General features: G+C 37.0%; 5 protein-coding genes across 8 annotated transcripts; 3 read left to right on the top strand and 2 right to left on the bottom strand.

The window, feature by feature from the left end:
- The first annotated feature begins 1,499 nt into the window (after positions 1 to 1,499).
- Positions 1,500 to 4,583, top strand: LOC114240125 (uncharacterized). The gene is made up of 2 exons (XM_028170566.2): positions 1,500 to 1,864; positions 2,347 to 4,583. The coding sequence occupies exons 1-2, from the start codon at positions 1,718 to 1,720 to the stop codon at positions 2,446 to 2,448; spliced, it is 249 nt and encodes an 82-aa protein (XP_028026367.1). The 5' UTR covers positions 1,500 to 1,717; the 3' UTR covers positions 2,449 to 4,583.
- A 3,788-nt stretch (positions 4,584 to 8,371) lies between these two features.
- MTF-1 (Metal response element-binding Transcription Factor-1) lies at positions 8,372 to 20,953 on the bottom strand. Of its 4 annotated transcripts, none has more exons than XM_028170637.2 (6): positions 20,546 to 20,953; positions 19,000 to 19,175; positions 17,272 to 17,422; positions 11,730 to 11,861; positions 10,559 to 10,688; positions 8,372 to 9,912 (listed from the first exon to the last, which is right to left on the bottom strand). In XM_028170637.2, exons 1-6 carry the CDS (start codon positions 20,788 to 20,790, stop codon positions 8,488 to 8,490), a joined length of 2,259 nt encoding a protein of 752 aa, XP_028026438.2. In that variant the 5' UTR covers positions 20,791 to 20,953; the 3' UTR covers positions 8,372 to 8,487. The 4 variants fall into 4 exon arrangements, with proteins under 4 accessions (XP_028026438.2, XP_028026441.2, XP_089592795.1 ...); XM_028170640.2 differs by having other exon boundaries at positions 19,037 to 19,175; positions 20,546 to 20,806; XM_089736669.1 differs by lacking the exon at positions 20,546 to 20,953 and adding an exon at positions 20,257 to 20,526 and having other exon boundaries at positions 19,037 to 19,175.
- A 1-nt stretch (position 20,954) lies between these two features.
- LOC114240203 (uncharacterized) lies at positions 20,955 to 39,871 on the top strand. Its single transcript, XM_028170674.2, has 5 exons — positions 20,955 to 21,213; positions 25,041 to 25,153; positions 35,142 to 35,308; positions 36,272 to 36,464; positions 37,756 to 39,871. Exons 1-5 carry the CDS (start codon positions 21,178 to 21,180, stop codon positions 37,907 to 37,909), a joined length of 663 nt encoding a protein of 220 aa, XP_028026475.1. The 5' UTR covers positions 20,955 to 21,177; the 3' UTR covers positions 37,910 to 39,871.
- Positions 30,110 to 33,679, top strand: LOC114240202 (KRAB domain-containing protein 2-like). Its single transcript, XM_028170673.2, has one exon. It carries the CDS (start codon positions 30,934 to 30,936, stop codon positions 32,068 to 32,070), a length of 1,137 nt encoding a protein of 378 aa, XP_028026474.2. The 5' UTR covers positions 30,110 to 30,933; the 3' UTR covers positions 32,071 to 33,679.
- A 509-nt stretch (positions 39,872 to 40,380) lies between the features above and the next one.
- On the bottom strand, positions 40,381 to 48,851 carry Cpr66D (Cuticular protein 66D). Its single transcript, XM_028170663.2, has 5 exons — positions 48,663 to 48,851; positions 44,042 to 44,158; positions 43,404 to 43,556; positions 41,380 to 41,559; positions 40,381 to 40,595 (listed from the first exon to the last, which is right to left on the bottom strand). The coding sequence occupies exons 1-5, from the start codon at positions 48,741 to 48,743 to the stop codon at positions 40,410 to 40,412; spliced, it is 717 nt and encodes a 238-aa protein (XP_028026464.1). The 5' UTR covers positions 48,744 to 48,851; the 3' UTR covers positions 40,381 to 40,409.
- Positions 48,852 to 56,978: the final 8,127 nt, after the last annotated feature.

Genomic DNA, 56,978 nt, shown 5'->3' on the forward strand with positions numbered 1-56,978 from the left:
AAGTCTCGCATTTATAAATCGTGACTGTTTCTTATTTATCTCAAAATAAGCTAAGCCGTTGAGCTGTTTTCAACAATTTTTCAATAAAGCGAGATCGCTTGGATAAACGTTTTCATAAAGGTATTAAATTTTATGAATTGTTTTACGGAATCCCCGAGGGACTTTGCAAGTGGATCGCTAGCTTTTTGGATGGGCGGAGAATCATGGTCGTTCTAGACGGTGACTGCTCTGATAGCATGACCATTAACGCTGGCATTCGACAAGGTTCCGTGCTTTCCCCATGCTTTTCATCCTGTATTAACAATGAAATGCTGTCATTATTAATACAGTTAATACAATTGAACTTGGTTCAATTCAACCCGTTGAAGACACCAGTTTGGGCGTGCACTACGAAGAAGGGCCTTTGTCATGGCACCGCAATTCCACAAGAAGTATCCCTGAAACCTTCCGAGAGTATCGGGATACTTGGGGTCGACATTTCGAGCGATGTCCAATTTCGGAGTCATTTGGAAGTAAAGCCAAGCTGGTGTTCAAAATGCTGTGAGTCCTCAACAGAGCGAAGCAGTACTTCACGCCTGGACAAAAAGACTTTTGCTTTATAAAGCACAAATCCGGCCTCGCGTGGAATTCTGCTCCCACCTTTGGGCTGGGGTTCCCAAATACCAGCTTCTTCCATTTGACTCCATACAAAAGAGAGCCGTTCGGATTGTCGATAATCCCATTCTCACTGATCGTTTGGAACCTCTGGGTCTGCGGAGGGACTTCAGTTTCTTCTGTATTTTGTAGCGTATGCTCCATGGGGAGTGTTTTAAGGAATTGTTTGAGATGATACCATCATCTCGTTTTTACCATCACACTGCCCGCCACCGGAATAGAGTTCATCCATACTACCTGGGGCCACTGCGTTCATCCACAGTGCGTTTCCAGAGATCTTTTTTGCCAGGTACCATCCGGCTTTCGAATGAGCTCCTCTCCACAGTGTTTCCCGAGTGACATATCCTTCTTCAAACGAGGCTTGTGGAGAGTACTAAACGGTAGGCAGTGGCTTAGCTCTGCCCCTGGCATTGCTGAAGTCCATGGGCTACGGTAACCACTCACCATCAAGGTGGCCGCATGATCGTCTACCTACACGGGCAATTAAAAAAAAACTGGAAATTTTGTATCTTTTGACAGTTAAACATTAATAATTATTGTAGATGATTATTATGTAGCTGTTTAACATTAAAACATAAAAGTTCACTAGTGTGAAAAAATCATGCGAAATCGCTGTACGTGCTTTAACGGAATCATTCAGAAAATCCATTGAACTCTATGACCCATCATTTTACTAAGGCGTTATTTTCATTTCATCTTTGTTTCATCTCAAGTGACACCTAAGGAGTTGTCATGTCTAGTCTCATTTTATTCAGTATTCATTTCCATTTAAATTAGTATCATTTAACATAAATGTTCGATCTTTATTACAAAAATGATTTGATGGGCTTCATTCCCTTTGCCTCTCCAGTAGACCAAATAAAAAAAAATATATGCCGACCGAATTTACTGAAGTGGTGTAAAAAATTTTAGTCAGTAAATCTGTAAATAAATGTTATTAGAAAATACTCATTTAGTTTTGAAAAGTTTCAAATACTCTGGATAAAAATTTACAATACATTAGTACTCTTTACTTCAATATTAATAAAAATCTTTCAAGCTATTCAGCGTATCGATCGCAAATATGATTCCGAACGAGATTTTCGCTGAAGATATAATGAGTACTGTAATCCGCTATGGATTGTATATTGGCGCAGCATTCCAATTAGTCTGCCTACTGGCTTGTGTGACCCTAACTGATGAACAAAGCGAGCCACATCCTTACGAAAAGGTAACGTGAAACTTGTTTTCTTTTCGATAAAAAACCATATTTTTTAGCCTAAAGACAAAATAGGGTCGCGCTTTTTTCATACTTATTGTGACAAGAGCTTAAAATTATAACAGAATGTACTTACCTAATTTGATTTTAAACAATGCGTTACATACTGGACATTCGATACTTGTTTCGCTTTATTCCATCTAAATGTAGGTAAGATGTCTATTTCTAGGAAAATATTTATTTAAATAACAAACCTTGGATATGTAAGAATAAAGTCCCTAAGAACTCGAAATAATTTTACATGGATTCATACAAATTGTGACCAAACATGAGACATATTCGCCATTCATGTTTGCCTTGGCATTGCAATACTCAGGAGGAACTGTTTAATTAATCTAACTGTGACAGTTTTTTTTTTTAAAAACGTTAACTTGTTCATTCATTTGTCATAAACAATTTCACTTAACATGGATTGTATTAATTATCTATTACAGTCCTACACCGACAGTGATGAATGTAGTTCCGAACAGTCTTCACCGGGTCACCGTGCAACCATGTCCAGATCCCGGAGACACGAGAAAAAGAAACGCCGCTAGCTCAGGCACAGAATGTGGAAGAGAAGATTGGGATAATATGGAAAAAAGGTTTTTGAGAAAATAGTAGCCGATTAGGCTAGGACTGCTATTGTAAGAGATAAACATGTTTATTAAATAAAAGAAAATGTAGATACTCATTAAATGTAGGTATATTTTAAAAATGTAGATATTGAGTAGATTTTGTTATCAGGTTATTTTAAAAAATTGTGAATAAAAATGAATACCTTTTAAAATAATGTTTATGGGCCCATTCCTACTGAAAATTATTGGTCATATTAACTATTGAACCTGTAAACTACAAGTTTCAAACCTAGCTCATATGTTAACACCCTATCCATTGGTCTGTTCAGTTTTTATGATATAGTCAGTAGTAAGTTCAAAAGAATGTTCTTAAGTCTCGTAAGAACGTTCTTTAACAGGTAGCCATCATAGTCATAGAACAATATATTTGACAGATGCCTGAATCTCGCTATAACATTTTCAAGATAAGTGAATATATATAAGTTTTGAATAACAAAATTCAGACTGTGGGTGTACTGAGCAATTTCACCTGCTCGATGGTAGATGTCCCCTTGATCATTATCTCCAAAAAAATGTTATGCCAAAAACATTAAATATATTTTTTGGTGCTTATGTGTCCAGTTAAATCTATGGGCCAGCTAATGGTGAATGGTTATCATGCGTAACAATCTGCAATGCCAGAAATACATATAATATACAGACAAGAGTTTATTCCAGAGCTATTTAAGTTGCAAAAATGATCTCTGGAAAAACATTGGATCAGTGCAGTTTGTCTCTAATAGACTTACTTCACTGGTGGGTGGTGAGAAAAGATCCAGATCCAATTCCTCAGAGCACTTTGTGTGTGCAGTGTCTTAGTCTATTTATATCTATATAACCAAAACCCTGCAGAAATGTATTAAGGACTTGTCAAGTGGTGTCTTTTTACAGTATTAATTATTGTTGTGCAATGTGCTTTAATATTGTTTAGAGTATGCTTGCTTTCTCTGTATGGAATTAGATTCATATTATAAAGTTACAATATAAATTCAAAGTTTTTATCATTGTATATTGGAAGTTAGAAGTAGTGTTCTAGTTTTATAATAATATATTATGACGTTTTTTTATTATTTAAGGATTCTTATATTAAGGTATTTTAAGTTATTTGTATTTAGCAGTAAAGTTTTAGATTGGTAAATTGACACACTTTTGTTTAAGACTGAACTCTTTTGTAAAACTTGAAATATAATCGAGGGGCTATTTGGTATAAGCGACATTTATCTTTGTAATTAAATGTCCATTTTATTTGGTATCAACAATTCAATGTTTTTAATTGAACTTCAATTAAGTTTACACCATTTAAATTTTGCTGAAGAATTTTTTGTTATCATTCTATTTAATATATCGATGCTTGAAAGGCAAATGTGACTAAGCGACAATAACTGCTCTATACATAAATGATAGGCAATAACTATATTTCACTGATTTTGATAATTTCAATCCTACAGCTAGATTCGTTAAATTTTTTTTTTTTCAGGTATTTCAACTTTAAATTAGTCTCCTGTTAAGTTCACGCATTGTCGCTTAGTCACGTTTGCCGTTCAAGCGTCGATATATTTTTTTTATTATTTAAAACATCAAATGACTCTTCTGTAAAGTTGCAAAAAAAATGCCGCTTAAACCAAATAGTCTCACCCCTCATATAATTATTTATTGTGGTTTCGCAGACAGTAAACACAAAACTATTTTTATAGTTTAATCTCATCTATATCTATACTAATATTATAAAGAGGAAAGATTTGTTTGTTTTTTTGTTTCGTATAGGTATATACGGTATATAATAGGCTCCGAAACTACTGGACCGATTTGAAAAATTCTTTTTCCATTAGAAGCCGACATTGCCCCTGATGAACATAAGCTCCTCTTAATTTTTTTATTTTTTTGTTTCATGTGTGTTTTAATGTTTCCGAAGCGAAGCGAGGGCGGGTCGCTAGTATTAAATATTATTATATCAGACGTTACTAATACGTGTCGTGGCCGCGAAAGTATGTGTAAACTATGTCCATGACAAACAAAATCTGAATAACATACTAATAGCAACTTTTTTTTTATGAAATAAAGCAACAGTAATATTACTAAGCGTTTATTATTTAATTTGTTATAACGACTAGACATTTTTACAGCGTTATTCAATACATAAAATCCGAATGTATATAGAATATACACCGGCAAGCGACCGTATACTCAGCACTAAACAGTTTCGCATTTTTCAAGCACAATTTAAGTACAAATAAACAAGAAGGCACTCATTTTCACTGAACATGCATGTATCTATTATAAATAGCACCAGTTTCAATAATTATTTTTTTCATAAAACTTAAAAACATTAAGTACCAATAGTACTGATAGATTATGAATAATATTAAAACAAAAAACAAAAAAACAATTGCACTATTAACTTGTTTACGGTATCTTTATAAGAACTGCATTTGTGATTAACAAAAATAAGTTAAAAGCTAAGTATTGAAATGATTAGTTCATTACACATTACGATTAAGTATATTTAATTGGCAAATTTACGAAATTAAAAATTGACTATTGACAAAAACACCTTGGTATTAACATTAATATTTATATATTAATGTTCGAAGAATATCTTATGATACCCGAAATTAATAAGCTTTAATTAGAAATGTTTTTATAATAATATCCAATGTGATGTGTCTTACTATTGGAACATTTTGTTGAGAATTAGACACGTGTACTTCATAAATCAGTTTCCGAATGGCTGCTTTTTGATCTATTGTTGGGCATTTGTCACGTTGGCAGGTGCGAAAAGACATTAGTTCGCACAAGTCCACGTTACTCTGACACATTGATATTGTACGAATTGTTCAACTTTTTTCATCAGTGTGCTTAGTGCTAGTAGCTTCCCTCGATTTGCCGCTAGGGGCGCTGTTCCTCGGGGCGAGGTAGGACCTCTTGCGAGTCCGCGCGGGTGGGTACCACCGCCCTGCCTATTTCTGCCGTAAAGCAGTAATGCGTTTCGGTTTGAAGGGTGGAGCAGCCGTTGTAACTATACTTGAGACCTTAGAACTTATATCTCAAGGTGGGTGGCGCATTTACGTTGTGGATGTCTATGGGCTCCAGTAATCACTTAACACAAGGTGGGCTGTGAGCTCGTCCACCCATCTAAGCAATAAAAAAAAGCATAACGATAACGTTCTTCAATTAAATGTTCATGGCGGTGCATGCCCGAGTAACAAATCTGGGACGATTTTTTCAAGTCCAAATTGCATTTTAAAATCCCGGCTCATTTGAAAAACTACTCAAAACTACCCGCACGCCGCTTACGTTGTTGCGGCTGTATTACGGCCTATATGATATCCTGATTAGCTGTGCGTGAATTTAAAGGCTTCGTCAAACAGAACGCGTACTTAGCGCTGCGTTTTAACGCCGCGCTCTTTTCATGTCACACAAATTGACTAGATGAATCCAACGCTCCTTGACGCAACGCATTCGCCAAATCATAGTACCTTTCGATAGCAGTGTGAAAATTTAAAAGTATTAAGATGTCGAGTGATTCAGATGTGGCATTGTATAAGCATGGGTATTTTCTAACAATTTCTATAAATTTTTCGGGCATTATCTATTATTTTAATACACATTCACTCGGACGCTACAATAAAATTTGTAAAAAATTACAACGCCTGACGTCAAAGCGTCCTAACGCCGCGACAGAGCGTTGCGTACTTATAGCGTTGGGACTCTGACGGTATGTTACCATAGTAGTACAACAAATCTCGGCATCATAGCGCGCCGTCAGTTTAGCGCTCTGACGCGCGTTAATTACGCGTTCTGTTTGACGAAGCCTTAAATTAAAATCCGTCAGGCAGTTTTTGCGTAAAGCCATCCAACTTTCGTGTCAGCGCGACCGCGACCCCCTCCCCTCCCCCCGCGTCGCCTCACTACCGCTCAGCTCAAGTATGAATGAGAGAGGAGTCCGGGACAAGATGAATAGAGTGAGGATAGGGGTAGAGGGGATGCCGGGGTCGCAGTGTCTTTCGAACGCGAACCGGGCCGTCTATTATCCCACGTTGTTGACTGTATGTTCAATTTTCATAACTTTACTAAGGCTACTTTTTAATACGCAGCTTTGACTGTCTAAAGTTTCACGTCTTGTGCTACGAGTATAACTGAATTCAGTAAAAATGTATACTATTCTCCCTATTGCATAATCCGTCTTATGTCGAATATCAAAACTATGCGTATATAATTTTACATGAATAAATATTCGTAAAAAAAACACTTACAATATGGCACATTTGGTATAAATTCCACTTATGGTAACTTTAAATAGACGATACATCTAAAAATACATATAAAATACTTCAGTTCAATGTAAATTTAAATATAAATTCCTTCTTAAATACATTTAAGGCACTTTTTAAATATGGCAAGTTTTTGGATTCATTTTACAAGACATGGCAAGATTAACTAGACACATTTATTCCCACGGAAAAATAAATTGGTAATAATATATTATTTTTAAAACTTCACATATTTTAAACAGATTTTTCTGCTATAAATTTACACTATTGCAGCATTATTGAAGAAATCTTACCTGAACCATTATCATGTATCAAAATAGTGACATAAAAAACCCTTAAAATAGATCTAGTCTAAAACACATAAAAGTATTTTTGAAATTATAAATTGATGAGTAATCTCTTTACAATAATACAATAAAATAATTCATTTAACAAACACGTTTAACATAAATATATCTTTGAAATTTAGAAAAAAAAAATACCATCCACATTGGAAATGCTGAAAGTTAATATATCGCTTTTAGCTTCAACTTTTGTAAATTAAGCTTCCTATTTTCTATTCGATGAGTATAAAAGCAGATAATTTCGCACTTACATAAAAAATGTACACTCCGACGTTTGTCACACTCCACAGTTGCCGTGGCCGCGCGCCACTGGGAATAAAACCTTCAAATCGTTTTTGTTACCTAGCTCGCGGAAGCTCTAGCTACATCGCTTCTCGTTCGATTTAGACTAGTGATTCGTATAATACTAGTTATTGGTATAGCAATACTAGTGATTGGTATAGTAATACTAGTGATTGGTATAGAAATACTAGTGATTGGTATAGCAATATTAGTGATTGGTATAGTAATACTAGTGATTGGTATAAAATATTATTAATTGGTATAATAATACTAGTGTTTTGGATAACGATACTGGTGAGTGGTGTAACAGTATATTATCATTTAAAAAAATTATTAAGCAAAGACGTAGAAATGATTAAACGGTTCAATCTATTCTTAAAGATGATCAAAAAAAGGAAAAAAACTTTGTATTCAAAAGTGTCAAGTGTGAATATTATCAACATTTTATTAATACGTTAACATGGGAAATTGAGGACCCTGTTTTATTGTATTATATATTAATGTATTTTTTTTTTTATATTATTTAAGTATCTATATTAATTGAAATGAGCACCGCAATGTGTGCGTATATAATAATCATGTTCGTACGCATCGGGGTACGTAAAAAGGAGTGAAACGCTTTTCTTAAATAAAATGATCTGATATCGACAGAGAACAATACTAGTGTACATTTATCGCTTTTTAACGCGACTATCACGCTAATATCAATTAAAAAATATCTCGCACAAATAAAAAATCTCCATCTCTAAATAATACTCATATTTGTGCACCGAAATGTGTCTTATACCACACTAACGACGGAACTTTGATGACGGTTAACATTTAAGAACATCCGAAATATGTCGGTCCTGTCTGTACCTGGCTTGATATTTCATAAGCAATGCTGTTGTTAAATCGTATTATAATTGTCAACGTTTTTAAACCCTAATACCTCATTAGTTTGATTTTTAAAAATTAGAACTTAAATTTATTTTTTCGTGAATAAAAGGCATCAATGAATTTCGTCACACTTTAGTGTGGACATGGCTTAATGTGGGCGTTGCCCACAGCGTGCCGAGTCTGACTCCGCGCTCGACACGTAATCAAACCTTATCGCCGCAAGAAACAAACTGGTTAAATGCAGTGAACAATGCTTTGAGGTCGTCGTCCACGCTGCGGACCTTCATCGCGTCCAACATGCTGTTGTCCGTTAGGAACTTCTTAAATGCGTCTAGTTTGTCGATGCATATGGTGACGCAGCACGACTTGGCGCCCCCGCAGCAAGGGTCCTTGCCGGCGTTCAGGATGCTGCACTTGGTAGAGCCGTCGCAGGAGCACTTGATCTTATTCAGCGCCGACGTTGCGGTGTCGTCGCACTCGCGCAGCGTGAATATGCCGAGGTCTTCCAGTTTGGTGGTGCTGTTGTGCCTCTCGTGGTAGTGCAGGAACGTGTTGCGGTCGGTGGCGGTGGCGCTACCGCAGCCCGCCGCGCACGTCATGGCCGAGTGGTCGCACGCGCAGTTCACGCACGTGCACGTGTCCACCGTGCTGCTGTCCCTGCACTCGCCCTCCGAGTTGCACGTGCAGCCCTCGCAGCTGCAGATCCCGCAGTCGGCGGCCACCTGCTCCAGAGCGTTCCTCTTCGCTATCTCTTTACCGAATATGTTCTCCGTTCGGACCACGTACATGTCCGAGGGCGGCTCGTTGTCGAACAACAGAGTGTCCTCTAGATCCAAGTCGGTGTTGAAGAGCACGGAGTTGGCGGGGTTAATTTCGATGTTCTGCTGCACCTTGGAGGGCGAGGGGGTATTGAGGGAGCGGTCGTCGTCCGACTTGAAGAACAAGTCCAGGTCGGCGTCGATCTTGCCGGGCTCTAGGTTGCTGACGATCTCGCTGTCGTTGAAGACCCCGGCGGCCACGTCGCGCACGCTGGGCGTGTCCAGGGCCAGCGCCGCGTGCGTCATGACGTGGGCGGTGGGCCCCTCGGCGCTCAGGTCGATGTAGCTCTGCATGTGGGTGGGGACGGACGTAGCCAGCGTGAATATGCTCTCGGGGGATTTCTCTTTAATAGTGACCGGGGTCTCGGATATGGAAGCGGCCAAAGCGCTCACGTCCACCCAGGGCGCTTGGAGCTCTACCTCGTTGGCCAGAGCGAGCTGGATTGCCTTGGACCTGACTTCGAGTTTGTTACCGTTTTCAACCGGAACGGTGGGTTGGATTCCGTTAACGTCGACCCAAGTGTTTTCGTATTTTTTATCGGTTTTGTCGACGTCAAAGGGCGACAGCGCAATACTGTTAATGTCGTAGGCTGCTGCGTCTTTGGGTGCGCCGGTGCCTTCGAACAGCCATTCGGTTATATATTCGTTGTTGACCACTGTCACGTCCTCCAGGCTCCCGTCGGTCGAATTAGATTCTGTCGTGATCCTGCCGAACGACTCTAAGAGACCGTCCCAGTACATAATATCGGTTTTGGCCGGTTCAGGATTCGGAGGTTTCGCCACTTCCGTGTTTACGACTTCCGCTTCCGCCTAGAATGTGGTGATCAGAATTGATATAAAAATGTATTTATATGTACAGATGACGATAAAGATTAACCTCCATTATGTATGGCTAATAGTAGGCCCGCTCTTTGAAGGATTGTTTTGCAACAGAAATATACAGACCGGAAGTTTTTTTATTGCTTAAATGGATGGACCAACTCCCGGTATTACTGGTGTCTAGTGGTACCAATGTCATCACGAGGGCAATGCCGCCACCGATCTGGAGACACGTGGTCAAAGTCTAATAAAAACTGTCACACTATGTTTAATACTAGTGGTAGGACGTCTTGTGAGTCCGTACGGGTAGGTATCACTGCCCTGTCTATTTCTGCCGTGAAGCAGTAATTTTTAGTTTAAAGGGCGGGACAGCCGTTGTACTGGACTGTAAAACTGAGACTTTAGAACTCAGGTCTCAAGGTGGGTGGTGGAATTTACGTTGTTGATATCTATGCGCTTTGGTAACCACTTAACATTAGGTGAGCTGTGAGCTCATCCACCAACCTAAGCAATAAAAAAATCCTACCGTAGTTCTTGTGAATTTTACATAAGACCCCCAAAGTTGAAATGTCGAACAAGTATATGCCTATCCCTTTAAGCAGTATGATAAGATGAACATCTGTCGATCGATACGTACCTGTTGCTTGCCCACGTGAGGTCTGACGCTGGCGAAGGTCGCGAAATGCCGCGGAGGCGCGTGGGTCCGACCGTGGGCTTTTAGATGATGAGACGCTATGAACGACTTGTCGCAACCGTCCATGCGACATCTGCACCAGAGATATCGTACTGTTATATCCCTAGCCTGTATAGACTAATGCTTACCAAACACCTTACTCATCATAAGCCCTCTCACAGTGATTTCATGAGAACATACCAGGCTCAGTTCGGGTCAAATATTCATTGAAGTGAGACGTTTACCAATTTTCCTCCCTATATCCAAATTCTTTTATTATAATTAGTTATTCATTATAAATATTGTGTTGTGTCGAATAAATCATTTTTTTAAAGAGTTCGGCCTTCTCGCTATTAACAGTACGACAACTGTTTAATTGGAGCCTTTGGGACAGCACGGGGCTCACTGAGCGAGGATTATGAGCATATCGTATGACGACAGCGGTCACCGCCGACAGTGGGCATCAGCGGCGTTGGGTGTACGCTGATGCTTATACTTAGATATGCCTCATAGCTAAACCTTAGTGGACAATTTGTATGATAAAAAGCCGGTAGATTTTCGTTTTGGCATTGTTCATAAAATAACAACACGTTCAAATCTCGAAGATAAAATTGAGCACGTTGTAGCCTACAAGATTGAAGTACAATGCACTCTTGTGTTTGATATGAAGATCAATCAATAAAGGTATAAATAAGGCCATTATTTTATTAAGCTCATTGACAAGACACAAAAGTTGCCTTCCGTAGTAGACCAATATTAAGTAATTATAAAGCGAACATGTCTACAAGAACTAAGTTTAGATTTGACTAAATACAGACATCTCATCAGCTAAACAACTAGTGTAATGTCTAAAGCTAAACATGAATACATATATTACATCCAACTTAATAAGCAAATTGTTAAATGAAACTAAAAGAAATGTATTTCTAATATTCCAACCAACATCCATGAAATTAATTTGCAAGTCATTCATTCATTCATTCATCCTTTCCTTCATCCTTTCATTCACTGTTAACGGATCAAAATATTAATTAATCGATTCATGTAGGTACATATGACAATTTCCAACCATTTATTAACGGTTAATCGAAATGACAAGTCTTTGCCAAGTAAGGGGTTGCGTTTAAGTACTCACTTATAGGGTCGTTCTTTTGTGTGGGTCCGAATGTGTTTCTTGAGATCGCTCAGGGTCGTGAAGTATTTCGCGCATCCATCCGATTTGCAGTTGAACGTGTCGCCGCTGTGTAGCCTCTGGTGCGCCCTTAACCTATATTGACAGTTGATTTATTTGATATTCGAATGAGATTTACGTGGATTAACATTGACGGCATACGATAGTTAGTGTTGTTAGAATTCCTAACTTCATCCTAACAATGAACTCCCTCAACAAGTTTTCCACAATATATTATTTTCAGAGGCAATCGAAGATCGAATCGAAAGGTTGGATAAAAAAACAAAAGAATTTAGTCGTTAGTTCGATTTGCTAGTCAAGCGTGATTTTTGAAGTGAAACTTCTAATGCGACTTCTAACAAGGTTGCGTTAAACGTTTAACGCTACCGTGGAGTAGAAAGAGACAGAGCGCGAGTGAATGCGCGGCACTCGAGCGCATGCTAGTAGTATACTTGTTACAGGCCAGCGCGACCTTTAGCAACGAGTAGCGTCCAATATTTCCTATAGCGTCCAATGAAGTATTTAAAAAAAAATATACTATTTTTATTTTTCAATCTATAATTTAAAATATATATATTATCAATGTTGAAGATGCTGCATCTCTATATACAGCATTCCCTATTACAAGAACAATCTGATTAAAGAAGGAAAAATGAAGAAAACCACAATACTACACATCGAAAAAGAAGTTTCACTTCATTCACGTGCACCGTAATTTTAATTTTAATTAATTTTCAACGTCTGAAGCCTTTTGGTCACACACGGATTTATTGACTTGTTTTTTGATACACAAAAAACTAACAAAAACCAAGATCCTCTTGCATAAGATCAACACGTATTGGCATCAATCCAACGTCGTATATCACGACACGTGTACTGGAATGATTCACGTATTTTTATTTGAAAACTAAAGATTTATAGTTGAAAACAAGATATGTTCTACAGTAGAAGAAAATGTTGGTATTATGCAATTAATTTTAAAGTACACTGTTGTAGTACATATAGTAAAATATTTCGTTTTAAAATACTATTATATTTTATATAATATTTATTTAGGTGTTGTAAGAAGCTATTAAAGGCATTAAGCGATTGTTGCATCGTGTTATGATGATTTTAGTTTAAATCCGATAGCTTGTTGTATCAGCATAAGATTTTAGAGCTTTCTTGTAGTTCTCTAGGTAAGTACCTAAGTAGTACCTAAATACTCTAAGTAGAGTAACACTGTATTTATTAATGCTTTACCAAGTGGTATACCGAACCTAGATATCACTATTTTAAAACTGCTAACCGGCTTGCATATATTACGAATCTAACAATACTTAGTGTTACCAGATGAAGAAAATTTTCTAAAATCTAAGATAGGTATATATTTTTAAATCAGACAGTATCAGTAATCAGACGATATAATAGGTTGGGGAAAAAGTCTTTTCGCATTAAAGTATGTATAAACTTGTAATAAAATCTCTTTTGCTATACTATTTATATCTGGCTGGTTTTAGTATAATTAAAAGTTTAAATTTTAAAGTAGATAATTCCAAATTCAAATTAGGAAAATGTGTGATTTTTATTTATTTTTCGTACTGTCAAGATGAGTGAATCTAATGACGAAATTCGATACATTTTAAAATTTTACTACAAAAAAGGTACTACAACGCAAGCCGCGAAAAAAAATTCCGATGTTTATGTGCAGTGTCTGTGAGAGTAGCACAAATTTGGTATAAGCGTTTTCAATCCGGAAATTTTGACGTCAAAGATGCACGTCGCTCTGGTCGCCCTATTACGGATAAAATTGATGCTATTTTTGAAAAAGTGGAAAAAGATCAGTAGTTACGACGTAGCTCTTCAGCTAGTAGTAGTTCGTATTTCTTCAACTGGGAATTGACCACAAAACAGTTTTAGCGCATTTGAAAAAAACTGGGTACAGAAAAAAGCTCGATATTTGGGTACATCACGAGCTCACTGAAAGAAACCTAATGAATCGTGTACTTATTTGCGATTCTTTATTACGACGTAATGAAACCGAACCATTTTTGAAGCTGATGACTGGTGATGAAAAGTGGATCACGTACGACAAGAACGTGCGAAAAAGGTCGTGGTCAAAGGCCGGTCAGGCTTCGCAGACTGTGGCGAAACCCGGGTTAACTCGCAACAAGGTGATGCTGTGTGTGTGGTGGGATTGGAAGGGCATTATTCATTATGAGCTGTTACCACCAGGCAGGACCATCGATCCTAAGTTCTACTGCGAACACCTGATGAGATTAAAGCAAGAAGTTGAGAGCAAGCGGCCGGAATTAATCAACAGAAGGGGTGTGATTTTTTATCATGATAACACTAGACCTCACATATCTTTAGCCACTCAGCAAAAATTAAGAGAGCTTGGCTGGGAGGTGTCAATACATCCGCCGTATAGTCCTGACCTTGCACCTTCAGATTTCGACCTGTTTCGGTCTCTTTAAAATTCTTTAGGCAGTGTCAGGTTTTACTAAGCAGATTAGAGCCGTATTCAGACAAAATCATTGGGGTTTATCAGTGCGGCTTCAGACGTAATCGTAGTACAGTCGACCAAATCTTTACTCTGAAACAGTTAATGGAGAAAAGATGGGAGTACGCACAAAGTATTCATTCGCTCTTTGTTGATTTGGCTAAGGCCTACGACAGCATAGATAGACTATATAGAATCCTCACGCGCTTTAAAATCCCACAGAAACTTGTGAAAATCGTGGAGGTTGCTACTAGGGAAAGTAGAATGACGGTACGAGTTGGCGCTTCTCTCACTGATGAGTTTGACTTTGTGACTGGACTCAGGCAGGGGGACGCTCTGTCACCAATGCTATTCAACCTGGCACTTGAATACGCCATACGGAAAGTGAACACACTTAATGGCGGAGTGTGGCTCAATGGACAGCATAGGGTGATAGGATATGCCGATGACCTCGCTCTACTTGGAGAAGGAAAGCAGCACGTAATAGACGCACTCAACTGCCTTCAACAAGAAGCCTCTCGGATTGGTCTTCGTGTGAGCCACGAGAAGACAGAGTATATTCACATGCGTCGATACAAAAACATAAAACGGAAGCGAGAAGATCTAGTTGTAGGAAATACGAGGTTCAAAGGAGTGGCCAAATTCCACCATCCTTGGCTGCACTGTAACAGACACCAATGACAGGGAAGATGAGATCGAAATTCGTGTACAAAATACCCTACGATGCAGTGCAGCCCTACACCCGGTTCTCTCTTCGAAGCTACTTAGCAGGCGCACCAAGATTCGGATATACAAGACTGTAGTCAGACCGATCTTATTGTATGGATGCGAAGCATGGACGCTGACACAGAAAGAAGAGTCAAAACTTCTCGTGACGGAGCGAAAGGTATTGAGAAAAATACTAGGACCAGTTCAAAAAGAAGGCGGTTCTTGGCACGTCCGGAAAAATAAGGACGTGGAGAGGCTTTTTGGTGAGCCAAATATTCTGGGGGATATGAAGGCACGGAGGCTCGGATGGCTCGGCCATGTAGTACGTATGGAGCAGGATCGGGCTGTGAAACGGGTGTACGCGGGTGTACAGGGGGGACGCCGCCCCGTAGGGAGGCCCAAGTACCGATGGTCTGACGCTGTGGAAGGAAATTTACGGGAGCTTCAAGTGTCGGACTGGCAAGGTGTTGCACAGCGCCGGGATGAATGGCAAAGTTTATTTGTCGGAGGCCAAGACCCACTTCGGGTTCATAGTGACAGCTCAGTAGTAGTATTTTTTTTTTTTTTTTATTGCCCTTGTAGGCGGACGAGCATACGGCCCACCTGATGGTGAGTGGTTACCGTCGCCCATGGACTTCAGCAATGCCAGGGGCAGAGCCAAGCCGCTGCCTACCGCTTAATACTCTCCACAAGCCTCGTTTGAAGAAGGACATGTCATAGCGCTCGGGAAACACCGTGGAGGGGAGCTCATTCCATAGCCGGATGGTACGTGGCAAAAAAGATCTCTGGAAACGCACTGTGGATGACCGCAGTGGCTCCAGGTAGTATGGATGAACTTTACTCCGGTGGCGGGCGGTGCGATGGTAAAAACGAGACGTTTTTATCATCTCGAACAATTCCTCAGAGCACTCCCCATGGAACATGCGGTACAAAATACAGAGGGAACCGAAGTCCCTCCGCAGACCTAGTAGTAGTAGTAGTAGTAGTGTCAGGTTAACATCACGAGAGGACTGCCGAAATTAATTGTCGCGACATTTTGATCAGAGGCCCCAAAATTTCTACAGCAATGGGATCATGTCCCTACCTACAAGATGGTAAAAAGTTATCGAACAAAATGGTACCTACATACTTTAGTTAAATGTAAATAAACTATATTAAAAAATTATGTGAATTTTCTTAAAAAATGCGAAGAAACTTTTTCCCCAACCTTATATAATTGGGTCTAGCGAGCTGCATCTCATTTTGAATTTGAATATAGCTGGGTTCGGATCGAACAAATTCTGGTAATAATAAAATAGTAAAGGTGAAGTTTAACCATGATAGTACTTTTGATTAGGTTTCCAAATATGCTAGTACCTACCATTGCAAGCTCACAACACGTATATTAAGGTAAAGTTGTGAATTTTTCACCAACATTAATACTATAATGGGTTCGTGCATTATGGGCACGACGTTTCGTGCTTTGTTATTGTTAATATAATTATATTATTAATATCATGCGGTTCTCTGTTAATATATTTGCATTCTCGTAAAATTCATTAAAGTTTGCTGTAACATCAAACGCAACTGATTTTGGTCCCTGTCGTTAGCGGTAGGGTATTTTCGAAAGCACATAATATATGTATAGGCACCACCGTCCAGTCTGTTTCTTGCAGGGAAATCATCACGCATTCCAGTTTGTGCGGGAAAACAGCCACGTACCAATGTGATTGTGACTTCGCGCAAATAGAACCCATGCTTTTAGGGATAAGACCGCCTATTGTACTATTATACCTGCCAGTGTGCTTAGTGTGAGTTTGTTAACGTTCTCGATACCGTAAAAGTTAACCCAATTTAATATGCAGTTGGAACAGCGCCCCTAGCGGCAAACGATCCCATTCCATACAAATGTTTTCCATACAAATCCCATTCCAAACAATCTTTTTTGCCACGTACCATCCGGCTATGGAATGAGCTCCCCTCCACGGTGTTTCCCGAGCGCTATGACATGTCCTTCTTCAAACGAGGCTTGTGGAGAGTATTAAGCGGTAGGCAGCGGCTTGGCTCTGCCCCTGGCATTGCTGAAGTCCATGGGCGACGGTAACCACTCACCATCAGGTGGGCCGTATGCCCGTCTGCCTACAAAGGCAATAAAAAAAAAAAAAAAAAAATATGAGCTAACTTTTACGCTATCGAGAACGTTAAAAAACTCACACTAAGCACACTGTTGAGTGTTTTTCAATACTAATAATGGTTTGGTGTGCACTGCATTTAGTACATTCTTGCTCTCTCATTCTCTCCCGCTCTCTTTCTCTCTCTCTCTGAAACCACAATTACCTGTATAATGTGTTAAAAGCCTTCCCACAGGAGCTGTTGTCGCAAATGAAGGGTTTTGTTTTCGTGTGCGCTCTGACGTGTATCTTTAGACTGTATGATGTTAGAAAGGCCTTCTCGCAGGACTGCATTGGACATTTGAACCTGTATTCACCTGTAATCATATTTAATTTTGGTTTATTCGTAATGCATGTTAAAATATTTTATGTGTACGTACATTTTAGATTTAGAAGATATACAAAACAGCGGCAGTAAAAAAAAAGTATTAGATAACGTTTTCCCTAAATTTAGGGAAGGAACTTCTAATTCAAGCTCAAGGGAGGTTAATGCGATTTTTGAAAATTTTCAGGAAATCCACATATTAGAATTAAATAGCTTTAAACTAGGCTTATCAGGATTACTTTTTTTATAATACACCTTGTCATTTTAAATACCATAACAAACTTCCGAACACGATGGCTGGTGTTTTGTACTGAGTAGGTAATACAAGTTTCAATTTTTTCTGAAAACCACACCCACGGACGTGCATAGTGTAAGTGCTAAGTGTTTTACCAATATATATATTATGTATTAATGCCATTAGTAGTTTGTGCATATTTACGTAGCTACTCTTAAGTGGGTACTATGTAACAGTTCTTGCACCGAATCGGGAATAAACTACAAGTCTAAAGTAAACATAGAACAGTAATTTACTCAATTAAGCATAAGCACTGGTATTGTCTATAAGTTCATATGTTGTGGACCCTATATTATTTACGTACAAATATATGTATACATATATAAAAAATACAGCTGACATTCCCCCGCAATGGATAATGTCCATCGTCTCCCATTTCCCGGATACCTTGACCAGTTACTGTACATCACTGGATTTTCTATTGGACTACGTTTTGCGTAATGCGAAAACATTAGTAAAATAATAATCCCCCTATAACGCGGTAGTCTTATAATGCGATTTCATGCCTCTTTGTGTAGGTAACATCGTGATTTTTTCCGATAAAACGCGAGGATTTCTGGCTTTATTAAAAATTATTTCTAATAAAAATAAATTTTTATTAAATTATTTTATAAAATTTGTGTTCCTGGTTTCTGAAATGAAAGAAAATTGACTATAACTAGTCTGACCATAATACCTACTGAATAATTTTTTATATCTTTTTTTTTCAACTTTTTATTTATTTTGAATTTAGAACACGTATATTACGTACGGTACGTACGTTTAATATTCTAAAGAAATACGTACTTAACAAGTGTTCACGATTGACTTCCACGGTGAAGGAATAACATCGTGTAATAAAAATCAAACCCGCAAAATTATAATTTGCGTAATAACTGGTGGTAGGACCCCTTATGAGTTCGGACGGGTAGATATCACCACCCTGCCTATTTCTGCCGTGAAACAGTAATGCGTTTCGATTTGAAGGGTGGAGCAGCCGTTGTAACTCTACTGAGACCCTTATAACTCATATCACAAGGCGGGTGGCGGCATTTAAGTTGTAAATGTCTATGGAGTCCAGTAACCACTTAACACCAGGTGAGCTGTGAGCTCGTCCACACATCTAAACAAATAAACATAGCAGTCAGAGGGTTAAGTATATTTGTATGCAATGTAGAGCACGAGTGACCTACACAGCAAACAGAGGGTTAAATATTCGAGTTAGAGTTCGGTTAATAGGTTAAGTATCGTTAAGTATCGAGTATCGGTTAAGAGTTCGTGTGCACTATTAACACCTTTGTGAGTTTTCATGTGTGTCCGCAGATTGCCCACCGTGCTGTAAGTGCGCTCGCAGCCGTCGTATTCGCATCTGTAACGGGCGTTGTTGTCCTCCGTCTTCCTTTTGTTTTTGTCCATTTGATGCTTCTGAGAATCGATTTTGATCGACGACATTCCCGACGAATCATCATGCCTGCAAGACGACGTTTCGTTATTTAACTGATCACAGTAAGCGTTTGTCATTAAAGGAGTACACAGTGGCAGACTAGAACTTTGAAACCTATGTGTATGCTATGGCCCCTTCCATAGGCTAACAAAGATTAGTTAATGAAAAAAAAATTCAAAACTATCTTCTAGATACCATATTTCATTATTCAATACTATCATAAAATTTAATTCACTTTGATTGATACACGAGAAAACATATTATTATCATAGTAAGAGTTGTCAGTATACTGAGAAGTGATTGGTATAGCAGAGTAGTGAATAATTCATTTCAATAAAAATATTATGTAACACACATTTAGAGTCCCATTGCCTATGTAAAATGAAAAAAGCTTTTCTTACAATACACTTTTTTTTCCATAGCATAATTGGCTTAACGCCAAATTCTACCCTAGCAAAGGTCAATTTACAAAGCAAAATTCAAACCACAAAATAAACAAAATAATATTTTATAGTTAAATTTATGATTTTTTTTTTTATTCAGTACAAATGCAATTTTTTTTTATCGACTTATAATGCTAATGATGGTAGTACTAGACATAGTATTGGCAATTAAAAAAACATTTAAGAGCCTTTGACAATCTAGAAACATTTCATCTATATTGAAATTGTTTGTGCTGAGAATGACAGAAAATATTATGTTTTTAAGTCTATGTATAAGTCTCTAAATTTAGAAATGGCAATAATTAATGTAAAAAAAAAGGTTTATGACACATATATTTTCTGTAAGATCTTTTTGATACAATGTTAACACACTTTTTGTTAACGCTGTCATAAGTGCTTACAACTATACTAAATTAACTACCTATGTAAATAAACTCATTCATAATATTTTTTATGTAAGCAAATAAATTGTGTATAAAATTTTATTTAATGAAGTACATTACCTGGGCAACATTTAAAAAATGCCACAGGATATTGTGGTCAGTACTGGTCAGTATCTCGTAATTACTATGTCATTTGATAGCATTATCAACAAGTCTGTTTACTGCAAAGCTGTGTTGGAATTCTAATCAGATATTTTACAATCAGAATATAAATATTCATACCTTCATTCGCCCCTCAACAAATTACTCATTGGAGCAGGTACACAAAATTAGGATATTCGCATCACATAGTGATGGTAATGTACCAAAATAGAATGCCCAAAAATGATACACCAAGACAAGAATCAGTTAGTGGTGAAAGGTGCACGAGCGAACGAGATAGAAGATTATTGACAAACAGCTGATTGAATAATTGTTTCAAAATGAGAAACAAAGTTAAGTAATTATATTTAGAAATTAGTCGTTAATGCTGTGCACTGCTACTGAGATAAGGCTGTTTGGTACTACTTACGTTTCCAAATGAGTTTTTCCTTCTGAAACTTCACTATTATGATTGTATACACTTTCCGACGTCACAGCAGAAACAAACGCACTTTTCTCGAATCCACAAGTTTGTAACCCCTTAAACTCCTTATCGAATGCTTCTAAATTTAAGTCTGCTCTTATGTTTGAGTTACTTTTTTCTACTAAAAACGTACACAAGTTGTTTTGTTCAGTAATATCAGACGGGCCGCTGTCAGTTAGCCATGCGGCCATGTTTCAGAATAGAGCTACGATTGGTGCTCATAATTTCTAACGTCAAAAACCCGGTAAAAATACAGAATGTAGTACGTTGTTCGGGACATAGATGGCACTAAAATTCAAAAATTTAGAGAGAGTTGCCACCACCGTTCTGCCGTTATCAGCGGTAAAGTAGGCGCTAACGCTTATTCTTAGGACTCTCGGCTGAACTCCCGTTATAATGAACATAGAACACCACTTGTTGTCTGCGCGGGCAGTGCGTCGACCGCACGCCCTTTCAATCACGCGAATGTGTCGTCTTTTTATTAAAAGAAAAACTTGCGTACAATAGTGTGCCGCACTAATTATTAATAATTGCTTGGTAATATAATTACGTTTAAAGTAAATTAAAATTATTTAAAAATGTGTTCTATAAATTTAGCGGTGTTTATTTACATGGTAAGTGATTATTATATTTAATTTTTATATTATTCCTATTGTCTCAGAAGTGAAAAAATAATTCCTTGTAAAGTCAAGAAATTTTATATATTTTTAAAAGAAAGTGAAAAAAATTATGGATATACCTAATAAGACTATGTGTAAAAAGGTATTTAATTGCTATATTCGAAATAAAATCCCCTTTGAGAACTAAAACCGTTGTACGTACCTACATGTAGCTTTCTCCTTTAGTAAGCACACGCTCAACAAAATAAATATATAAAATTTAGACGACGATCATCTCAACGGCTGACTGACTCATTGCCTATGCATTTAGAACGAACAAACCGCTCAGGGAGATAGGTAAAAAAACAATCATAGTATGATAGAGATTTATCTACGGTTTACTGTTAACCAAAGCTCTCACTCGCTGCCTAAAGTTACAACCTGTAATTAGTAAATTTGAAAGTTGCTGGCCGAAAATCGAAGCACTACATTTTAAGGCTTAAGGATTTTATATAAAAGTCTTTGCGTCCGTAATTTAGTTTATTAGCATATCAATCGTGTCAAATTATAGTAAAGAGCGCGACGTTTAAGTAAAATAGAACTAGCATGAACATTATTACTGTTTTTACATGTCTGTTAAGACTTGATGCATTTACTTTATGATCTAATGATTACAGGGATTTGTTTTATAATAAAATTCACATTTATAATGCCTCTGATAATTGTTATAGTTAACAACCCTCTTCCCTACGGGTGAAACCCTCTGTAGATTTTTGTTCTAGCACTGAAGTTTAACTTTTAAAGGAAGGATTCCGACTCTCGATGGTTTTGAATGAGCAAAATTTTAAGGATTATAATGGTCCACTTTTACGTCAATCGAGATATCGTAGTAGGTAAAAGTTGTTCAGAGTTCGACCAACGAGTCAAAGCCAAGTTGTTGGTCGCCACAAGTATGTTTCGCTAACGTGTGTGTGTTCACCCTCATGTGTTGCCAAATCAGAAGAATTACAGAGACAACGCTGGTTAGAGAATCAGGAAATTTTCCGAAACCGACGGATGGACAGCCCAATTTAGCTAAGGACATAAAAGAAAATTTAATAGTTTCGCTTCAGTTGAACAATCTTAAGTTCTTACAGTCAAAATATATATTTTAGTAATCAAGGAAGCATCACATTGGAGAAGTTGGGGAAGACACTTCCCCAATTTTGTCACTGATAAAATCCCACAAAACGAGGAATATTCATAACCGGTTTAATGAAGCAACTATTATTCTTTTATTGACTTAACTATTCTTTATCCAAAATTATCATCAAATCTGTATGCAACGATCGTTAAGCGTACTACAGAAAAAAAGTTGTGGTTATGCAAAGGGCCGTTTTAAAATTAAAGAGAAATGAAAAAGCTATTGAAACAATAAAATAGGTAATTGAAAAATATCCAAAATTTGCGATTTCAAAGAAGCATTCAATGGACGTAAGGGCTCCATTTCAGAGATTTTTTGTTAAAACAGATTGATAAAGACTTATAATAAATTTACTCAGGTACTTATTTATTTATTTATTTATTTGGGAAACAAACAGTACAATACAAACATATAATATTTTAAAAATGCAAATTAATTTTATGCAAGTAGGTACTACTTAAGTACTTATCTTAACTTTTGTATTAACAGTAAAGTAAAATTTGTAAACGTAAGACGTCATCTGCTCTTAATAAGTTGCACAAACAACAACTAGGTATGTTTCATTTCAATTATATAGCATAAATAATATAAGTATTAATTAAGTAAATCTTATATATGTCGTCTTATCTGATATTACTTTAAATACGTTAAATAATAATAATACGTTAAATAGACAATATACGACGTATCTAAAATGTGTATTAATGAAATGTAATTAATAAAAATTTAAACCAACATAATTTTGATTATCACATTTATTTTTAACCGTGTTTAGACAGACTTCGATCCGTTTTTTTGAAGAGACAAAACTTAAATGGGTTTTATTGAAAGTATTACGACTAAAATATAAAATTTTATTTGTACACTCATTGCTCTATTTAATATTCTCATGACGAAATCATATAGACAATAAAAAAATCTAACGAAAAGTAAAATTCATTATAATGTTTTTTCTCTAAAAACAAAAGGGTGATAGATATTATTAGTTCACAGAGTAGGTATAATATTCTCAAGAAGGTAGAAGTCATACAAGTTTGTTTGTAAGACATTTTTTGGGGTAAATGTTTGTCGCAGCTAATCGGAAAAGGTGAATCAAAACGTGCCTTCCGTACAATAGATTATTCAGGCGACGGAGCACTTTCGCTGCTTTTTATATATTCCAATTTCACTTTTGTATCGGTGCTTTAAATCCGTTGAGACTCTCAATCTCGATTACTTATATTAATTAATCCCTTGAGACGTTATAGCAGTAGGAAGTAACTTAGCTATTCATAGGTGAAGAAAGGACATAGTTAATATACCCACCTACTGCTTAATCACAAAACGCATTAGCATTAACGAGATTCAACATGGCGTAACGTATTTTTTTTTGTTATTTATTGTTTTGAACCCTTTAATTAAGCTCATTCGATGGCGATTGAAGAATCATCTTTTCTATTAATGTTATCACGATAAATATATTATCTGCATTTAAACTGTATATTTTAAACTTAATTTATTTTTCTATCATTTACACCTTCTCTGTTTGACTAAAATTGATACCTATGTAGTCATACCCAAAAACAATTTATTTATCCGTTGAATTCCAAACCTACAGTTAGTAATTGTTGTAAAATTCTGTATTCTTCACTCCCTTATTAACCCCAAATTTAGCCATACCAAAGTCGCAGCATAGTATTTTAGAAATTAGCACCTGACGTACACTTCTTTAGGCAACAGGTCAACGACATGTGGTCATTGGCGACCTAGAAATCTGACAATGACACTTTCTTGAAGGTAGGTATTTTCAATTCATCGCACATTCGGTTACCCTTTCATTTCCGATGAATAACATACTGGTTTGGAATTACGAGATGGGTAAGGTAATATTAAAGATAGGCTGGGACTTATCATGCAGGATCAACACAGATTTTAGAAAATTAACTATTAAAATACCTATGTCCATCATATTACTATGTCTAATAGTTTAGTGAAGTAGGTATCCATAATTGTGTCAAACGTAGGTAATAAGGTTAGGAATTTAATGATTTTATTTGTATTACGGAGAAATTGCGAGTTCTACATTTGAGTGTATAAACACCTAACTCGTTTAGTCATGTAGTACATACTACATACCGTCGCAACATGGTTCAGTTACATACTTGTTTTAGCTAAAGTTAGTGTGTGCATGAACTTAAAACTTCCTGTCGTTATGGAGTTTGGAACACGGAAAAGGTTTCAACAGTAAAAGATAGTCCACACAGTCGTTATGGGATCTGTGTCATTCGGCCACGACACACATACCACCCAATGACTGCTCACGCGCAGCCTGTGAATTCATGCGACAGAATCATTTCTTTATGATATTGAGACCTCAATAATATAATGTGCTGATTTTCGTAATGATCTAGAATGACAAGTAAAAAATATAATTTGTATTATATAGATGTTAAGGAGATGCTTAAGAGATTTAGTGACACTATAATAAATCCTATAAAAAATTTTGAAGAAATCTATGTAAGAGTATGTAAAAGTTTTCTGAAATTACTCCATTGTTTTTTTTTTATTACGGGATATTAGTAGTGCCTACATGCATAATAAATAAAAAGATATGCTTACTGCATTTGCATTGCCTACATTTCATAAATGTTCTAAAAAAATATATATTTTCACTTTTCAGGCATTGTTTACGTGTTATGTCATGGCAGATTGCGGTCCACGGTTAAAATATGCATGGGGAGATGCGTTGGAAAGCTCGGATTGTCCTGGTCCAGACGGCTCTCCGTATCCTAGGTATGCTTTCAATTTTACGATTTTCTTACCATTTAGATCAAAGTTCGTGGCGTCATGAATGCTTTGGCACTAAAAAAAATATCCTAGACCGGTGAACTCGTTGACGGCCCACCTGGTTTTAAGTGATTAACCGAATGCATAGACATCACGTGAATGCCGCCACTCACCTTAAAACTTCATGTCTATAAAAATGAGGTTTTTTTTATTGCTTATATGGATGGACGAGCTCACAGCCCACCTGGTGTTAAGTGGTTACTGGAGCCCATGGACATCTACAACGTAAATGCGCCACCCACCTTGAGATATAAGTTCTAAGATCTCAGTATAGTTACAACGGCTGCCCCACCCTTCAAACGGAAACGCATTACTGCTTCATGGCAGAAATAGGCAGGGCGGTAGTAGGTACCTACCCGCACGGACTCACAAGCGGTCCTACCACCAGTAATTACGCAAATTATAATTTTGCGGGTTTGTATTTTATTACACGATGTTATTCCTTCACCGTGGAAGTCGATCGTGAACATTTGTCGAGTACGTATTTCATTAGAAAAATTGGTACCCGCCTGCGGGATCGAACACCGGTGCATCGCTCAACACGGATGCACCGGACGTCTTATCCTTTAGGCCACGATGACTTCTAAAATATCATACCAACCATCACTTAAGAGACGATTAAGGGAAGACTTATGCAGGAACATATTAAGGAATAAGGACACTGCTTTATCTTACAAATGCCTAGTTTTTTTTATTGCCTTTATAGGCAGACGTGCATACGACCCACCTGATGGTGAGTGGTTACCGTCGCCCATGGACTTCAGTAATGCCAGGGGCAGAGCCAAGCCGCTGCCTACCAGATAATAAACTATAGTTGATATTTTGATGCCGTAAGGGGAGTACTGTATTTACGTGTCTGGAATCATCACTACATTATGAGTGCTTAGTGCGAGCTTTGTAACGTTCTCTATAACGTAAAAGTTAGCTCAAAGTATCCAGTTGGAACAGCGCCCCTGGCGGCAAACGTAGGCAAACGTTCCAACTACATACAAATTAATTTCGGTTAACTTTTACGCTATCGAGAACGTTCAAAAACTGGATTTGGCTTTCAAAACTGATCTAATACACTGGACATCAAGTTTTGACTATATTAAAAACCAATCATTTAAACTACTGTTCTGGATGCTATCCATTATTGGCTAATAATAGGAAGTAGTAATTGAAAAATGGACTGACAACCTTTGTCTGAGATACTTTCAATAAATTTACAAAATAATACTGTCAACATAATTGTCGTGTTGAAACAGTTTTTTATCAAAAATACAAAACGAAAGTTAACAGGAAGTGATCAAGGAGTGAGTAACTACAAAAAAAAAACATAAAGAGATAACAGATTCATTCAGAAATTAAGCATAATGTTTATAATACAATAATTTTGACAGTTTCACAATATTCTCAAACTTATTCCCATTTTGAATAGAGGCCAAGTCAGTTCTTAAATTGATTTTGCTCTGGTATCTGCCTGATAATACTTTCATCATCACTGTGAATTAGGGGTTCATTATTTTTGTGGACACATTAGATAAAACATAACTTGATTTAAATGAATATGAATATTTACACAGAGAAAGAAGAAATATTAGCTTCAGTCAACACTAATCAACAGACATATATCAATCTTAGGATAGGGCTTGAAAACAGTACAGAATATTTGTAAGGAAGGCAATTTCCAGTTAGTAATATACTACAGGCCTCCAATCTGTTATGGTCTAGACAAAATACAATATATAAAACATAATTTATGGTAGAAAAATCATAGACATAAATAGTACTCAATAAAATGGAAATCAGTATAATTTTTTTATTCAAATAGGCCTTTACAGTTACTTTCAAATTGTTATAATTGCATTGAATAGTTTTATAATATTGAGTAATGCCCAAAGTTCTATCGAAGATAAGTATGCTCACCCGTAGTTTAATGTATGATGTGATATATGATATGAAGTTTGATGATGAACCATAAATATTATAGTGTAGATAAAATTATTCCAAGATTACAATTTAATTGTTGACTTGAATGACATGACATATATCAAGTGGAATTGATTTTAAAACTAATATTATTTTCATTGAAAATTACAACAGTTCAAGGCCAGAGGTAGCTAACAATAGCACTACCCCATCATTTCACATTAGTATCTTAGTTAGCTTCCTGTACTATATAGGTCAGTAGGACATCACTGGACTATCAGCTATGTGAAATGCTGTTAGTAGGTTGATGGTGTGCCAAGGTTAAACCCACTAAGATCAATATGAACGAAGGGATTAGTAACAATAACTCTCTTTGAGGTTTTTTTTGTAGAGCGTGTACCATGCCTAAGTCAGACAGTTATTTAAAGAAAGAAGGGTAAACATATGGTTTATAGACTTCATTACCTGTTTTTGCATTTTCGTATAAACAAGATTTACCATTTTTAATTCGGCTTGAGTTCCTGTGTGATTTGCTGAATAATAATTTGTTAATAACAATATATTTGATAAATATACATAATAGTTATACAATAATTTTATATTCATATATTTGAAGTTGCTGTTCTTATCGGCTATTATACTAATTTTGTTACAAAAATTAAAAATATTACCTTTACACACTTATCGACTTTACTGATTAGAGTTCAATAAGGTCTTATATGAATTATTATGCGATTTTAAGACGCTTTATTTCCCAAAAGTCAGTGCCTGAGTTAATAAGTTGGAGGCTCACCAAAAATTATAATTGAAGGTACTGTCGTAAATCAAATCTCAAGCGAATGAGTAATGACCTCACTTTTCATTGCCTATATCTTAATATCTAGTGTTATAGTAATGATGTAAAGCTTACAGTAAGTTCTAAGCAGAAATTTTGTTATTTTTTTTTACATACTAAATTCATTGAGTTGCCGGTTGGAATGAGAGTCCCAATGTGTCAGTTTTGACAGAACCAGTGATGCCAGCTGCAATCGAATATTGTGCTTAGCATTTTTTTCGCATTCTCCATAACCCTGTAAACATATTTTTGCACACTACAGTACTGGAATCTTTCGAAACTCATTAAAAATTTTAGGTTTAAAAATAATAATATATATAAAGTTAGAGTAACTATGAAATGTTTGAAAATACCACAGACACAACCTGAGTTTCTCGCCGGATCTTATCAGTGGGTCCCGATTCCAATACGATGGTAGATTCAGCGAAGCACTGCTCTTGCTGGACTAGTTTTCACGTTTTAGCAAATTTTCTCAAGTTTAACCCGTGAGCTCACCTACCCGTCCGCACGTAGCTGAAATTGCCCCACAACCAGCGAATAGGTAGAAAAAAAATTAAAATGAGAGATAAAGAGTAACATTGGAAGTAGCACCATATTTCTCTCTGCATAACTTAGACTTTTTATTATTAAAACTGCAATGAGATTATCCTACAGTGATTAACGATTATTAAATAGTCAATACTATCTTGAACTGTGCTATTACTCGTTTAGGTATAGGAATGTAGACTAGATTGAGAAACTTCACAGAGAGAAAGAAACTTCGTTTCACTTCACTTCAGCTGCAAAAGTGTTCAATAAAATATCTCCAAAAGAGTTCTATAATCATCTAGAATTATTAAAATTTAAATATTATTAGAATTCAATTCAAATCAATTGTACAAAAACAGAATTTGAACAAATCTTAATCTTAAAAAATTAGACAAATATCGCAAGTAAAAGAGAATGCAAAATATTTTAACATCTTTCAAAGTTAGGGATTTTGCCATAGCAATACTGTCTTAAAGTCATGTAGTAAAGATTAAAATGATACTAATACTACCTTTTGTACTTACTAAAAGCCATAAAAATAGTATACGAGATATTATGAATATGCGCGACGAATTTGAAAGTCATACAATATCGCCTTATACTTTAACGCTATAAGAAGTAGCTACTAGCAGCGGGAGAGATTATAAGGGGAGTTAAATGGTCGTTAAAACAATATTTGAAGCCTTCAAAATATCTCCAAACATAGACAGTAAAACCAATACAATTTACTGAGCAGACAAAGTGTAATGCTGTGTGAATTTACTAATCTGTTTTATCGGGACCAAGTATTTATAAATTGTACTTTATTACTCCTTTAGAATTTGAAAAGGCGCATAACTGTGGAGTAACACTAAAACGCTAGACCCGGATTTTCAGATTGTCTCAAAAGTCTATTATGATATTAATTACTAGAAAAATAACCAAGTTAGGCTAAAAGGTCGAGAGTATTTTATGAGCCGTAAATACAGTAAAACAAACAAACTTAGAAACCATTGTCATGCTATCTAACTTTCGAACAATAATGAAGTTTTATGAAAGGTTAATCATGTGTCTACGTACTTAGTTAAATAATGATGGTAATAGAGGCTACATTTTATGGTAGACGATGGTATTGCTAATGTCGATGTGCCGTGGTTTTCGGTTGACAGTGATAAAAACGAAAGCTATGAATTAGACGTTATAAAGTAGTGAACATGGTCACAGAATTAAAATTGAGCCCACACAGTCTGGGATTCGTGAAAAACTTAATTTTTATTGTTTTTCTATTCAGTATTTGATTTAAGCATGGATACCTTAATGATTAGTTCTCTTTCTAATGTATGTAAGGTTTGAGGAGAGTAGTCAGCGGTAGACAGCGGATTGGTTCTGCTCTTGGCATTGCTGACGTCAATGAGCTACGGTAACCAATCACCATCGGGTTGACCGTATGCTCGTTTGCCTACAAGGGTAGTAAAAAAAGTTTGGATAAAATTGTTTTCTTTCTATTATCTGAATTAATTGTAACTATTTTAATGTTCTCATTTAAGTGAATTTATGTAATTCTTTTGAGAATAAAGAATATCTTTAACCCGATCTTAAGGAAAACTGGAACCCAGGTCCAATAATGTGTACCTTAAGTGAAGCTCGGTGTTAGAAATACGGTTTTAATGGTCCCCAGTATATATTAATAACAATGTGTTATAGAGCTTCGAATAATGACGACGAAACTCCGAGAAACGGGCTTGTCTTCCTAATCAAGAACTTGCACTGTCCCATAATATTTTTAACATGATTACACCTTTCAACGTGATCGCCAGATTCAGCACTAAAATATTATCATTATTATTTATTTCACTACTGCAGCGATTTATCATTTATGATTAGATGAAGTGTAAGCTCTTTGGCCCCAGACTGTTGGGTGACGAAGGTCGTGGGTTCGAATGCCACTTTAAGAAAATATTAGTAGAACGAAGAGGTTTAATATTTCAATATTTAAAAGTATATACCTGAGTATGTTTATGAGTCCCTGCTTCCTATTGTACAAGAAATCCTAGTCCGCAACCCGCGCATCAATCTAAATATTAGGGAACATTTATTTTGTAATGATTTGCCTACACAACATTGATATATTTATAATAATTGATACTGACAGCCTAAACGAACGCGAGTTCTAGATGCATCTAGAACAATCTGTATTTCTAGGGTTAGTCTGTACGAGTGAAAGAGTGGAAACTAATATTGATTGAATCGCGTCTATCTGAGCCTGGAATGGGCCCTTGTTCGATTTCGTTGTCGTTCTGGGCTTGCCTACAACAAAGTGACGTCACTGACGTCATACTTTGCTTCAACCACTCCCCGATCCACCGAGTACTAATAATGATGTCCCAGCTGACCGCGGAAATTTAATGATATGGTGTATTTTGTATTGAGATTACAATAGTTTATGATCGTAGTCTAGTGCTGATATTGAAACATGGCCAGTGTCGACGAAGATGTTTTTAATGAAAAACTAAACGAATTAGTAAATAGACGCAGCGGTAACAGTTTGAATTACCGTCGCGATAAATACGTACGTTTGCTGGAAAAAATTAAGCTTTGTAGATCCAAAACAGCTGCAGTACCAAAAAATTCACTCGATTTTCGAATTTATAACAAATTGAAAGTCGTGAAAACGAACGAAGGCGAGAGGATTGCGACGAATCCTTCGTCGCCAAAATTAAAATCACTGATGCTAGTGCCAATCGAGGAAATGTACGATATTTTGCTAAACTGTCACATGAATTTGGGCCACGCTGGCAGAATTAGAATGATGTCTCAGATAAAAAAGAAATACAAAAATATTACGGCTCAAATAATATCACTATTCATATCTCTATGTACAACTTGCAAGATTAAACGTCAAAATTATTCCAAAATGCAGCCATATAAGAACAATCGCGCCGAAAAACAGAATATTGTACAAGAATCATTGTTTGCACACCCAGAGCTTTATTCTAGGGGTCAAGTGGATCTATTATATGTTAATAATGTGGAGGACAAAGAATACAAATTCTTGATGATCTATCGAAACTTGGCGACCAGATTCACGCATTTAAATGTATTAAAACAGTTCAATGCGAATGAGGCTACAGAAAAATTATTGGAAATATTTTTAGTGTTCGGTGCGCCGAATGTTTTACAATCAAAAAATGGAATTACTTTTCTCGAACTCATAGTGAAACAAATAAGGTACATTTGTCCTGAAATAAGAATAGTAGCTTCAGAAACGAATTTCAACGAAAACGTATACAATGGAAAGAATAATAAAGATATTCTAAAGTTGTTAAATGATTGGTTAAACAAAACACAGAGCGTGAAGTGGTACGAGGGTGTCAAATTTGTTCAGCATTCGTTGAACACGGCCTTCAACGAGGTTTTGTGTCATTCGCCAAGCGAGATGGTGTTTGGTATGAATCCTTGGAAAGGCCTTACGTCGATGTTACCTGAAAACGTATACCGAGATCTGAGCACCGAAGATGATTTGAAAATATTTTTGGATCAGTACACAATAGAGGTTCAAAATCAAAATCAGTTGAATCCAGTCGAATCTTCACTATTGCCAGTAAGTTAAAGCAAAAATAAAGCGGAAATTTATACCAGAGAAAAAATATTTTTTCTATCCCCTATTACTACCGCAGCACCAATTGTTGTCAGTTTACATGAAGCATAAAGCTGTTAATTATAAAGAGTTTATTTTAAAGAGTAATTTCTTAAAGAGATACCAGCGCGCCGGATGGTGTATGTGGGTCTGAGTTTCGCCGAAGGGGGAACAATATGGGAGGTGGTATTTTAAGGGGCACAGGAGAAACTGCCTCCCCGAGGTTGCTGGTGAAACAGTCGTTGGCGAAAACGTCACAACGTTGACCATCACGGACGGCGGCCCATCAAGCAATGCCGCTGGTGTTCCGCCTAATAATTTAAATGCCTAGAAGACATTAATGAATATAAATTATACACAGATGCTATATTTATACAAGTTTAATAGTTATAATCTGATATGATTGTACTGAGCTAATCCATTTATTTCTTTTCCAATAGTAGTGGCCATTCGATCGGAATTTTGTTAACAAATACAAATTATATACTTAATTAATGTATTCGATTCTGAAAAAAATATTATCGGTTATCTTCTCCGGGCTAGGCCTGTCGTAACTCAGATGACTTCTATCACGGTCATCTTGTAACTAGATTTTATTACTAGAATAACTATCAAAATATGGTAATGAAAAACCGTTGCCTAGTCGTATATTTATGGCAACAGAACGTGAATACTGGATGCCGACGTGAGCTTTGAGACACGAGGAAAATCGTGAGTGAATCAAATTAATGACTCACCTAGTCTACAGGAACGCGTGATTGGTAAAGATTTTAAGTAGCAACAACCCAATTAGACTAGAAAACTATTAGTGTTTGCCTACCCTTTTATTGAACCTTACTAAGATATGTACCTTAAATGGATTTTTAAATGTATAGTTACATCAACCTCTGTTGATCTTAGGTATCTTGCGATGATTTCCTTGTAAATTAAATTAGTGCCCAGAATAAATAGAAAAGTTATGTGACTTTTGAAATGAGTCATTGAGGACACATTAACGCTCTGAAGAAAGAGTTACTTCTCTCTGTAACATGATTGTACTGATTTTAATATGACTAATGTCCTTTTAGACTTGACTTATGCCTTCCTTTTAACTAAATTTATATTTTAACATAAAGAACTCTATTTTGATGAATTATTTAAGTATTGTAAATTAGTAAAGTGTGTTCACGAGTGTTCAGTAATTTGTTTGTTATCAGTGTGTCGTTCATTAGATGAATGCTTAAACTTAAGAATAAAATAAGGTATCTCAATGTTTGTCGTCTCAAATTGAGCATTCTAACGTAAGTCAATAAAATGATTATTATTATATTATGCGCTTACGTTAGAATATAATTGACTTCCTTCACTATATATATAGGTAGTATTTGTCTGAATAAATGATTAATATTATTTAAATAAATGTTTTAAATCTATTAAATATATTAAATGTTAGTCTGAAATAGTTGTTTGAATAATATAACAAAGAATTAAATTTAGCCTTTACGATCCTACTACTGCTTACCTGCTTTGGGAAACCCTTACTGACACTCCGTATCAAAGCTTGCAATCTGAATGAGAAAAAGTAAATAGCTGACTAAGTAGGTAGATGGGAATTTATATTACTAGTCTAGGTTTTTACGGTAAGCATTTAGTTTAGTCGGTATGATAAAGATGAAAATGATAAGTAAATTTGACTGAAGAGGTGATAACAAATTCCGGTATTCAATGTTCATTTACCGATCTAAAAAAATGTGGCATCTACCAAAAAAATAGCAGTTAAATTCTCAAACAATCGAATCGAAAAACAAGATGGCGGACAGAATAAACGAACGCGCCAAATCAAGTTCACGTTCCGTTACGCATTGTAAACGTCGAGAACGACATTAGTGTAATTACGACAAGTGCAAGGAAGTCGCGGACAAGCGCTGAGAACGTTCCCACAGTATCGTACTGAAATGGAGTAACGGGTTTTAGATTGCATTGTCATGTTTGCTTGTATGTTCGGCTTGGATGATCACGGTGAATTCGTAGTTAATATTTTTGAGGCTGGAGTGATGTCGTTGAAAGGAGAGAGCTGCACTAAATTTTTTAAGAAAATTTCGTCTGAAGCCTTTTTGTTTATGTAAGATGCCCGGTGAATTTAGTGGCGCGATTATTCTAGCCTTCAGATGCTAAGTCAAGGCAGGTATATTTTTTTATTATTAAATAAATAAAACCTAATTAACATGAACAATTTTTATGAAATAATAAAAATCGAGCACGAAAAGTTTTATTGATTTTGCGTAATCTGGTTGTTGATTCTGCTATATGCGAAAATTTGTGTCCACGTCTGTGGCGGCAGCGACATTCAAGCAAACTGATATTGTCGGCTCTTGTAGTCGTTTAAATATAGCTGAAAAAAGTCTAGAAGTAAGATTACATTGTACATAATTTTCCTATTACTCTGTACTGTCTTGTTTTCTGTGTGTACATAAATATATAAAAAAAAAAAATTATTTCTTTTATTCTTTTGATGATTATATACCTATTTATTTATCTACTAAAATATATAAATAAATAAAAACCCGTTTTAATAACATTTCCAACCAAACTAGTGAGGCCAAAGTAATTAAATTACTGTTTGTATACCGATCCATCAGTTTTGAAGTCGGTAAACTTATATTGAAAGATTTCGTTTGGTGGATGTTTTCCGACGGGTTCGATTTTCGGTCGTAGAAAGTATCGTCAAAGATGAAACTTATTATGTTATCGGCGTTAGGATATATTTATACTTAACACAATAAAAACAAACAAAAAACCTGCTAGATACCTATGAAACCTTCACAAGTATTCTAGCTCATTTTTTCTCAGGTTTTAACCTGTATGGGCTTACCTCTTTTTAGCCCCTGACTATCAGTAATGGCTAGCTCTTTCAAAATTATTCTCAATGAATTCACCACCGATATGGTGTTATGGTACTGATCCGATCTATGTGGGCACAGAATATGACCTACTAGTAATACAAGCTTCATAGTAAAGAGTAATTTTAAAATACTAACCTGGCATTTTTTCCGTGAATGTTACAGACATCTTATAAACCGAGCCATCAAATCTGGTCCTTGGAGTCAGTCGTCGCGGCAAGGCAGAGCCGCGCGGACACTGGACCCAGCCATCATGAGACGAGCGCTCCTGGACGCTCATAGCTCGTACTCTGAAGGCTCAACTAGCGCGCAGACTGCTAATAATAGAACTGGTAAGATGTGAACTTTGTTATTATGTGAAACAATTGTTTGGCAGATAAATATTTTATATGTACTTAAGATAGGGAAGTACTGGAAGGATCCTACTAATTTATGAAGTTGATCAAAAGTCATACTTCCATAATGGACATTTTTGTAAAGCTATTTTTAGGTCGTCGTGTTCCAAAATATGAGACGTCCGGTGCATTCGTATGTAGCGATGCACCGGTGTTCGAATCCCGCAGGCGGGTACCAATTTTTCTAATGAAATACGTACTCAGCAAATGTTCACGATTGACTTCCACGGTGAAGTAATAACATCGTATAATAAAAATCGAACCCACAAAATTATAATTTGTGTAATTACTGGTGATAGGACCACTTGTGAGTCCGCACGGGTAGGTACCAGGTACCGGGTAGGTACTGCCTATTTCTGCCGTGAAGCAGTAATGCGTTTCGGTTTGAAGGGGGGGGGCAGCCGTTGTAACTATACTGAGACCTCAGAACTTATATCTCAAGGTGTCAGTAATCACTTAACACCAGGTGGGCTGTGAGATCGTCCACCCATCAAAGCAATAAAAAAAAAATTTAGCTTTTATGTGAACTACATGAGGAGGCGAATGGCTTGAGAAACTCTGCATAACGGGTAAAGTGGAAGTAAAAGGACTTCAAGGTCCCACGCGCTAGAGCGATAAAATTCGAGCGATGCTCAACTCTTAAAGTGTGTTCTATCCGTAGTTTGATATAGAAGTCACGACCCTCTGTCAAATATGAAAGATCCTTTAAGTGTTCCGGGTCAAGTCGAGCGAAAACTAGACCACAAACTTGAAGACCCAATTGTTTTGAAATAACAACCATCTCATCCAACATTATGCGTTATTACTCTATAAAGAAAAAAATCTTTAAAAGTAGAAGAAGAATAAGAAGTAAGAAGAGTAAGAAGATATCTTTTAAAAGTAGAGCCATTTGTTTTTCAGGTCGAGCGGTTAATTTACCAACGATACCGTCGTCCGCACAAGCCGGTAACACCTGCGGCGGTGGCCGTCTCTGCAAGACCCGTTACAACACGACTGCTCCAATGTACGGGGTGTCTTTGACTTCTGGCCAACCGGTCACCATAGTTCAAAAGTTTCCGGATCTGCTTCAGCAGGTCGTCTTTGAAGTATGCGAGTGAGTATTTACTATGTTAATCTAATGACTATTTAAGCACTTCACGGTAAAAGTAAACGCAACTTTTTTAATACTAAACTAGACACATTTACCGTAATATCTGCAGTTCTTACTAAAAAAAAAACTCCACTCAAAATCGTAAAATCGATTCAAATTTCAACTTTTTTTTTCCTACCTATGCTGATTAGATAGCCTTGAGAGGCTATTTCAACGTAACCTTAACTAGTAGGTAAGCTCACGGGGCTCAATCCTGACGACTTAGCTAATACGAACCCTAGCAAGAGCCGTGCTTCGCGGAATCTACCACCGGATCGAAAACGCCACCCACTGAGAAGATCCGGCGAGAAACTCAGTGGGCTGTATCTGTGGGTTAATTTACTCGTCGAGCCCTTCGAGCGTTCGACGAGAACGATGACCGGTTTCCACATTATGACCCGTCATTGGTATACTATCTCCATAACATTTGTAAACCGCATTGTTAGACTCATTATTTTATTCGAGATATTTAAACCAGAATTTTTCATATTAAAGCTTATTATACTCTTACAAATTATATTGAGGATATTCTGTATTGTTAGCTTGCACGGGTCTCCACGAAAAGAACATGCGTCGCGGTTCAACGGGTTGGACAGACGGTATATAATAAAAATGAGGCACGGACCTCAATTCTTAAGATCCACCTTTATATTGTGATGTCTATGAGCTCGCTCGCCATTTGTTTTTTAGTACTGTGGGCTCACGGCCCATCTGGTGTTAAGTGATTACTGGAGCCCATAGACATCTACAACATAAATGCCGCCACCCACTGAGATATGAGTTCTCAGGTCTCAGTATAGTCACAACGCCTGCCCCGCCCTTCAGACCGAAATGCACTACTGCTTCACGGCAGAAATAGGCGGTGCGGTAGTACCTTATGACACGCACATGGCGGTACCTGGGTCCCCGCCCAGCCGGAGTGGAGGAGCTCGTTGGGGTTTAGTCGGTAGTCGTTAAGCTGGGCGGGTTTCGCGAGAGCCGAACTTAGCCCAGCGCGCCTTTCTAAAGGCGTAGTCTCCTATGTCTTTTTCAACTGGAGGCGCTGAGTCCGACTCCTGTCGGCAGGGTATCCGTAAAGACTGGGATTCCCCATCGATACCAAAAAAAAGGACGGTGGTACCTACCCGTGCGGACTCACAAGAGGTCCTACCACCACTAATTACTTACTTACTTATCTAGTGTCTCAAGAAATCATACTTCGATAATTACGATAAAAATATATTTATTAGATATTCATTATAAATTCTCTTTACAGATCCAGCGAATGTTCAGTAATACGAGGCACGTGCACGCAGACGTACGTCCCCTATCTGTTCTTGGTCTTACCCCTGGGGCCGGTGACCTTCACGGGACAAGACTACGTTCTGGTCGAGTCCGGATGCGTTTGTCGACCCAATCCAATGCCATAGACGCCTCCGTCAAAACACTTCGACTTACGGTTCGAAGGCTCAAGAGGGTAGTTTAAAATAACAAGCGAATCGCTCAAAACGTTTGTTTGTTATGAATTAGTTAATACTCATTTCGAATTATTGGAATTAGAAAAGTGTGGACTGTTTGAATTGCAAGGGCCACTTATGTGTTCCTTACCATATTACTACTCATGGCACTGTGGTGAAAGCTGTCTGTATGTCAGAAAAACAATCTCTTAATATATATTCATTGAAATACATAAATTAATCGAAAAACGGTAGGCAGCGGCTTGGCTCTGCCCCTGGCATTGCTGACGTCCATGAGCGACGGTAACCACTCACCATCAGGTGGGCCGTATGCTCGTCTGCCTATACGGTAATAAAAAAAAAAAGAATCAACTTACAAATTACGAACAAAAAGACTTCGGAGCGGCTTAGTTATCACAGAAACTTATTCTCATCACAGAGTTCATGATGCAAATCACAAATACTAGAATAGAAATTCCGGTTTTGTTTATTATTAGGGGACCATAATTTCGAAGAAGTAATAATAATTTCAAATATAACTTCGTAACGTAAGTTGTAGCCGAAGTCCAAGTACCAGGAGACCATAAATGCAAAGAGCTCATTCACAATGAATGTCCGATATAGGTGACGCACTCTAAAGGAGGTGCTCCCAGTTCAATGTAAACATCTTCGCGGATTCGTCGAACATTTTCAACATTTATTTCCTGTCTCTAATTATCAATTAAAAATCATTTACTCTCATTGACACACATAGATCTTGTTTTCCGGGACGGAGAAAGTTTGGAATTTCGCAAATAATGATTTTATCTCGTATTATTTATGAAATACTTTAACAGACCAACGCGGCGATATTTTTACGAAGAACGACAGTGTTGCATTTATTAGGTTTAGATCTTCGATCGACAATGTAATGTTGTTGAGAAATACATATTTTTAATTAGTTAATTATTTTAATTTTAATGACGATTTTAAGCGTGTTGAGAGTGAAATTTCGGATCCCTAACGAAAATAGTCGTTCGCACATGTTGTGAACCCTCAAGAGCACACAATGAAATTAGAATTTAGAGTAATTTTTCACGATCTTGTATTTCAGCAGCTTTGTTTTAGTGCAGTTACTAGGCAATAAATTTCATGTTGATTCTAAAATCCGTCCGAGTTGCATTGTAATTGGGGTAAAGCCATGTTCAAATTACTAAGTTTTATTTAATGATATACAGATTAAACACAAAAACATTAGACGGTCGTTTTAAGTCCAGTGACATTCTTTATGACTATTATGGGAAGGATGTGAGCGCATTTTACAGGAAGCTACTAACGTTGTTGACACGTATAAATATTAAAAAGTAATTATAAACGGGATGAGCATAAGAATTAACACGAATTTAAAAAATGATAATGTTTTTTTTTTTATCTGAATAAAACAAAGTGCTTCATATTCAGTATGTCTGTTGCTTAACGTTTTATAAAAAAAATTAAAACAGTTCGTAAGAAAATCGTTCCCGCGCAAACCAACAGTTACAAGAAGTCGTACTTTTGGTGATTCGTGTATCTATTCCAATGTTTTAACAAAAATAAGATCAAATCTTGTATATCTGTTTTTCAAATTACAAATAATAATATGCTAAAGTAATGTAGGTAGGTAATCGTTAGGTTTTACTTGTGTTAATTCCTTTAGGTTCGGGGTAAGAATACGGAGTGCTATTTAATATAAAATGATTTATTAATTAAAAAACATCATTTAATTTGTAGGTCATTTTATGGATCTTTTATTTATGTAATGCAGACTGAGTATTATTGTTACTGTGTAAAATATTTAACTATTGTTTTTTTTTTTAAATCATACATTTATTTATAAAGCATTTATATGTAAATCTAGATTTTATTTTCATATCAAACATGTTTAATAATTTTGTTTTGATTAAAATGTATTATTAATTGGGTTTTTTTTTCAATCACACTTTTATATTATCATCACCTATTTTAAGATGTACGATAGCTCAGTTTTATTGAAATTTAAAGTTTTAAAGGATTGCGGACTTATCGCCAACTGCTCAAGATTTCACGACTGACTTTTTCAAATGTTGCACAAACTTTGGTAGCGCTGGTGTCGCGCTCAGTTGATTGCGCGGAAACTGGGCAAGTTGGCGGGAAATTTCAAAATGTAACCCCCAAAATCGAACATAACATATAATAATATGGTCAAAATCTCAAATGTCTCTGACACTGAAGTCCCGCCCTTCGAAAGAATAAGTGCATCGAAACGCATGAGTGCTTCGCGACAGAAGCATAGTGTGGGAATTTGAACACGATAATATAAGCATTTTATTTCCATACTACATGTACGCAGCGTCGCATACGTCACATATTTTTAAAGGGATTACCTAGTTGAACACGACTGAAGGCTGAAGAAATATTTGGTTACGAATAAATAATACAATCTTAAACTGGCTTAAATATATATTATTCTTAGCGTTTATTGTTCATAATGATAGTACTGGGGGGGAGGTTGTTGCGGCCTAGACTGGTGACCGATTTGTTGTTGGTGTCCAATTTGGGGCTGATGAGATATTTGAGGTTGATGTGCGAGCTGCGGCTGCTGAGCGATTTGAGGCTTGGGCGTAGGGATCTTTACTACGATGTCGGTTGGCTGCCTTTGTACCTGATGAAGAATTAATAATCACATTATACGTCGGACAGGCAATTAAGTTCTCTACTCCAGCGAAACTCTCATAATGAGCCAAGAGAACCCCTTATTAGAAGAGTTTTGCGCAATTCCACAATATGGTGGGGAGGCTCATTGTGGCCGCACCAGCTCAGCCAAGATACTAATCAGCCCCTTGAGATTATCAACGACTTCAAGGAATTATCGCAGAGTGCGATACGACATACTGTTGCAACGCACACGGTTCTGTCAATCCCACATATTTCATTATTCAGCGACCAAGGTATTGGTATTAGTATCCACACATTGAAAAAAAGCTGTTATTGCTGTCATACATGTATAAAAACCGCAAAAAAAAAGATTTTTTTTTAATTGTACTCAATGTAATAAAATGAAATTCAGTCGAGACCCCGGGCCGATGGTTTGACGACAAGCAAACTCAAGGAAATTTTCTGTGCATCGTATTAAGATTATATGATGTGTCGAATCCGAAAAATGTGTATTAAAGCCAAGAAGAAAACGAAGAAAATTGGTTTTCCGTTTGTGTCCTAAAATCAGTTTATTCCCGTTCAGTTCTTAAGCCGTCTCTCCTTCCCCTAAATAAGATTTAAAAAAAACGCAGGTTAGTTTTGGTGTGTATACCAAGCTATAAAACGGGATCGATGGAGACAGCTGGTTGACGAAATCGGACGGAGTCACGATCCAGTCAGCGACGGAGTCAGTGAGGGACCGATCGAAGAGAGAGAGAGTTTTGGTGTATATTTCTATTCGTATATCTCACCTCGGCTTTGAAGCCCTCTTTAGGGTCGGCAGTGTAAGTGACAGTTCTGATGAACCCGTCACTGTCTACTACGGAGTACGAGCCCTTGATGACGTCACCGTCGCGCTGCTCCTTCCTGTTCTGGTAGTTAGTGTACTGGTCATCGTTCACGTCGAAGCCGAACTGGTATGAGGGATGGGGCTGGAAATGATGATGATGATGATGAAATGAAATAATGATTTAGATCTTTGAATATTTCATGGCTACTTATTACATAAGTACACGCACCCTTTTTTTTTTTAGTGCCCATTATGGGCAGATGAGCATACGGTCCACCTGATGGTGAGTGGTTACCGTCGCCCATGGACTTGAGCAATGCCAGGGGCAGAGCCAAGCCGCTGCCTACCGAAATTCGAATTCGAAATGAATGTCTCAATGATGAAGGCAAGAATCGATAAATTGTTATGAAGACGATTTTAAAATCCCATTCCGCGTTTGCCGTGCTAAAATCAATGTGTTTTCATCGCATCAATTAATATGTAGGTATCAATTATAGACAAAAGAATTCAATTGAACAGCATCCTTTTATAACAAGAACCGGCAATTGAGAAATGCAACAGCAAAACTAGATTTCTTTCAACCTGAGTGCACATTTACATTAATACAAATCAAAATGGAACGAACTGTGGTATAAAACTACTTAATAACGTTTTGTACCAAAAATTCTATAAGGAACTAAATATTAGTTACTAGCTTTTGCTCGCGACTCCGTCCGCGTGGAATAGTTATTTTACCCCTCACTTCATTTACGTAGAAAGTGAAAATATTTTTGAATTATAGAATGTTAAGGAGCTATTTAAACCCCTATTCTGAAACATTATTCATTGATGCTCCACTCGTATTAGCATTACCGTGATGTTATAGCCTGCCTCAATAAATGCGTTATCTAACACTGAAAGAATTTTTCAAATCGGATCAGTAGTTCCTGAGATTAGCGCGTTCAAACAAACAAACTCTTCAGCTTTATAATATTATAGTATAGATTATCTATGTGTACAAATATATTTACAAAGTCCAGTTACGCAGTGAAAGTAAATGTAGTAAGGTGTAATGACCGACTTCTTGACACACGATCCGCCGTCTGTTCCGAATGGTTCCTTCATTTATTATTAGATTTACTATTACCGGTATATAGTTACCCGGCGCTCGAAATTTCACAGTAATCTTAATCATTTTTTATTTTTTTATTTTTGAAAGATTAATGGTGGCCTCGAGGCCTTTCTAGCTTTACCAGGGCAAGTGGGCGTGCAAGGGCTCAGTCAGGAGGGGTGGGATTTGCTAACAGCTACAGTAGTGTAAATCTTATTGAAGTTTGGCATTTTCATGAATAAAGTACACCGCATCGATTTGTAAAATTAATTAATTCACGAGTGAACGAGCTAACGGCTCGCTTAGTATAAAGCGGTTACTTGAGTCCATAGTCCATACACATTATAGATTGAATGTCATGACCCCATTTAAAATGTTGAAGCTTCGTACATGACAGTTTCGCTCTACTACTGACAAAAGAAAAAAAAAACTTTCATCGGTATACATACCGATAGCGATATGTGTTATTTTAGTTATTATGGTAATTGTTAATATCTTAATTCTGTATTATTAAATAATTCAATGGAATAACTATTGTAAAATATGTAGTTCTATAAACCGGATGATTAATAAATATGTGTATTAAGTGACATTTATTCATTCATTGGATTCATGCACATCGAGTAAATGTTACTGGAGCCCATAGACATATACAACGTAAATGCGCCACACCCACCTTGAAATTTAAGTTCTAAGGTCTCAAGTATAGGTACAACGGCTGCCCCGCCCTTCAAGCCGAAACGCATTACTGCTTCACGGCAGAAGTAGGCAGGGTGGTGGTACCTACCCGTGCGGACTCACAAGAGGTCCTACCACCAGTATATGATAGAGCTTCCATGCATATTTGGTTTAAAAGTACGATTATGATGAGTATTTAAGAGAATAAATTAACTTACATCATATTCTTCCTGTGGCTGTTGAGGTTCGGCTCTCTGAGGTTGATATTGCTGACGGTATTGAGGCTGAGGCTGTGCTTGAGGTTGCGGTTGGGGTTGAGGTTGGTATTGCGCTTGTTGTTGATATTGAGGTTCGCTTTGAACAGCGTAGGGCTGTGTACAATAATTTAATGGTTAGTTCGAAACCATAATCCAATTCTTAAATAGGCTTTGTGTTATTTTTAAATCTTGGCTGCGAGCTTTAAATTTGTGGGCAGATTAAAGAATGTTAGACACGTTAAGCGGCGAACATAAAAAAAATCATAACGCCCCTACACATCACATAGGACGTCAAAAGAGCACCCCATGACATTTTTTTAAATTTTGTTTTGTTGCTTAGATAGACCAATAAAAAATATTAAATATATAAAAATATGGCTATTACGTTAATTTTTGGCTTTATCTTGATTTAAAGGACTCTTAAGCTAAGCAATTCACAGCCGTAAAGCATTTTCCTCTAAAACACAAACTTATGTTGCCAGTGCTTGTCAAAATTTTTCAACTAAGTATAATTGTTAAAGGCACATGATGTACCAAATCTACGTGTCTTGTTAAATACCAAAATTATTTCCACAGATGTTACAATCAAAGGCACTTACGATACGCGCTGGTGCTGGAGCTATGTGTGTTGGCCTGGAGATGGTGTGGGGCTGAGCGCCTCCTTGGTCAGCAAGATACTGCCTTAATAGATGAGGGGGGATACCTTCTCCGTGTTGCTGTGGAAAAAATGACCAAGATATTAATACGAATACATCGAAAATTAAAGACTGGTAAAGCAAATGGTCGTTTTGATTTCTTGGAACTTGAAATAAGAATTATGAAAATAGTTTCGAATATTAGGTATAGCCGAACAGTTTTCCAGAAGAATTTTTCAAGTAAAAAAGGGGGTTGGAAAAAGTTTTTAGCAGTTGTAAATGAGATTGGGTAAGATTAAGTTTGCTAATTTTAACGCAACCATTTCTGATTTAGGCGACAATTTGGTAGAGCAGCAAAGGGATCACTTAATATTAGGCCTTTATTTATTAACCTGTAGGGTTACCAACGCAAAGTGAACAGACTGAAATTGGTTTAAATAGAAATGACAGATTCAACCACTCATATCGGAATACAAAATGGATCAGCTCAGCAAATAAATAGCTCCGATTACGCATAAAATAACTTTACGGCTATATTAAGTCCTACGTGTTATGTCATAATAAAATTCGTGTCAGCCCTAATAAATAATTGAATAACAGAACGTAACAACGAGTTTCGTAATAGCAGCGAACCGTTTTATCCGGAGCGGTTGTTATAACGAGATCCGATCCGTTTACGTAACGTATAATACTGGCTTAGTCGGTGGATGACCGAGTTAATTGTTGACGGGTTGTTAAACTTTACTTAGTTGTTTCAAGTAACAGTAATTGCAATTGGTAGTTTGTTTTGAGTATTGCCCTGTGTTACGAATATCCTAATGCGTTCCGGCTTGAAGAGTAAGATGTGATTCAAAGCAATTAATACTTTAGCCTAAATTCTTAAGGTTCATAACAATGATGAAATTCGTCGTGCCTATGTGTTGTGAAACGCATTCAACTATCTACGACAGTAAAATTAGATGTAATTTTTTTTTTAAATAGTGTTAGTAGATAAAAAAATTGCGTGCATCAGAAATCTACACGAGAATGCCTATATTATGCTACTAGGTTGGATCCACAGTTCTTTCACACTCACTACCAAAAGTCGAATGAAAAGTAATAATAATAATAATACTATAGGGATTTGATTTAGCAGTTCGGGTGATTCACGAGCCTTGAAGCCTTTTGTTATCCAAATGTCTAAAGATAACCACTTATGAAAACTGATGACGTACGTGTGAAATTATTATACAATTTTAGTAAACACACTACAGTTTTAATAAACAGTATTATATCATTTAATCAATTTCATTGGCTAATTTTATTTTCACCAATAAAAATTTTCACGCTATTTTTTGAAGATTATTTACAAGATTACTTTGATATCATTTCACAATGTTGGTGGTGATATTCACTTACGCTGACACCCGTCCACTTCTGCACATAATACTGGACTCAGTTTGCGACTCTTCTTATCCAGCCCTTAACTTATACAGAGCCCACAAAAATTGGTAAAAGGTGCACATTTTCCGATTTGCGGTATGATGAGGACTCGTTTGCTCCAGCGATCGTCATTTCTCCGGCATACGCAACCAACCGACTGACACTTGAACGTGAGCTATATCAGTGACGCTTGATTCTCTGACCGATAACTTTGTATCGGAGTTTATCTTTTAGCGTAACTCCAAGCATAGCTATTTCTACAGCCTGTTAAGTGATATTGAGCTGGCTAATTAGTCCTATCATGAGTTTAATGAGATTTTGTAGGCAGCGGCTTGGCTCTGCCCCTGGCATTGCTGAAGTCCATGGGCGACGGTAGCCACTTACCATCAGGTGAGCCGTATGCTCGTCTGCCTACAAGGGCAATAAAAAAAATCCATTAAAAATGTTAGTTTAATTGGTGGCCTAACATACTTATAGGTGTGAGAGAGGTTCTGCCCTCGAATGCGCAAAACTGTTCTTTTTCATTTTCTATTGCTTAGATGGGTGGACGAGCTCACAGCCCACCTGGTGTTAAGTGGTTACTGGAGCCCATAGACATCTACAACGTAAATGCGCCACCCACCTTGAGATATAAGCTCTAAAGTCTCAAGTATAGTTACAACGGCTGCCCCACCCTTCAAACCGAAACGCATTACTGCTTCACTTCTGCAGAATATTATAAATATGTAATATTATTCTAACTGGCGGTAGGACCTCTTGTAGAATATTATTTGTAAAATATAGTAGGCTTCATTTATTAAAAAAATGTTAAGATTTTTATGCAGCTCGTCCTTTTACTTATTAATATAAAATTTGCTAGGCCTATAATTCACTTAAAACATAGCTAGAATTGGAATAAAAATGTCAAACTAATCTCTAAAATAGTCTCTGTAAAGTTTATTTACCAAAGATGATTTAACTCAAACGATCTCTCATTAAGCTAACAAAGAGTCCACTCAAGGCTGCACGAAAAGGGGCTACTTGCGAAATGTTCCAAGAAAAAAACCAACACAATTACAAACATTTGAATTGTAATGACAACCTTTTCAAATGGCCAAAGAGCTTTTGAAACTTTTGCATATTGTTATAAGGATTGGTTTTGAATACGTAATTATGTTGCGAGATTTCACGCTGAAGTTTTGAGGGTACTATTGTGTCACTCAAAATATTGTTATAAAGGATTGGAAGTACAATAAGTGCATACATAGGTTATTGCTGTAACTGTTCAAGTTTCTGGGTATCTTTATTGGTAGACGCGATATTTATGAGCACGGGTACGACCTTTCCACCTATTTCTCCATGCTGGTGGCCTCGGGGGGCTTATGCCAGCTTCGCTGAGTGAGTAGGCGACAAGAGGGGGTTCTAAAGTGACGAGTTTGCTCACACCAGCCGTAGTGAATGTAGTGCTTCGCAGAATCTACCAGCGGATCGGTAAGACGATCCTCCGAGAAGACCCAGCGAGAAATTCAGGCTATGTTTGAGGGTATTTCTCCTACGAAGCAATCAGAGAATCATGGTTTCCGAAACGAAAGGTGGAAAAGTCGTTATTGCAGTACTATTGAAACTTCGTCTGACCTCATGCCTCAAGGTAGTAAGGTGGTAACTCATTTTGATTTCAATGTTGCATTCGTGATATTGAAGTAAATTGCAATGCATGATAAAACAATTTTACGGTTTAAACTCCTAATGCCGTTTCGAATGTCTGACATTTGTTTTGACACGCAACATCAAAATGTAAATATTTAAAATGCATAAGTGCTTTTAATTCGTGATACATATGTAGAGAATTGAATTTTTCGTGAGAAGAACAATATTTTGCCTTGAATGCCAAAGCTATTCGCCTAATTGTTTCTATCCTATCCGCTGAAATGTCAATATAGTGCGTATTGAGAGTAAAGTATGTAAATGTAGCCTTAACATCTTTAAATAGAGAAAGTTCTGTTCTAACATATGGGATCCTCTTATCGTGAAGATGAAAGCCGAAATGAAACAAACTATCAGGCCTTTAGATTCGTCCTGTGTTAAACGTAAAATTCTAGTTTTTTTTATTTTATTATGTAAAAATTGTCAAGGTTATTTTAGTGGTCGTGGCCTAAAGGATAAACGTCCAGTGCATTCGTGTTGAGCGATGCACCGGTGTTCGAATCTTAGGCGGGTACCAATTTTTCTAATGAAATACGTACCTACTCAAGAAATGCTCACGATTGACTTCCAGCCATTGTAACTATACTTGAGACCTTAGAACTTATATCTCAAATTGGGTGGCGCATTTACGTTGTAGATGTCTATGGGTTCCAGTAACCACTTAACACCAGGTGGGCTGTGAGTTCGTCCACCCACATAAGCAATAAAAAAATAAAAATCAATCACCGTAGTCGTTAGGGGCGAATAAGAAAACTGTTAAGTATTTAAAACTTCGGAAATATAATGATAAATGACAATAAAACCCATTTTACCCAATGACCCTTAAAACCTAGCCTAACCTTAGAACCTATAAAGCCTTATAGCCCATAATAACTCAATGATATAAAAATAAATATAATAAATGACAATAAAAACCCGTAAATATATTGAATTAGAGATAGTTCGTTGACATTTGCACGTGGCTAGTAACAGTCAACCTTCATACACGAGAACCCATTTAAGACAGAAAGGAAACATCCAGTGAGTTGTGATGTGCTGCCCACTCTAAGAATTTAGAAGGATCAAATTAAATTTAATTGTGATGTAGTTTACGATAACAATCGTATCGTATCGTAAGTATAACTATATTATGTTTAGTTATAGATTTTGAAATAAGTATCATATTTGTATTCATATAACTATAGTATAGACAAAAATAGATTCACATGTTTTATATTCAAAAAGGGAAGCGGTATTATTGAGGCAATTAGAGAAAATATTACCGGAAAAACGAAGAAAACAAAAGGCATAGAGAAGAAAAAAAAGTTTTTCTTTTAATAGGTTTGGGCATACAGTATATCATCCGAATCCAGAGCACACCTTTTATTGTCACCATTTGGAAAAAAAGCAGTTGAGTTCATTACATAAAACACTAATAAATAAATTTCATTATGGATATGTAGTTCGAAAAAATTCAGTAAAAAAATCAATTTGAACTTACTTGTGGCTGCGCTTGGTATTGATGTTGCGGCGCCGCCAAAACGCACCCCAGAATTGCCAACGTAACGCACTTACGCAACATGATGCACACACAAAACAATTAATAACAATTGAAAATATTTGTTCTTAAAAAAAAAGACCACAGCACACCCGCGTCCGTAATATTTATTAACGTATCGTGCGATGCGTGTAAGTAACACTCACTTTATATAGAGACACACACACCCCTTCTAGTGTTCAAGGCGGGAGTCGAGAGCTGTAACTTGCATGTGTGCTCCGAAATTCAAATTAGAGCATTGGCTCTGGGAGTGTGTACTAGCCTTTTGTTTACTTTCATTTTCATGTACTGGCCGGTTTGCTGCAGTAAGCGTGAGGAGTAAATTATTACGGGTGAATACATTTATTGTACCTTAGTATGATTATATTATTTTTTATGCTAATTCAGAAAAATTACTTTAATTCATTAATACAGAACGCTGAGTTTCATGAAACTATGCATTGTCAAAATCATTTCAGTACTTTTCAATTTCTTGGTGGATTATTTTAAGGTCACGACTCTGACTCCATTATGTGTGATGCGGATGGTAATAAGCGTCTCATGGCTAATAAAAAGTAAATATAGATTGCAAATTATTTTCTTTGTTTATTAAAGAAAAAAAAATGCAATGGGTAAATCATATTTTTCTTCTAGCTGACACAGATAATCAGATAGTCCATTATTTAACATCTAAATTTTTTTATATCTAAACTCATACTCGTGAGTCAACCAAACAGCTGTCTCCAATTCAGCCAGTTATGGATATATTCATTTAGAATTAAAAAGGTATATTAAAAAAAACATAATTTATTCCTGAAAGTTGGTGTCTTACATTTGCACAACGAAAAAAAATAAAATTTATTCTTGAATCGGTTCTAAATTCAATAATCATTATGGCCTTGCATGCAATATGCCTACGCCCTGTTGCCCCCGCAAATGTCAATGCATTCACTGTCGGTGGTAATAATCGATTTATTCCAATTCGATAATCCATTGTGACTCATTCGTAATCGATTATCGTTAGTGTCAGGGTTTAAATATTAAAGAACGTAACAAAGGTTTTGATTTTTTAATTACTAAATTTAATTTTGGCTAAAAGGGATATTTTTATTAATTTCAACTGATTTCGTATACTGTAGAGTTGCGATATTACTAAAAGTAGATCGATGTTTTGAAATCTAATACTTGTTTGTTTTTGAAGGATTATAAAGCTTGGTGTACTCATGATTATCGATGCGAATATGCCAGTTTTCAAATCCTAAAGGTTGGTACATTTTTTCGTAAAAGATTACGTACCGCACCGATAGGTACCAAGCAGTTGTATATTCTCTTTTGAAGGTTAGGATAACCGTTAGTTAAATGAGATGTGGACATAATAGTTCGGGATGAATGAAGGCACTCAAGCTATGGTGTCCATAGAATACATTAACCACTGAACACCAGATAAGCCATGAGCTAGTTTACTTATCTATACTATAAGTATAACAAAACATGGACCTCTTCCACTTTTTACTGGTGGTAGGACCTCTTGTGAGTCCACGCGGGTAGCTACCACCACCCTGCCTATTTTTACCGTGAAGTAATAATGCGTTTCGGTTTGAAGGGTGGAACAGCCGTGGTAACTATACTTGAGCCCTTAGAACTTATATCTCAAGGTGAGTGGCGCATTTACGTCGTAGATGTCTATGGGCTCCAGTAACCACTTAACACCAGGTAGTCTGTTAGCTCGTTCACCCATCGAAGCAAAAAAAAAAAAACTAGCCATAGCAAGAGCAGTGCTTCGCTGAATCTACTACCGGATCGGAATCGCGACCCACTGAGAAGATACGGCCAGTTACTCAGTGGGTTGTGTCTATGGGCTAGTACGCACGTCGAACTGTTCCTCGAAGTCGACGAGTTCGACGAGGACGGTGATCGGTGCTTGAAGAGCCTAAAAGCACCGAGAGTGGATCCGGGGAATCCGACAAGGCATGTTTTGGGCGACGGCGGCTTTGCTTTGCCTCGTCACCTGGATCGGATATGTACATGACACCTAAGCATATATTCTGCGAAGCATGTGTACCACTTTAGGCGGAATAGCTGACATATAGGGCAATTGGGTTTTGAAGTCGTCATGGCCTAAAGAATAAGACGTCCAGTGCATTCGTGTTGACCGATGCACCGGTGTTCGAATTCCGCAGGAGGGTACCAATTTTTCTAATGAAATACGTACTTAACAAATGTTCTCGATTGACTTCCACGGTGAAGGAATAGCATCGTGTAATAAAAATCAAACCCGCAAAATTATATTTTGCGTAATTACTGGTGGTAGGAGCTCTTGTAAGTCCGCACGGGTAGGTACCACCACCCCGCCTATTTCTGCCGTGAAGCAGTAATGCGTTTCGGTTTGAAGGGTGGGGTAACCGTTGTAACTATACTGAGACCTTAGAACTTATATCTCAAGGTGGGTGGCGCATTTACATTGTAGATGTCTATAGGCTCCAGTAACCACTTAACACCAGGTGGTCTGTGAGCTCGTCCACCAATCGAAGCAATAAAAAAAAAAAGACCTCATGTGTTGCTGGCGGAATTCACATTGACATTTCTATATGTTCCTGTATCCAGTTAGGTCGGAAGCTCTCGGCCTAACTTAAGTAATTTAAAAAGAGCAGAATTGATTTGTGGACCTCCACTCATTTTATGTGACAATAATTTTGAGGATACTACGTAATAACTTACGGTAATTTCACGCAAGACAGTCTAAAATCAATTACCAAATAATTCGAATTGAACTAGTCTGTTACGTAATTGTGTTTATGTAAACACTAACAACTTTCTTCTGTCGGACTAGATGTAGATTGTAGGAAATTGGAGTCATTAGGGAAAATTAATATCACCTTTAATATCCGAGTCTGAAATAGAATTCTTGGCGCAATTGTGTCTCGGATACCTCTGAGAGGTTCAAGATTAGAGCATGAAGTCCTCATTGAATTGTTGTATGTAATTTTATGTAGGAATGCTCCCATACGATACTTAAGTAAGCGTAAGCAGCATTCTTTTGCGAAAACAAAATGACACAGTTATACTTTTTGTTACTCGTACTGAGTTAATATGGGGCAAAATAGGGCTCTCGAACATTCTCTAACTTAATGAACATTATTACAATTGTAGATGTCTAAAAACCGTAGAAGTAAATTTAATGAAGTCTGTAGATAATCGGGTTGAGATTTCGTCTTCAAAAAAAGCGATCACTTGTTATGCTAAGAAGTATCAATTACAGTGCTTCTACTTCTAAAAATACATAAAAGATTAGCTTTCACACGCGACTTCGCTTGTGCTAATGTATAAGACAAAATAATATTCCGGTATATTAGCTTTTTCTGAACGAATGCCCCAGATAAGATGTGATTTCATGATCATAATTATCGGTTGACTACCTAAAATATGTACAGTATGTGGCGTCATAAGCATATCACCACTGCGCGAAGCAAAATACAGCCCTGAGCTGTCGAGAAATTGACAAATTAAAATGTGGCAATAACAGGAAAATTGATTTTTTAGGTTTTTTGGTGGGATTTGATTAAAACGATATTGTATGTTTTCTATTTATTTATTTTGTACACTTAATGTTTTTTTTAGATTTAAGCATGTTATAATTGTACACATATTTGGAAAAAAGGACTTTTCGGACTCGACTTGTTATGTTATAATAATCATTGTAAAAATGAATATTTAAAAAAAATCTAATATTAAAAAAAATACCTAATATTAAAAAAAAAAAGACATGCCCGCTGAGTTTCTTGCCAATTCTTCTCAGGACGGAGGCTAGTTCTTGTAAATTGGCGGTAGTTCTTTTGACGTTCAACAAGTATGTACTTTCATTTATGTTGAATAATTTTTTTTTGATTTGATTCGAAAAGGCCTACTGAGGTCTTAACTAAATTACCACCATTTTACTGGGTCGCTTACTTATTTTCTTCTCATGTCGTTTCATACCGCTCAATTCAATTTCATCTTAGTGGAATAGAGTTTCAAATAAATTACTATTTCAAATAAATTAACTGTATTTCATTCCACTGCATTTGTCATTTGATGTTTTTATGTTTAAATTAATTGAAGGTTTTTGTGAACATCGACACTAAAAATAATCCACAAAGTATGTAATCTTAATGATATCTATTACTTATTTAGATATTTTATCTTATTGGAATGTATTTTCAAAATTCGAGGGTACATATTCTACTTTAAAAATGCTCCAAAGAGGTCAGACAGCATATATCGGGCAGCATGCAAAATAATTAACCAAATACATAACCAAAAGATCGTTTATTGATTTCATTCTGTAAACCATATCGGTCTTTATGTTCTTGGCAACATAGGCTGTTTTTGCTTATCCAAAGACCAGCAGAGAATACACAGAATCGAAGCATTAAATCATATAACAGTCGAGTAGTAAAAAGCAGTAGAACTAGTTCGTAAGCAGTGTACGCACTGAACTGGATCGTTACGTATTGTGGTCACGAGCGGTTAACTTATTTTGTACTTAACTGTGTCGTTTCTCAACGCTCAAAGTGTGCCGAGAGTCTGACGTCTTTTAAACAATGTTTAATTAGGGGTCACGTGGTCTGCATCACCAAACCGAATACTTTTTGTTCGTGAAGACCAAGACAAACTCAGGGTTTAACTGATTTTAAATGATAATTGCAATTGTATAGACTAGAATTTCGTAGTATTAGGGTTTCTGATGTAGAGGGTTTTTATTTTGTAGTTTGGGTAAGTCCGACTAATGCTGGCAGATCGGGTACGACTTCTAATTTCGGGATAATCATTTTGGTGGGCTGCGGATTTGTTGTGCTCCTGGTGTGTTTATGTCCATGAGCAACGGGACCACTCACCATAGGTGGCAACGGGCAGTATGCTTATTTGTCTGCAGACACTTATTTTTGCTTCGAATCTGCATGCGGGTTTCCATCCATCTGGTGTTAAGTGTGAGTTATGGACCAGTGAGTATGACAATGTGAATGACGCCTCTTCAAACAGACTCAGAGTGATAGGATTTTGGTATCCAGCCCAGCGAGCTAACAATATAGTAAACCGATATTAAAATTAGGAGATCAAAGATTTTGTGAAGGCGATAATTGAGTAGAGGAGCTTGCTACCAGGAATGATTTTAAGGTCTATTTAGATAGACGACTCTAAATATGTATTCTTAATAGTAAACAGCAAAATACCTGCTGTATCTTTCTCAGAATCACTGTAGATAAAACGATTGTCTGGAAGAGACGGCTTTTGGCGATAAGACCGCCTACCATTATAACTGCCTGCTGACTGTTTTTGAACGTTGTGTTTTGATGTGCAATATAGTATATTCTCTTTCTCTCTCTTTCTCTTAGGGGCCAGGATCGGGTACTCATACCCCTGGTGGGTAGCCGCATGGACTAAAAATCAGTATAAGATCCAAGAGATAAGTGCCTCCCTAATTATTTTTGATAATTTGCTGCTCCACCATTTTTAACTAAGAGTATCTATAGTGACGTACAAATGATCGCATATAACTAAATTAAAAAGGTTTCTTTTCCCGTCATTTGTAAAATTTAATTTAATACTTATCAATAATTTATCAGCAGTTCCTTTTTTTTTTAAACACACGCGATTTTGTTAAGCGCACTATTCGCCTTGTCTTTATAACGTTTATTTACCCGCACGGAACACTTAATTTAATATTTAGTTTCACACTTTCCCTGCTTCGTTATAGTTCCTTCCCTTGTAATTAACGACGTAACGTAAGTAAGTAAAATTCTTAAGACTAATATAACTCAGTAGTGAAATCTGATCACGGTCTGATGAGACTATCGCTATGGAATAATAAGGCATTACGTATGAAATCGGCGTTTTATTGAATTTGCCACTTGGATCCTGAATATCTTGTGGTTCGTTAATGATTCAAAATACAAATTTATTTCAGTTTTTAGTTCTTCCTTTATTTTCGTGCAACTTGAGTTTTTCTTTTGACATCTTTCTGTTCAAAATTCCAATACAATTCCAGCAGATCGCCACTTTTTCCGAAATTGGAACAATTTCTTGTCTTGTCTTGACAAAATGCCGTTTTTTTTTCTACCTATTCGTGTGACTATTTTGCTTGATTATATATTATTTTCTTTCGTGTTTTGAATTTTTTCCATTTAAAACGGCAATTTCACATTTAGGGACCAAGCACACAATAAAATTGTTTAGTTACCAGTTTAAGAAGTTTAATTAAAATTACTATTACACGTATATATTATAATATATAGTTTTAAAATTAAATTCACTTCTCTCTTACTCTTTGTTAATTGTTCAGTTGATTATTGGAATGACCTATACCTTCATAGTCTTTGGAAGTAGGACTGGATGATAAATATAAATATACTTAAATGAACAACTAACTAACCCTTTTTGGGAAATTGCTGGCCTAAGAAAAAAAACCTACTAAATTCAACGCAGATAAACTAGGTCTCGTATTGTGGATACTACTGTGGACCTCTTGTGAGTCCGCGCGGGTAGGTACCACCACCCTGCCCGTTTCTGCCGTGAAGCAGTAATGCGTTTCGGTTTGAAGGGGTGGGGCAGCCGTTGTAACTATACTGAGACCCTTAGAACTTATATCTCAAGGTGGGTGGAGCATTTTCGTTGTAGATGTCTATGGGCTCCAGTAACCACTTAACACCAGGTGGGCTGTGAGCTCGTCCACACACCTAAGCAATAAATAAAAAAACTAGAAACGTACATTCGGAGACAAGGGTACGTGCTAATCCTCATAATATAGTTACCGGGAATCGAACCTGGACGATAAGTACATTAAGCAAATTCACGAACTACCAGACCAACGACACCAGTTTCCAAATTGAAATCTTATTCCAATTGAATTCATTTTGAATTTTGAATTAGATTAATTGAATTTTCAAGCGGTTCAATTGAATGTGGTAATGCTAATTTGAAATTGTATTCAATTAAAGTAATGCTAATTTGAAATCGATTAATTTCTTCATAAATACTTCGATATGTGACCCAGATCTGGTTAGTCACATGCGGTTGATAAGTGACAGGGCGCGGTCGACACGCTTACCGATATTACAACATGAAGTTTTAAATAGGTAGTCGTGTTAAAATTAAATTCTTGAAGCTGTTGCCAAGTGCTTTTTTTTCGGACCGGTGGCCGAACCTCCTACGAGTCCCCGCGCCTAAGGGGGCGCACGGGGTATATGGGACTTGACGATCTGCTGATGTTGGGAGCAGATCGTGGGCCCAAGGCATTTTAGGGTCCAACCGCACTAAACGACTCCCCTGCACTCTTACACCCGACATCCGATCTCCGTCCGGGGTCAGAACCCTAAAAACAGACTCGCGGCGCCATCCCGATAACGCCCTACCGACGGGTCGTCGAGGCGATAGTCGACGACCTTTTTTTTTTTTTATCCTACCTAATCTGATAGCCTTGGAGAGGCTATATCAGCGGAACCCTAACTTTTGTAGGTGAGCTCACGGGGCTCAAACCTGGTGACGTTGCTAACACGAACCCTAGCAAGAGCCGTGCTTCGCAGAATCTACCCTCGGATCGGAAACGCGACCCACTGAGAAGATCCGGCGAGAAAGTCAGTGGGCTGTGTCTGAGAGTTAATTTACTCGTCGAGCCCTTCGTCGCAAGCGACGGGTTCGATGGGAACGGTGACCGGTGCTTGAAGTACCTAGAAGCACCGTTAGTGGATCAGGAAGAGTCGACGACCAACGACGCCGGTCTCCGCAGTACGGCAGCCCTACCAGGCCGCCCGGGCGATGCCGCTAGTGTTCCGGGATGCCCCGCTGGGTCAGAACCAGCTTGCTGGGTTGGAACGCGATACACCGCTGATCGGGTTGCTCTTCCACAGTATGTTCGGCGACGACAGCGTCGACGACAATGCGAATCGCAGGCCGCAGTCGCCGACGCGTCGTCCCGTCCTCCTAGTGCCAGCGCCCTTACTTAAGGTAGTGCTTATTTAAGGTAGGCAGCTCGTGGCTTAGTCGATAATAACTGGCCATTAAATCTTATAGACTGCGTAACCTATCCACTCGTATTAAAATTTAGTTCTCGACTGTATATATTAAAATAGACGAATTAACGAATGCACCTCGTGTGGTTTCCGGAGCTTATAGATATCGTACCCTGAATGCCGCCACTAACTTTGATGCGTGAGGTCTAGTTCTCATTTGTAGAGTATATTGAAACATAATAGTAATGAAACGAATTAAAACTGTCACAATTTTAACAGCACAATGAACGTTTCA

This window comes from Bombyx mandarina, chromosome 22 (assembly GCF_030267445.1).
Source record: "Bombyx mandarina strain Sakado chromosome 22, ASM3026744v2".
Lineage (NCBI taxonomy): Eukaryota > Metazoa > Arthropoda > Insecta > Lepidoptera > Bombycidae > Bombyx > Bombyx mandarina.

What these genes read in the sequence shown, in the direction of transcription:
- Cpr66D (XM_028170663.2), bottom strand. Translation starts at nt 48,743, where the DNA reads ATGTTGCGTAAGTGCGTTACGTTGGCAATTCTGGGGTGCGTTTTGGCG. An exon ending in AGCCACAGGAAGAATATGAT is followed by an intron (nt 41,560 to 43,403) that starts GTAAGTTAATTT and finishes CATCATTTCCAG; the next exon opens with CCCCATCCCTCATACCAGTT. An exon ending in AAGAGGGCTTCAAAGCCGAG is followed by an intron (nt 40,596 to 41,379) that starts GTGAGATATACG and finishes ATTCTTCATCAG; the next exon opens with GTACAAAGGCAGCCAACCGA.
- LOC114240203 (XM_028170674.2), top strand. Translation starts at nt 21,178, where the DNA reads ATGTGTTCTATAAATTTAGCGGTGTTTATTTACATG. An exon ending in GACTGCTAATAATAGAACTG is followed by an intron (nt 35,309 to 36,271) that starts GTAAGATGTGAA and finishes TTTGTTTTTCAG; the next exon opens with GTCGAGCGGTTAATTTACCA. An exon ending in GTCGTCTTTGAAGTATGCGA is followed by an intron (nt 36,465 to 37,755) that starts GTGAGTATTTAC and finishes TTCTCTTTACAG; the next exon opens with ATCCAGCGAATGTTCAGTAA.
- LOC114240202 (XM_028170673.2), top strand. Translation starts at nt 30,934, where the DNA reads ATGGCCAGTGTCGACGAAGATGTTTTTAATGAAAAACTAAACGAATTA.
- MTF-1 (XM_028170637.2), bottom strand. Translation starts at nt 20,790, where the DNA reads ATGGCCGCATGGCTAACTGACAGCGGCCCGTCTGATATTACTGAACAA. An exon ending in ACACATGAAAACTCACAAAG is followed by an intron (nt 17,423 to 18,999) that starts GTGTTAATAGTG and finishes ATATGATTACAG; the next exon opens with GTGAATACAGGTTCAAATGT. An exon ending in CTCACGTGGGCAAGCAACAG is followed by an intron (nt 9,913 to 10,558) that starts GTACGTATCGAT and finishes ACCACATTCTAG; the next exon opens with GCGGAAGCGGAAGTCGTAAA.
- LOC114240125 (XM_028170566.2), top strand. Translation starts at nt 1,718, where the DNA reads ATGATTCCGAACGAGATTTTCGCTGAAGATATAATGAGTACTGTAATC. An exon ending in AGCCACATCCTTACGAAAAG is followed by an intron (nt 1,865 to 2,346) that starts GTAACGTGAAAC and finishes TATCTATTACAG; the next exon opens with TCCTACACCGACAGTGATGA.